Source organism: Puma concolor, chromosome A1, assembly GCF_028749965.1.
Source record: "Puma concolor isolate L17-30 chromosome A1, mPumCon1.1.hap2, whole genome shotgun sequence".
NCBI lineage: Eukaryota > Metazoa > Chordata > Mammalia > Carnivora > Felidae > Puma > Puma concolor.
Window position 1 is genome coordinate 212,101,927 of NC_141667.1, and position 72,089 is coordinate 212,174,015.

Below are 72,089 nucleotides of genomic sequence, written 5' to 3' on the forward strand. Positions count from 1 at the left end.
CACCCCCAGGGCCCCTAAGTGGTTGTCACGTGACAGGCACTTAACGACTATTTAGTACATGAAGGAAGTCATTGAATGACTACATGATAGAACAAATAAACAAGAAGTGGGGAAAAAGAGTATTCACCACGTTATTTCTTGGCATGAGTTTCCGCAAACATTCATAAATGACTAGCAAAGTTTCAATGAGAGAAAGTTGATTTTGAACAAATAAACCCCTCTCATTCTTTTTGAAATAGAAATCAAATGCCTCCTTCGTGGTTTTGTCTGTGTAATCTTAGGCAAGTCACTTTTCCCTCTAAGGCTCAGCTTCCTTATCTGCAGGGTGAGAAGATTCGACCATTGGCCAGAATTTATTGAGCCTTCACTCTGTACAACGAACCATGTTAACCACTTTAATTGCATTGTCTCACTTAATCCTTAGTAAAGCCCATGAAGTCCATACCACATTTTATATTCAAGAATTTAAATAATCTGCTCAAGGTCACAGAACTCTGGGAGCCCTAACCTAGGTGTGCCTGATGCCAGAGCCCAAATGCTCAAGTTCTACGCTTAGCTCTTTCAAGATGCCTTCCATTTCCAAATTTCATAAATTCTATCATGTTAAGAAATGTCTATGGCCTCAACTAAACATCATACGCCAGGCCAGCTGTGAGTTTCTTTTCTCACCCCAAAGCTTATGAGTTTGCAAAGAAAACGTATCATATGTCATTACATTGGTAAAATAATATGCAGTCTACTCCTCTGTAACACTAGGGTCACACATGGAACAGTAATTGTTCCAATCTTATCTTGAGCATGCACTTTGGAAGGGCCTGTGCACATCCCAGATGGCTAATTAAAAAGAAAATAGGTAGAAGCAATGCAAGAGTCTATCACTGGAAGAATGGGTAAATAAAAGGCAGTATATACACACAACGGAATACTACTCAGCTTTAAAAGGAAGTGAATCCTGTCTCATGCTACAGTGTGGGTGAACCTTGAGGACATTATGCTAAGTGAAATATGCCAGTCACAAAAAGACAAAGAATGTACGACCTCACTTAAACAAGGTATCCAGAGGAATCAAACCCATGGAGACAGAAAGTAGAACGGTGGTTGCCATGGGCTGGGGGAGTGGGGGAGAGCTGTCGTTTAAGGGGTACAGAGTTTCAGATTTGCAAGATACAGTCTGTGGATGGAGGGTGGGGATGGTTGCACAACAGTGCAAATGTACTTAACACTCCTGAGCTGTGTACTTAAAAATGGAAAAAAATGATAAGTGTGTATTTTATCACACTTAAAAATATTAAAAAGAAAAAAAAACAAGTATACCAATTATTCAAAAAAGGAAGGGGGGGAATTAAAACCACCTTGCGTCCGGGAGGAGGTGCGCAATATTCCCGTGTGTCTGGGTTTTTTGTGTTTGTTTTAATTTAGAATTAACTCAGTTACGTCAATACCATGTACATGCAATCTAAACAAAGTTAATTGGTTCAGGAGCTAGATTTTCTTTCTACTTTTCCATTCTTCTCAGTAAATAACTAGATGTGTGATCCCAAGCAAGCCACTTAACCTCTCTGGAGCTCCATTTCTTTATGTAAACTAGGAGGGAACAAGACATGAGGGCATCCAATTTTCCTCCCAGCCATAAAACCCTGATTCTATAACAAATTACCCGATTTCATTTCCTTCCCACCACCCAACCAGCTCACCACCACCCCAAAATATAATTTGACTTACTTTTCTTCCTTTCAATATTTCAAATTTTCCTCAAGCAAACTGTCTCATTAAGTGGAAAGTATTTTTCTACATTGCGATGGGTGCATTCTCCTATTCTTCTTTCGGCCTAAGACCCATTCCTTTCATTATTACAACCATATGCTTTGTTTCAATTTAAATGATAAAAGAAAAAACCAAATTATCTCCTTGCTTCTATTCCTCTTCCTCAAAAGTCACCAAATGTTTCATTACCCTGGAGACTTCTTTTGAGAAAAAACAAGGAGTGTGATAAGATGAGATGTTTTCTAAGTTCTTTTGTAACTTGAAAGGAAATAAATTGTACTAAGAAAAAGCCTTTCACTATGGTCTGTTTTAAACATCTTGCAACAGAAAAAAAAAAAAAAGCAACTTTTAAGACGAAGAAAAATATAGTCTGTTCCATAAATAATGTGATCTACGAGGCAACAGACCATAGGGGTAGGAGAACGGAGTTTCAGCTTCTTACTTGCTTACTTCTTCCCTTAAAATTAAAAGCAAAGCAAAAACAAAAACAAACAAAGCCAAAAAACAAACGGCAGCCATAACCAGTGTTGGGATTCAGCTGCTCTGCTTAAGTATAGCTATGTCTTGTTCATGGCGTTCATGGCCGGCCCCTGTTCCGACCGATTGAGCCACCGGTTCTGACTGATCTGTGGCTGTTCTGATCGATTGGTACCCATGCCAGCAGGTTGTTAACTATTTCACTTTTGCCCCCGCCCGTAACTCAGCAATAGAAATATGGTGGTTGCTGACTTGTTTATTTGGAATAAGTAACAGAGTGATACGTGATGAGTCAAGGAAATGAGGAAGGGAAATGGAAGGGAGGCATGAGGAGAATTATTGCTGGCACACTTTGCGATTTCACACCTATCACATACACATTCTATGAAATTCGATTTTCAAATTAACATGCTTTGTAAGCTACTATGCACAGGACTCTATTCCCTAGACAAATAAACTGAATTAAATAATACCTTGTTCTCATTCTGTTTACACTACAGTTTATTGTATTTGAACTAGCACAGCCTGGCTGTCAAAAAACCTAAACAGTAGAGTGCTCGGGATACCATAAACCTCCCCTCTGTCAGTGAATTGTTTGTCCCTGATATTTAAATAGCATTTTCCAGGGCATCAGTGAACCGTTTGGTTTCTGGGAAGGAATCATTTATTACCTGGAAATCCAAGTTTATTCCTCTCCCACAGATGATTATTTTGCATTTAAGTTCATCAAAAGATTTGACCAACGTTACCTTCATTTTGCTTAAAAGATTGCTCATGATTAGGTACAACATCAACTTAGACACATCAGTTAATATGTAAAAAAGAGTCCTCTGTGGCCAGAGGGGAGGTAGGGGGTGGATGGGGAAAAGAGATAAGGGGGTTAAAAGGCACAAACCTCCAGTTATAAAATAAATAAGTCACAGAGATTAAAAGGATAGGGAGTATAGCCAATGATATTATAAAAATAACGTTGTATGGGGGTGCCAGGTGGCAGAGTCGGTTAAGTGGCCCGACTTCAGATCGGGTCATGATCTCACGGTTCATGAGTTCGAGCCCCAAATGGGCTCTGCACTGCAGAGCATGCTTGGGATTCCCTCTCTCCTCTTTCTGCCCCTCCCCTACTTGCACATGCACTCTCTCTTTCTCTCTCTCTCTTTCCCAAAATAAATAAATACACTTCAAACAAAATTTAAAAATAACATTGTATGGTGACAGATGATGACCACACTTATGATGAGCACCGAGTAATGTATAGAATTGTCAAACTGCTATTTTGTACACCTGAAACTAACATAACCTTGTATGTCAATTACATTTCAATAATAAAAAAAGAAAAAAAAAGTCCTCTGTAACTTCTGTAAATCCTGTAAGTCCTCTGTAAGCTTCGATGGACTTCCTCAACTTCCAATTCGAAAAATTTATCATTATTTCTTAATTCACACACTACCTTATTCCCAAATAGATTTTTTAAAGACTATAAAAATACAGTAAGTGAGTAATGAGAAGAAGGCCAAATGTAAAGCCATCCCCCACTTCCCCAAGAGAAAAAAAAATGTATCTAATAAAACCCCAAATATTTGTTAGAAATAAGATAGAAATGCAAAGACGGGAACATAATCAGTTACATAGTTCACTTTGTCTGCTTGATAAAAATCCTGGTTGGAAGAAGCCCTCTTCTTGGAGCTCAGGCTAGAGAGAAATTCTTTGGGGGCATCTTTTAAATGATAGCGGTGTGTGAATGAACCACATTCTCAAACAACACCCTCATGAAAGACTTGGACTTCTCAGACTATGATAGAGTAGCTTTCATCAGACCAACCTTCCTACTAAGAACTTTTATAAAACGGATAAAATGCAAAAATGTCTGCTTGTTGGTATCAAAAGCAATTGGAACAGCCACAAGAGGATCTTGGACAAGACAGTTATAAGGAAGGAAGCCAATATTTTGCCACGTTCCCCCTAAGATATTTGCTGATTTCTAAATTTCTCAGGACGAGAAGCCAAGCATACTGCAGTATTGAAATCAGGCCAAATGTAGGTAAGCTTGGGCCAGCACAAATCTTCAAGGCCAACATCATCTCAGTGTGACCGATGACCTGTGAACTAAAGACACAGATTATCTGCCCCCACCCCCTCAGCAGACAATAGTAGTGCCAAGTTACCATAACTGCAATAGACACTGACATTCAAAAGTGACGGTCAGAGGGATGGGGTGGGAGACATAAGGGGACAAGAGTACTTAGCAGCCACTGGTCCAAAGCAATTCTGAAATCCATTTGGGCATATGTTGCCAGTTCCTCGATTAGGGCTCAGTTGTAGGAGTTGTTTTCCTAAGCTCCTGGTTCTACCAATCTTGTCTCCTCCTTCTTGGGTATTAATTCAAAATTTCCTTTTCCACAAGAAATGGCCTGTACTTGCAGCTAAGTAGCTATCTCAGCCTGCTTCCCGCCCATATAAGGTTAGAAACCCAGAGGTTCTTTATATCTTGAACAACCTCCATCCCTTTTAGTCCAAGATCATGATGCTCTATCAATATAATTCTCTCAAAGATCACTGGGATTCCTACAAAGAGCAGTGGGATCCACTCCACTAAACAAAAGGCCCACTCACAGGTCTTTTGGAGAGAGACCCCAGTCTGTATTGTGCTGAAAGTCAGTGTGCTGAGGACCAACACCCTTAAGATTCTCAGGAAATTTTTGTCCCGTTCTAACAGTCTGTAACACACATTTTCTGAAATCTTAATAATCTTACAGCTGCACTCTTGAGATAATCTTTATCCTGAGATCAGGTCCTATATTAAAAGCTTTTGCAAAATGAGGAGGCAGGGAATAAGATACAGCTTTATTTTTACACTCAGTAATCCCTGGATCCTTTATATTTTCTCCAGTTTCTCCTTGAAACCAGAAAAGTTTCTCCTTAGCATCTCTCTCTTTGTCTTTCTCTTGTATAAAACCTCATCATACATGACTAAAAATAACCAATTAGCACTTTTGACATTCTTGCTGGAAATCTCCTTACACGGGTTCATGATTTCATTAAGTACATTTTCTGTTGTCCATGTTACCTCAGGCAACAGTTTCCTATATTTTCTGCCTCATTACACGGGTTGCCTTTCCTTCAGCCTCTTGTAATAGTCTCCTCACTGTCCTTTCCAGTGCATCACAGTTCCCATGAGGATCCTCTAGTGTCCTCCTGCATCCTGGTCCCAAAGCTAATGCCGCACACTTTAAGGTTTTGTTTCAACCACATGCTACATCTAAGTGTTACCTTCTTTTGCACTTATCTATGTCTTAAAATAATTTATTCTCAGCTCTCATAATTCTGTGGATTGACCAGCTGAAGCTATACAATTCTTGCTTGAGGTCTCTCACACACTTGCAGTCAGATGGTGGTAGGGCTGCAGTCATCTGAAAGCTTGACTGAGTCAGATTTCCAAGGGCTTATTCACTCTTATATCTGGCATCCCAGATGTTCTTTCTCTTTCTCTCATTCTCTCTCTGTCTTTCCAATGGAAACTTATCTTCCAGGATCTTTCAGGGCCCTCCACGTGGCTCAACTGTTTATGGCCTGGTGGTCTCTACACAGTTGTACTTCCTGACAGCAAGATTCTCACAGGGAGCATCCCAAAAGCGAGTGTTCCAAGAAGTTAAGTGACCAGCAAGACTTATGACTCAGCTTCAGAAGTCAAATAGTGTCAAAGATGATGTATCTATCGGTCAGGAGTGAGTCACAGGGCAATCCTCGATTAAAGGGGAGGGACTAATAAAAGGGCAAAAATACTGGAGGCACAATTCATTGGAGGCACATCTTTGGAGATGAACTCATATAGTAAAACCATTGAAAAACAAAGAGAAAACTGAGAAAAGCAGTCAAATAAAATATGACATATTACCTTCAAAGGGCCAACAATACAACTGATGCCGACTTTTCAAAAATAAAATGATGGCATCCAGAAGATAATAGAATTGCATTTGTAAGTGCTGTGAGAAAATAGCTGCCAACCTGAAGTTATATATCTAACAAAAATGTCTTACAAAAATGAAAAATGTAAAGAGATATATTTTACAATAGCATCAAAGAACATCAGATTCCTAGAATTAAATCTAAAGAAATATGTGCAAGACTTCTCCACTGAATAAGAGACATTTTTTAAAGACTTATAGATTCAGAGCAATCAAACTCAAAATTCAAGCCAATACTTGATAAAATTCACTGATTCTTCTTATGGAAATGAAAAAAGCCAAAAATAAACAGAGTGATTTAGAGAACACAGCTGGGGTCTTATTTGACTGTATGTCAACTCCTATTATAAGTTCAGGGTGGTGATGATGCAAGAGTAGACAAACTGACCTATGGAACTTGAGAGAGACATCAGAAACAGACCCACGTATATATGGTCACTTGGTTAATAACAGTTGCAAAACTGTAAATTCAGCAGGAAAGAATTTATTTGTTCAATAAATGCTGCTGGATCCATTAGATGCCCATATGGGCAGGGGTGGGGGGTGGGAATGTGACTTGAGTCCTGTTGTTGACTGAATTGCTTTCCTGCAAATTCATATATTGAAGCCCTAACCCTCAATGTGATTGTATTTGGAAATAGGGCCTTTAAGGAGGTAATTAAGGTTAAATGAGGTGATAAATGTGGGTGCCTAATCCAATGGGACTAGTGTCCTTAGAAGAAGAGGAGGAGACACCAGGAATGCTCGTGCACAGAGGAAAGGCCATGTGAGGACACGGTGAGAAGGCAACCATCTGAAAGCCAAGGAGAGAGACCTCAGGAGAAACAATTCTGCTTAGACCTTGATTTTGGACTTCCAGCCTCCAGAACTGTGAGAGAATAAATTTCAGTTGTTTAAGCCACCCAGTCTGTGGCATTTGTAATGGCAGCACTGGCAGACTAATATGGATTTGGATACTGTGTAGGGGGGAGCTACCCAAATGTATGGAAGTAGCTTTGGAACTGGGTGCTGTGTAAAGGCTGGAAAAGTTTTGAGGCACAAGTTAGGAAAAGCATGGAGACTGTCGGTGGGAATGTGGACATTCAAGGTAGGTCTGGTGAGGTCCCAGAGAGAAATCAGGAACATGTTCCTGGGCAATGGAGAAAAGGTGATCCTTGTTACAAAGTGGCAAAGACCTTGGTTGGATTGTGTTCTAGTGTTTTACATAAAGTAGAACTTGAGGGGATGAAGTTGGGTGTTTAGCTGAGGAGTTTTCTAAGTAGAGTACCAAAGGTGTGGCCTGGTTTCTCCTTACTGCTTATAGTAAAGTGTGATAGGAAAGAGGTAAATTAAAGTAAATTTAAGGAATTGCTAATTAAATGGAGTCAGAAATGGAAGATCTGGAAAATTCTCAGACTATCCATATTTGAAAAAATGAGAAAGCACGTGCTGAAGAGCCCACCAAGCACATGGCTGGACAATCACTGTATCAAGAGATGATCTGCATATCTAAGCAGCCACTTCAGTGGAAGCCAGGACCAGAGATGGGATTATACCAGGAGAGACACTGCCAGCTTGGACTAAAAGAGACAGATTCCCAGCAAAATGAAGGAAGGCTTTCAGCCTCCTAGGATTTTACAGGAGGGGACAATAGAGCTATGTGACTGTAAACATGCATTGTCCTTCAAGGCAAGGGATGAATGGTCCCAAGGGTGATTCAGAGATGGGCAGACCTGTCACCACAGGCTCAGAGGGCACCAGGCCTAGAGGGCAAAGCTGTCTTCTCCTTGGCTTTGGAGGGCCAGGTTGCTGCCACCTCCTGCCTCAGGGAGAAGGCTGTTACCCAAGGCCTTGGTGGGCTGTGGAGGGGATGCTGCTGACCCAGGGGGCCCAGAAGGATTGTTGTGGAGCCTGAAGGTCTAATGGAATTTGCCTTAGTAGGTTTTGGACTTATTTAGGATTCATTATCTCTTTCTTTTTATCCATTTTTTTTTTCCATTTAGAATGGAAATGTGCCTATCTCATGCCTATTGACTATTTTTTTTTAAGTTAATTTATGTTGAGAGAGAAAGAGAGAGAGACAGAGAGAGTGGGGGAAGGGCAGAGAGAGAGAGAAAGAGAATACCAAGCAGCCTCTGACAGTCATCACAGAGCCCAATGTAGAGCTCAAGCCCATGAACAGTGAGATCATGACCTGAGCCGAAGTCAAGAGTTGGACACGTAACTGGCTGAGCCACCCAGGTGCCCCCCACCATTTATTTTAGAAGCACCTAACTTGCCTGGTGTCACAGGTCCACAGCTGCAAAGGAATTTTGCCTCGGGATGAATCCCATCTTAAGACTCACCCACACCTGATGTAGATGATGTTTAGATGACACCTAGGACTTGGAGTGGATGCTGGGATGGGTAAAGACTTTTGGAGCTGTTGGAATGGAGTAAAGATATTCTTCATGTGAGATGGACATGAATTTTGTGTTAAAATATTTATAGCTGCACTATATGTAATCCACCAAAATTGGCAACTATCCAAATGCCCATCAACAGTAAAAGAGATAAAGAACATTGGTGTATCCATACAACGCAATACTATAGAGGATAGCATCCATTCTCCATAACTACACGCAGCAACAGGCATGAACGTCAAAATCGTGGCTGAGTAAAAGAAGTGAATCACAAAACAGCACGTAACACATGATCCCACAGACAGAAAATGCAGAAACAGTCAAACGTAATTTATGATCTTAGGAATCAGGAAAGCAGACACCCTTGGGTGGGAATAGCTGTGGAGAGGAGCAATGAAGGGCTCCTGGAAGGCCGGTCACATTCTCTTTCTCGAGCTGGGCCCTGGTTACACAGGTATATCCCATTTGTGAAAAATCATGGCACTGTATTCTTTTTTTTTTTTAACGTTTATTTATTCTTGAGACAGAGAGAGAGCATGAACGGGGGAGGGTCAGAGAGAGGGAGATACAGAATCCGAAACAGGCTCCAGGCTCTGAGCTGTCAGCACAGAGCCCGACGTGGGGCTCGAACTCACGGACCGCGAGATCATGACCCCGGCCAAAGTCGGCCGCCTAACCGGCTGAGCCACCCAGGCGCCCCATGGCACTGTATTCTTATTATGTGTGATAAGTATGTAATGCTTTGGTAAAGTTCTTTTTAATGAAAGAGAAAAAAAGATGTTTTCAGATCAATTAAATACAGAGAATTCATAACCAGCAGATGCAGAGTAAAGACTGTGAACTCTTCAGGAAGAAGAGAATGATCCCAGGTGAAAGCATGGAAGTAAAAGAAAGTTTGAAGAATAACAGAGGATAAATAAGAATGTCAAACTAGGGGCACCTGGGTGGCGCAGGTGGTTGAGCATCCAACTCTTGATTTCGGTTCAGGACATGATCCCAGTGTTGTAGGATGGAGCCCTGCATCAGGCTTGAGCTGGGTGTGGAGCCTGCTTAAGATTCTCTCTCTCTCTCTCTCTCTCTCTCTCTCTCTCTCTGCCTCTCTCTCCCACTCACAAGTGGTCTCTCTCTCTCTCTAAAATTAAAAAAAATGAATGTCAAACTAAGTAACTATTGACTATATAAAACAATAAGAATATTATCTAAGGAAGTGTAAAATATATGTAGACTTAAAATATATGACAATAGCACAAGAGGTAACAAGGCAAACTGTTCTCCATTCTTACATTTTCCAGGAAATGATAACAAGTATTCATTCAAAATAGATTCTGGTAAGTCTAGTGCATATATTGAAATCCCCGAGGCAAACACTAAAAGAACAGTAAAATAATTTATAACCAAAGGCAAATAAATAAAAAGAGGAAAATGGTATAGTAATAAATTAAAACCTTGATTAGTTCAAAAGAAGGCATGAAAGAGGAAAAATTAATGAAGGAAATCAATAGTAAAATAGTAGGACATAAGCACACGAAATAGCAATTTCATCAATATACATGAGCTTAAAAATCTAAAACTAAAATTTTCAGACTAGATTTTAAGAAATCTATGCTGCTTATGACAGACATACTTTTAATACATGAACACAAAAATAGTGAAGTAAGAAAAGGAAAGCAGTTATGCCAGGCACATACTCACTGAAAGAAATCTGTGGGCTACACTAACATCAGACAAAGTAGACTTTTTAAGAAATAGCAGAATACTACTGTACTGCACACTTAAAAATGGTTATAATGGTAGGAGCACCTGGGGGGCGCTGTCAGTTAAGTGTCCGACTTTGGCTCAGGTCATGATCTCATGGTTTGTGGGTTCAAGCCCCGCATTGGGCTCTGTGCTGACAGCTTAGAGCCTAGAGCCTGCTTCGGATTCTGTGTCTCCCTCTCTCTGCTCCTCCCTGACTCACACTCTGTGCCTCTCTCCAAAATAAATAAACGTTTAAAAAAATTTTCTTTTTGATGGTTACGATGGTAAATTTTGTGTTATGGGTTTTTTTTTCCCACAGTTCAAATTTGTAACAATTAAAAAAAAGAGAGAAAGCAGCATTGCTAGAGATAAATCAGGATTTTATGATAAATGCATCAATCCACAAGGAAAATAAAGTAAACCTAAATTTGCATTTATATAGCATAGCCTCAAAATATATAATGCAAAAACTGAAAGAATTAACAGGGGAAATAGACAAAAGGACCCTTTTGGTAACAGATAAACAGAACTGAATTTCATAACTCTTGTCTCTCATAATGTTCTCCCCATGCGGCCTCTGGACCCAAAGCAGGGTAATTAATTTCAGATATGCAGATCAATAGTGGCTTGGCTTGGCCTACAGATACCTTTTAGGGTATCTAGAAGAATGCACAGTGTGCACATGCATCAGATAACCAAAATCCTCTAAAAGGAGAAAAGTAAATATTAAAATGAATCACATCCAGCTTGCCAGGTAGAGCACAGACATACAAGCTTTCTTTTTTTTTATTTCTGGGTGTTTGGGGATTTTTCATACCTGACCATTTGCAACACAACTAGCCACGATTCCAGAAGAGACCCTCAGGCATGGGGGGCATACTGCATTTAGTAATATTTATGCGAAAAACTGTGTTTAGTGGCTCAGAGTTTATGTGTAACTGTGTTCGGTGATACATGTGTGAAACACTTTGTTTAATGGTGCGTGGTACATTTGCTACTGTGTTTATTGATATATGTCTGAAACACTACCAGATCCAAAAAGTGTGACTATCGGCTTTTTCAAAAAGGCAGAAAGGTGCAATGAAAAATATTTGAGCTTTCAAACCGAACAGACATGGATTACAATCCCAATTTTACAATTTTATAACTTGTATCCTGGGGCAAATCTCTAAACTTCACTGAGTGTGTTTCCTGTTCTAAAATGGATCTCCTTTCAGATGTTTTGGAGGATCAGAGAAAAGGACCAGAAAGCATCGAGCCTGAGCCTGCTGCACATACTGGCAGTCACCAAAGTCACCTCTCCTTGTGGAAGACCTCAAGGTTTCCAAGTCAAGTTCGTCCCACCCAAATTCGAGCACATCTGATCAATTCCTAACGCAAACTCTGCAGGCCTTCAGAGCAAGGTCTTCTCCACAGAAACAAACTTATGCCTAAGCTTTTACAACACCAACAATGGGCTTCAAACGTACTGATATTCAGAAAGTGGCTTAACCATAGAAGATGTCATTTAAATTTTCCTTTATCCTTTGCTGAAGAAGCAGTAAAGTTTGACTGTTCCTTTTACCCAGAATTAAAAGAAAAGAAGGGTGATCTTAGCATTCTGCACGCTCATATTGCTTTTTTAAGATGTTTTATTTATTTGAGAGAGAGAGAGAGAGAGAGAGAGAGAGAGAGAATAAGCAGGGAAAAGCAGCACAGAGGATCCAAAGCGGGTTCTGCACTGACAGCAGAAAGCTCAATGCAGGGCTCAAACTCACCAACCGTGAGATCGTGACCTAAGCCAAAGTTGGACCTTAACGGACTGAGCCACCCAGGCACCCTTCATACTGCTTTTAAGATAAAATATAGATATAATAGTGTGCAAATTCTCTTTAAGTGAAATTTTAATTTATGTACCCCTTTTCTCTGACAAATCCTCTCATTATGTAATGAGCATTTCCTAAAAATCAGCTGGTATAAAACAAGATGCTCCGTAAGGCCCTGGATACGGGGAGAAGGGAAGAGTTGCTGTGCTTTCGTTTTAGATTCGTTGCATAAAACCCAAGCTTTTGCTATTTCACCAGGTCTTAAATATAAAAAGAAAAAGGAGAGGGAAGTATGAGTAAAATACGATCATAGTATATATTTTCCATTTCCCAAATCACCTAGCCCAGGACCCTACAAAACTAAGAGTGAGAAATCACCTCAACCATAAGGGACAACCATCCCCACTCTCAGTGACAGTGGAAAATCCATCATCTTTCCAGGCTGCTGTGCACTCGGGTGTTTCAGAGAGAGCTCATCAAGCAAAGAGCAGATGCTACAGAAGAGATCACTTCTGGCAGACAACTGGGCCCCAACTGTCCCCAGGCTCAGCTGTCTCCTTCCCCTCAGGGCAGAGCAGATGCTTAGCAAGAAGGAAACCTCTGTGAAGTGGGTTTCCAAGTTCAATTCGATGTGGACAAGCTTCAGGCCTGGTCAAACATGCGTTTTATGACCTTTTTCTCATAAAGTAATCTAAGTAACTAAAATTACTAACCCTCGGTCTATGAAACATTTTTTCATTAAAATTTCTTCTTTGGTTTGCTTTAGAAAGCACGGGTTCTAGCTAAGGTAACCGTTTAAAACAACAACAAAAACTCGTGGCACAAAACTGGGTTCTTTCCATTTTCAATGGTTAAATGTAGTCTATAAATGTGACTCTTATAGTTGATAATCTTGAAGCTTTTGTGTGTGTGTGAGAGAGAGAGAGATGAGAGAGAGAGCATGAGCAGGGAAGGGGGGAGAGAGAGGAAGAGAGAGAGAATCCCAAGGAGACTCCATGCTATCAGTGGGGAGCCCATTGTGGGGCTCGAATTCACAAACTGAACCATGAGATGATGACCTGAGCTGAAATCAAGAGTCGGACGCTTAAGCGACTGAGCCACCCAGGTGCCCCTATTTGAAGCTTCTTTAAAATACAAACTTGGATATCTAGTTCATTTATCTTCCAAGTTTTATTTTGGTCTTTTTGAGGGAATGTGGGCAACTGGCTGCATGGTATTATCATTATGACACTGTGGGATCCCAGAAAACAAAAAATAGTAGCCTTATGGGAAGAAGTCATATGAGGAGCAGAAAGGTAATACTTATATCTACTCCCTGTTCCAGTTTACTCCTAGTGTCCAGAAAAAAAAATTATATATATATATATATATATATATATATATATATATATATCTCATACATACATATGTGTGTGTTTCCAATATATATATATTGGAAACTATATATATGTATAATATATGTATATACACTGGAAACTACAGCTCCAAACTTTGTACTTGTTGCTTGATTTTTTTTGACCACTTGTCTAAAACACTGGTTTGGTCAAATCACAAAAGAAGTCAAACTTATATTTGACTTTCCTCACTCTCTTCTCATTGTTCCAACACCAGAAGAGTGTTAATGAGGAGAAACAAGTGGAAGCATTCACATGGCAAAGAAAGAGGGCTGCGGGAGAGGAAGAGATTCACATAATCCAGAAAACTGAAATACGTCCCAGAATGAATGAATGAATGAATGAAAATTATAGATACATTGAGTTAGGTGAAGACTGGGGCACTAAGATATAAATACAGAGATAGAGATAGAGATGATAGAGATAAAGATAGAGATAGATAAAGATAAAAAAGAAGGCCACACTATCATTGGAGACATTGTAAAACTGCTCAGGTATATAATACACTCTCTTAACATAAGTTATTGTGCATTAAGCATTTTCAAAACAGATTTTCATGGTTTCTTCATCTATAGAAGGTTTTGTTACTTTCAGGGAACAGTATAAAAATAACTCAGAAGGCATTATCATAACCAGAGAGAGAAGGACAAAGGAATGCTAACTACCTTAGGTGCTTTATATTTTTAAAAGAGGTTTCTTTTACATTAGAAATCTAGTTGCTTGTGGATTAGAGAAGGGCAGAAGAGGTTACAAAAGGGTTAAAGTCACCTCGGAGAATCATTGAATTACGAGCATAACCCATGACCAGGCCACTAACTGTTTTCTAGTGTTTTATGTAAAACTCAAAATTGAATTTGCCAACAGACATGGAAAATTAAATTCCCCTGAGAAAGTTGCAAGAGCCTACATTTTGCTACAGGAGAAATAGAACATTAATGGAAGTTGCACAATATCTGTCTTTTTTAATCAAAATCTCAACAGGCCCCTGAACAGTAGCATGCCTCAAAGGAAGCACCACTGAGAGAGGAAGAAAAGCTCCCCTCCGTGCAAGACCCACCATGTCTATTAGGAACATGCATGATGGATGAGGGGCGCTCAGCCAGAGAACAGATCACATCTTTGAGTGGCTGAACATGCATTTAGATTGTTCATATGCTCCTGGTGATTTGAGCAAAGGAACTACCAAATGGTTTTTTAAGTACTTTGATTTCTAGACCTGTAGACCCAATAAAAGAAGAACTAACAGGCTGAAAGAAAGGCAGTAAGGCAAGGCGTAACATGCACCAAACCCAGAAGAGGTGTTCTGGCACTGAAGCTTGGCCACGAACCATTCTGTGACTTGCATAAGTTAACCTTGATTTTCTTACATGTAGAAGAAAGATAATAATGCTACCTGCTTCACAGGATTGCAGTGCCACTATACACATGAAGGGCTAGACTGACATTGGTTTTTAGTACACCATCATTCCTGATGCCAACATTTAATTAGGAAATGCTCTGGTGTATCCAGTACAGGAATCAGGGTGGCATATTGCCCAGGGAGGGACCAGAAGGCTGTCCTCTCAGAGGCTTCAGGGAATTTTGTCCATTGTCTTTGTCAATTTATTAATACGGGGGCCAGCCCTCAGTTAGGTCAACTCAGATCCCTTTTTTTTCAGCACCATGAAAATAAACCTTTTCATGAATAGTAAAATCACTTCAACCAACCTCATGGTACTGCTATGTAAAACCAAAATCCTTTTCTTCAGCAAATGGTGTTGGGGAAACTGGACAGCCACATAGAAAAGAATGAAACTGGACCACTTTCTTTCACCATACACAAAACTAAACTCAAAATGGGTTAAAGACCTAAATGTAAAACCTGAAATCATAAAAATCCTTGAAGATAGCACAGGTAGTAATTTCTCTCTCTCTCTCTCTCTCTCTCTCTCTCTCTCTCTCTCTCTCTGACACTGGCCATAGCAACATTTTTCTAGATATGTCTCTTGAGATAAGGGAAATAAAAGCAAAAATAAACTCTTGGTACTACATCAAAATAAAGTTTCTGCAGTGAAGGAAATAATAAATGAAACTAAAAGGCAACACAATGAACGGGAGAAGATATTTGCAAATGATACGCAATAAAGAGTACCCAAAATATATAAAGAACCAATACAACTCAACACCAAAAAACAAATAATCCAGCTAAATAATGGGCAGAAGATATGAACAGACATTTCTCCAAAGAAGACAAACAGATGGCCATAGACCCAGAAAAAGATGCTCAACATCACTCATCATCAGGGAAATGCAAACCAAAACTACAATGATAGGGCAAACTGGGAGGTTCAGTCGGTTAAGCATCCAACTCTTGATTTCGGCACAGATCATAATCTTGTGGTTCATAGATTTAGCCCCAAGTCAGGCTCTGTGCTGACAGTAGAGAGCCTGCTTGGGATTCTCTCTCTCCCTTTCTCTCTGCTTCTCCCCCACTTGCACTCTCTCTGTCTCTCGCTCTCTCAAAATAAATAAATAAACATTTAAAAAACCACAATCAGATATTATCTCTCACCTGTCAGACGGCTGAAATAAAAAATATGAGAAACAGCAAGTGTTGGCTAGGATGTAGAGAGAAAAGAACCCACATGCACTGTTGGTGGGAATGCAAACTGGTGCATCCACTGTGGAAAACAGCATGGATGTTTCTCAAAAAATTAACAACAGAGCTACCATACGATCCAATAATTCCACTGATGGGTATTTACCCCCAAAATATGAAAACACTAATTCAAAAAGGTATAGGCACACCCCTATGTGGATTGCCTCATCACTTTCTGCAATAATTATTTATGGAAGCCCCCCAAGTTCCCATCAATAGATGAATGGATAAAGAAGATGTGAGATATATATATATATATATATATATATATATATATATATATACACACAATGGAATATTATTCAGTCATAAAAAGAATAAAATATTGCCATTTGCAAGTACATGGATAGAGCTAGAGAGTATAATGCTAAGCAAAATAAGTCAGCCAGAGAAAGACAAATACCATATGATCTCACTCACATGTATGTAGAATATAGAATATGTAGAATTAAAGAAACAAAATGAACGAGCAGAGGAAAAAAACAGAGAGAGAGACAAACTAAGAAATAGACGCTTAACTATAGAGAACAAACTGATGGTGACCACAGGAAGGATGGGTGGGGGGTGTGGGGGAAATTGGAGATGGGGATTAAGGAGTATACTTATCTGGGTGCCTGGGTGGCTCAGACTGAGCATCTGACTCTTGATTTCAGCTCAGGCCATGATCTCTAAGTTCCATGAATTCAAGCCCTGCATTGGGCTCTACACTGACAGTGAGGAACCTGCTTGAGATTCTCTCTCTCTCCCTCTCTCTCTGGCTCTTGCTCTCACACCAAATAAATAAATAAATAAATAAATAAATAAATAAATAAATACACTTCAAAATAAAAATCAATAAAAATAAAGAGTATACTTATCATGATTTTAAAAAATCCCAATTTGAGTCATTTCCAATGAAAATTCTAATTTGCACAGGAACAGAATGCATGCTTCTATTATGTGCAGCCCATTTTCTCCCCGGAAATAAGACCTATATGCAAAACCAAGTCATAGGCAGATGGAGGAAGGTTGTCTGTAGACAAGGACTCAGGTGAGTAGGTATTTGGCATATTTTAGGAGCCCATCTCTCTAAGGGCCCTCCAGTGTATTCTGGCCCCAGGGCTATCTGAGAGGTAAGCCTGGTTCCTGAGATCGGGCTGGCTTTATAGTCTATGCGGATGTTCCTTCTCCATTTTAGGGAGTCAGAGCACAGACACTGGTACAGGGAGTGCAAGTAGGAAGGTGTCAAGAGACAGAACTGAAAAGTGAGCATGCATTAGAGCCCATGCCTTTTATTAAAAACATCTACCAAAATATCTATGAATGTGAATGCCTTCTGGTCCTTAAGTGGGAGATGCTCTATTGGTTTTTCTGGCTGCAGGTTGGAAGGAAAAATACTTTTCAGGTTGTGTCCTTTCTGGAAGACTCTCTCCCATTATTTAGAAATGCCTCACTGTCAGTCATCTCCCCAGCTACAGTGACCTGAACTAGAAGCTGATCATTTACCATTTGATTACTTCGTGCCTCCTGTGGGGTATTACAACAGCAGCATGGGCTCATGGTAACATACCGGGAGCAGGGCAGGGGGTCTACAGGCACGATTAAATGGCATATTAGCATTCAGCAAAGCAGGTAAAAGTGGGATACCAAGTTTTTGTGGGTTTTCCCAAGGATTCTTGAAGTAAACAACCAGTGCGTTTATTATTACTGGGCTCCCAGTAATAGTTAAATTCCATTTAAATACCCCCACGTGACTCTCAAGCTCATGCTGGCTTGAAATACAGCCATATGACAAAATGGCTGACTGATCAAACTTTACAAGAACTACTGTAAAAAAATGTTTCTACAGAAATGTTCTCTTTTCGAAATCAGAGGTTCATACCACGGCCAAAAAAAAAAAAAAAAACAGAAAACTGTAATCCCCAGGGGACTTTACTTTAACTATTATTGTTTACCTATTTGAAAAGTTAGTTTAAAAAACAATGGCCAACCAAAAGAAATGGAAAAAAAAAAAAACACTAATCACACCAAACAAAAAGAAAAAAAAAAGACAAACATTTAGGAATACTTGGAATAACAAACTACGTCACTTTAAACAAGGAAATGGGAAATGAGAAATGTCTCTGATGATAATAAGAATATTTAGTAAGTGATTTCTATGTACAAGCATTGCTCTAAGCATTTTACATGGACTATCTCATTTAGCTTTCACAATATCCCTATGAAGTAGATGCTAATATCCCACCACACGTGAGGAAAACAAAAACAAAGAGTTTATGGTATGTCCTTTGAAAAAGAAGACATGATTTTCACTGTTACCTCAGGCCATGTTTTAAATGAACAGTTGTATTCAAGCACAGTGTACGATTACACATTCCGTGTTACTCCAGGTCGGAAGACATCACAACTTGTCAAATTGTGTACAAATCCTGTGTGACCAAGGCAGCACGGGTTACTCTTTCAGAAAACCAGCGCTGTGGAAGCCTGTTCTATAATACAGTCAAGTCATTCCCTTAAAATGTGATGCCATGCTGTCAAGAGTTCAAGAGAGCTTGAGAAAATTCAGTTAGCCCGTAAAGTCAGTTTTAGCCCAATCTCCCAACACCCTGTTACAAAAGGGCTCCTCTGTACAACATCCAACAATAAGGATCAATGGGCATTAAATTAAGATGAGTAAGAGTCTGAAAGAGGGTGAGAGAGCAGGCAGCTGGCTGAGGTTTTTCCTTCGACCAAGACTGAATATTTCATCTTCCTCACGCAAGTGAAACTGCTGGTCCACACCTAATTAAACTGCACAAGAGATTGTGCTGTGCTACCTGTAAAGAATGACAGACAGATGGCCTCACCAGTAGTAAGCCACAGAAATCGATAGCTGACATTTACTCGATGAAATACAAATTGAGATTAGCTAGCTTCACTTTTTATTCAGAAAATTCATGTCTGTAATCAATGCCTGTGCATGTGTAGACTATGGAAATTGGTTTTAAATTGATTTGTTTCTTCCTTAGCTAATTACGGTGTACAAGCAAATGAACAATCAATTGCTAACTCTGCCTCTACTGTATACATTTCAATGAGCAAAACAAGTCTGTCAAAGATGGATATTATTATGGTCTTTTCAAAGAGAAGCTACTAAGCATTCCACATACACTGTAATACATCAGCTATTTAATGATAATTTAAAAGACTGTCTTATTTGTTGAACAAATATAAAACTTCCCCTGCTGTTATTAGTAAAGCTTACAGAAAGTTCTCAATTGATCAAGCACCTGCTTAGAAAAATAGAGCTTATCAGAGTATCTAGCACATAGAGAGTTCTCAGTCAATATTAGCTGTTAATGAGGTAGTGGGTGTTGCACAATGGAGAACAGTGGACTCAGAAAACCTAAGGTTTAAATCCTAAATCCATCACCCTTTGACGCAACAATTCTATTTCTGGTTAGAAGGCCTTATTTCTGTTGAAATAAGGGTTTCTGTCTACCCTCAAAAAACGTGTAATTTAATTCACTATTCACAAAAGCTAAAAACTTGGAATCACCCTAATGTTCATCAATGGTAGAATGGATAACTAAATTGTGGCAAGTTCACAAATGAAATACCATGCGGCAGCGAGAAAGAACGAACTCCTAGAACACACAGCACGGATGTGCGTACGAAAGTTCATGGACATAAGGCTGAGTTGGGCACCGAAGAGGACATACTGCATGATTCTGTTTCTATGAAGTTCAAGAACAAGGAAAATTCACAGATGGTGAAAGAGTTTGAATAGTGGTTACTTTGAGAAGAGTCATTGCCTGGCAAGATGCACGAAGGAGCCTTCAGGGGAGCCGGAAATGTTCCATTGATCCGAGTAGTGGTCACATAAGTATGTGCATACATAATGTCATCCAGCTGTCAACCTAAAATTCATGCGCTTTAATGTTACATCACAATTCTTTCACTTACCGTATGACCTCAGACAAATTATCCTCTCTAAACCTCCATTTCCTCATCTCTGAAATGGGGATAATAATATCACTATTTCCCAGGATGGTTATGAGGTATAAGTACAATAATTCACATAGAGCACTTACCAAAGAGCTTTGTATGCAGTAAGTATTTGATTCATGTTTCCAATTACTGTCTGTCACTGAGAACGCCGTCATAAAAGTCAGGAAAACTGCTTGAGGAATCATAATTAAGGTAGAAGCGACCATTCCAAAACCATGTGAACCTGGTTTTAAGAAAAAACAAATCCATCTAATCCTACGTTTATAAACTTGAGTCAAAGTTTTAGGTTCTTGGCTTCTAGAAACAACGTTTCACACAGAATGCACTTCCATAACAAATCACTCTAATGAAGTTGAAGTATTATTCAACATAACCCAAAAGGTAAGTGTATTTTATTTGAAAGGCGTGTCTCAGGTAAAGCTAGGTATGTTCTCGTTAGCTGCAGTTTCTCTGGGGCCTAGACCCCCCCATTCTGGAAATCTGATACTTGGAATAGCACACTGATTCTAAAGACCCTACTGGACTTGCAAACCAGTATAATGTAATGTATAACTAAATTGTTATACATTTCTATAGCAGTGATTTTCTATGGGAGGCCCGTGACAAGAGGAGTTTAGAGTACTTAGTAGCTTCTTGCCTGACCATAGCTAAAAAATGAATTACTGGTCTTAAAAACTGCTGCATTATTTCTTGGGAGAGCTGAGGAGTATGAGTGGCTTGGTTTTATCACGAATATTGCTGCAAAATCCCTAAGGTTATAGGACTGGACATGAGGACTATAAACTTGAGGTGCTAGCTAGAATGGCACAGGAGCCTTCAGAAAATCCCCAGGCATACGGGAAACCTTGTACTATTGGGAATTCTTGTCTTTAGACATTTTTCAAATATTTTCTAATAAATAATATAATGTGTCAATCCATTTTGAAATATTGATATGAACCAATAAAAGACTGTCGCTGACCAGGGAAGTGTGAGCATGGAGAAAAGAGAACACGCAGTCTCCCGTATGTGTGCTAAGCAAGCATTGTGGGTCACTGGCTGCCTTCAACACCCCCAGCCCATGGAGGCGATCCTCTGGCCTGCTTCTTCTTCCACATCAGTGCTGTTCGGTAGAATAGTGATGATGGAATGTTTTATAGCTGCTCTGTCCCATACCGTAGCCACTAGCCATGTGTGGTATTCAGCAACTGAAATGTGGCTAATGTGACCAAGGAACTGAATTTGTCATTGCATGGAGTTTTCATTCATTTAAATTTAAGCAGCCGCATGTGGCTAGTGGTTATTGTATTGGGAATACAGTTCATGCCCATCGGATCTTGACGGACCCAGACTCTTCCACTTGGGGAGACATTAGTGTCCTGTCCTTGCAGACTCAATTCTTCCCACAGTCTGAGCCAATCTTAAAGAAAAGAAGACACAATCCAGCTGTTTCCATCCCATCACCCAGCTTGGCTGCCCCTCCAATCTGGTCAGTCACTCATGAGGCCCAGCTGCTCAGGTAGCCTGCGTGTCACTGCATTTTGGGTCCAATCCTTCCTTCTGCCCCCCATCTCCTGTCCCAGTCCTGCTGGGAATAGTAACCCAGGTGGCTGAGGCCTGAAGACTCTCTCTACTCCTCCCAGTGCTGCTCCCTGCAGCTCCACCTCTGAGTGAGCTGCTGTGATGAATGGGTTGAATGCCCAGGAGCACCACATGACCAGCCACCTGCATTTGATTTTCACACACTATCAGAATCTGCCACTGTTCTGCCCATTAAGCACTCAGCAACCACCTCTGATTCAGGCTAGAGAAATTATTCGGGTTCCCCACCCCAGTGCTGCCTGAACTTTCTCCTTCACCCCAATGCTGCTTCTTCTTTCTCCCCATCGGGTCTGTGGTTACGGCTGGGGTCCAGATTCTTAATCCAGCCTAAAGTCATTCCAAGTTAAATTGTATTCCCAGTAGAATTGCAAATACTCAAACATCAACGTACAGCTAGACTGAAGATTTCATTTAAATCCACAAATGATCTTAGAATATAAAATATACGTTCACTTATTATATCTGGGTCTTATATCTAAGACTTTTTGGCAAAAAATCCTGGATTATATAAAAGCATCACGTGATCTGACATCGCCTGTTCACATAATTTAGGGCAATGTCTATCAAAAGTAGGAGGCTCGTGTATGCAACTTGGCTTATAAATACTTGACAGAAACATAAATGTGTATATTCCCAAAATATAACTGTCTATATGAGTTGCAGCATTTCAGGGTGAAGTGGCGATTTCTGAAGTATGTGAAGGTGATCCATCCACTGAAGGGTGATTTAATTCATCATTCTATCTGAGGATAGGGGGAGGCGACAGGGCTGGCCTGCAGGTTTGAACTCTGCCATACACACTTTGCAACCCTTCACTTTGGGATTCACAGGCTCAAAAATAACCTCTTTTGAGTTCTGAGTAGACTGGTTGGAAATTCATATTTCTCAGCTGGGGAATGTGAGGGTAAAAATACTTGAGGAAAGTGCAATCCCATGGCTATATTCATGAGGTGATGAAAGTCCTGCTGCTTTGAGATTCCTCGATGAATCTTTCAGGATCCCTAAATGTTTTTCACTCCGAATGATCGGAAGCAACTTGGAAATAAAATGGAGTCGTGTGAAATATTTAAAAAGTCAGAATGCTATTTGGCAATATGCTTCAAAATGCAAACAATATTCAGTTGTTCAGGGACTAGTTTTTTAGTCGTTTATGCATTTATTTTTCTTCCTTTGGATCTTCTGTCAATGACTTGTACCTCCACCTGCTGGTACACTGATGAAATGAAATGGAAATAAAATTCAAGCAGCTAAATTAAATAGTTTGCTGGAATTTCTAATATAGCTTTGGTGGGAGGAATGGTAAAAATTACAATCTAAACTGAAGTGTCTCAATAGGTGTTGGTGAGGATGTGGAGGAAGGGGAATCCTCTTGCACTGTTGGTGGGAATGCAAACTGGTGCAGCCACTCTGGAAAACAGTATGGAGGTTCCTCAGAAAGTTAAAAATAGAACTAACCTATGATCCAGCAATTGCACTACTAGGTATTTACCCAAAGGGTACAAAAATACTGATTTGAAGGGATACATGCACCCTGATGTTTATAGCAGCACTATCAACAATAGCCAAATTATGGAAAGAGCCCAAATGTCCATCTACTGATGAATGGATAAAGAATATGTGGCATATATATATATACATATATATGCACACACACACACACACACACACACACACACACAATGAATGGAATATTATTCAGCCATCAAAAAGAAAACTATAGCCATTTGCAATGACATGGATGAAGCTAGAGTGTATTATGCTAAGTGAAATACGTCAAAGAAAGACAAATATTTGATTTCACTCACATGTGGAATTTAAGAAACAAAACAGATGAACCTAGGAAGAATAAAAGTAAGAGAGAGGCAAATCATAAAGCACACTCTCAACCATAGAGAACAAACTGAGGGTTGCTGGAGGGAGTTGGGGGTGAGATGGGTTAAATGGGTGATGCGTGTTTAGGAGGGCACTTGTGGGGCTCCTCGGGTGGCTCACTGCTTGAGTATCCGGCTTCAGCTCAGGTCTTGATCTCATGGCTTGTGAGTTCTATCCCCACATGGGGCTCTCTGCTGTCAGCACAGAGCCTGATTCGGACCCTTTCTCCTGCTCGCTCTCTCTCTCTCTCTGCCCCTCCCCAGCTCACTCTCTCTATCTCTCAAAAATAAACATTAAAAAAAAAGGAGGGCACCTGTAATGTGGTGTTGTATGTAAATGATGAATCACTAAATCCTACACGTGAAACTAATATTATACCACATGTTAACTAACCAGAATTTAAATAAAAACTTGTAGGAAAATAAATAAATATATAAAGTTAATTTCTGAAGAATATCAGCGTATTTATTAATCCATTTATTCTCTGCATTAACTATTAAGAATGAGATGAAAAATTAATAAAAATAACTTCACTAAATGTCTTAACCCAAGCTATCAACATCTAATTCAATTATCTTGCCATCACCCATGTGTCACCCTTTCAATAATCCCACTAAACGTTTTACAAGAAAATGCAGCAGAGAGCTGGAGTATAAACCAAGCCATAAATCAGAACATCTCACTTAAAGCCAAAGACAGAAACATCCCAAGGAATGTAAATCAGTCCTAAATCTTTAGAAGACCCATAAAGTAAGTATTTAAAAACCCACTGAAAATACACTACAGCAGAACATTAAAAGCATGAACTCTGGAGCCAGACTCCCAGAATGGAAAACCCACCTCTGCCCTTACAGCTGGGTGGTTTTGATCAAAATACTCTAACAACTCTACACCTCAGTTTCCCCCTATGCAAAATGAGCTTAAGTGAGGGTACCTGCTTAAAAGCATTATTATGAGGATTAAGTGGGTTAATATTTATGGAGCACCTAGCACAGTTCTTGGCACATAGTAAGTGTTGTGTAACTGTTTAATAAATAAGTAAATAAAACATTGCTGTTGAGTATAAGAAGAAATGTGGGGGGCGCCTGGGTGGCTCAGTCGGTTGAGCATCCGACTTCAGCTCAGGTCACGATCTCGCAGTCCGTGAGTTCGAGCCCCGCGTCAGGCTCTGGGCTGATGGCCCAGAGCCTGGAGCCTGCTTCCGATTCTGTGTCTCCCTCTCTCTCTGCCCTTCCCCCGTTCATGCTCTGTCTCTCTCTGTCTCAAAAATAAATAAACGTTAAAAAAAAAAAAAAGAAATGTGGTTGTTATTACCAAGTGACTAGACCCTCCCACATTGAATGCATTGCTTCAATCACCTTATGGTTGGCCACAGCAGCACCTGGAGCTCCCAAGGGACTCAGAGAGCCTGCCTACTACTACGAGGAGGGAACTGTGTTATGGAAAGAATAAGCTGGTAATTCTCTAAACAGAGAATAAACACTAGGAGCTCCAGGAATTTGATCTTTGTTTGAAAAGGACGATTTAACATTAAATGATCCGAAAAGATAAACTTGCTATAAAACCTTCAAGCTTTGAGATGACACTAAAAAATTCTAGAAAGGAAAGCAACACAATGGAACTTCTAAAAAAAACACCAGCAGTTTTATCCTAGTCTAAAATGCAATATGATCATGAGAAATGGTCATACAGTTGCAACGTATAAGCAAGTTAGACTATACCTTTCATTCATTCATTCATTCATTCACTCATTCATTTTTTAAGTACATATTTGAGGTTTGATGATTCAACATGGAATACAGAACAAATAATAAACAAATACATAAAGTAATGTCAGGCAGTGATAAATGGCATGAAGGAAAATAAAGCAGGGTGGAGAGTGACAGCCGGGGGAGACAGCTTGAGGTATGGAAAATCTCTTTGAGAAAATAGACATCTGAACACAGGCATAAATGAAGGAAGGATGCAAACAATATGGATATCTTGAGAAAGAGCATACCAAGCAGAAGGAATCGCAAGACCCTGAGGTCTGAGATGAAATATGTTTGGTTTGTTCAAGAACGAATCAAGAGACCCAATATAATGACCCAAATTATCAAGCGGAAGAGTAATAAATCATTTGGAAGAAGCAACCAGGGGCCAGATAATACAAGACTTTATGGGCCACGTGTGGCTTATTTACAAATATGGCCCCAAAATTCTTTAATAACTTTTCAGTGTAGAGATGGGGGACTCTTCCCTTTCCCTTTGAATCTGGGTGGGTTTAAGACTGCTTGGACCGGTAGAACATAAATGACAATGTCATTTCAGAGACTGAGTTATAAAAGATGATGTGACTTCTATCTTATTTGGAGGAACATTCATGCTTGCCTATGGCTGCCATGATGTCAGAAAATCGAACCACATGTAAAGAGCACACGTAGCCCCTCTTCCCACGCCCAAGTAAGCAATCTTAGACCCTGAATAATCCTAATCCACATGCCAGACATGTGTCTAAACCTTGAGATGTCCAAAATGATCCACTGAATCCATGAGCATAATAAAATTGTTGTTTCGAACTGCTACATTTTGAGTTACATTTTGTTACACAACAGTAGTAATTGGGATGCCATGATAAGAATTTTTGGCTTTCATTTTAAGTGAGAAATCTTTGGAGAGTTCAATTATGTGATATAATTTGGAAAACAGACTGCAGGAGGGCAAGCATGGAAACACAGTCCAGTTTGGATCTATCCAGGCAAGAGATGATCATGCCTGGGGAGGATAGCAGCAAAGAAGGTGGTGAGAAGAGCCCAGATTGGGAATATATTTTCGAAGTAAATCTAATCAGATTTGCTGATGGACTGGAAATTGAGTGGGAGAAGACACAAATCAAGAATGACACAAGGACTTTGGCCAGGGCAAGAAATTAAGTGAACAGAGTTGTCATTTACTGAGGCACACACGTTAGAGAAAGAACAAATTTGTAGAACAGAAATCAAGACTTCAGTTTTGAACATGTAGCATGTCTACCAGTTCCCCAAATGGAGACATTGAGTAAGCAACTGGGAATATTAGTTTGGAGCTCTGGAGAGAGGCTGGTTCTATGGTTCTGTATTCAACTCTAAGGGTCTCATTTTAGGAAAGATATTTACACACCAGAGAACATTCAGAAGGGGACCAGGATGTAGATACGTCTAGAAGTCATCTTGTTTAAAAAAAAAAAATGTTGAAGGAACCAAACATAGGGCGAAAATACCCATAACGTGAAGAAATATATGAATCAGGAGGACATACCATTAGGACGCATCTTTGAGAGTAAGGTATCTGCTTTGAAGGACTAAAAGATCTAGTGCTCACTTCCATGGAAACTAACACCAAGTCCATAATAAACTTTCCCCCATAGAACTAGACACCATTAGAGAGATTTTGACCTAAAACGAAATTCCCAGACATGACAGGAGCTAGACTGAATAGCATGATGTTGTGTGGGTGCAAGATTCTACAAACAAAGCATGGCCGAAGAAAACCACAAAGTCATATGTTCCCAGCAAATGGCATCCTGACCTATAAAAAAAATTTACCTATTCATATGCTATCCACTTCTGAAATCCCCATGTATGGGAAGTTCTCCTTAGTGCTGTGGTACAAAATTATTTTAGTATTACTAACCAAAATATTCTGATTTTTTGTGTTTTAATAGTTTGCATTAATAGAGGCCACTTAGATAGGATGATTAAGAGGAAGAAATCTATAGTTGGAATCCTGGGCTGAGACCTTACTTCCAACACTGGGGCAAGTCCCTACCCTACTGGATTTATTGTGGGGAATAAATAAGTCAGTTAGCGTAAAGTATTCAAAATACATAGAATCAGCTAAATAAGAAGCGTTCAGAAAAAAAATTGTTAGCTCTGTTCAGTAGCACTCAGCATACCCCCTCTATGACTGCACAGTCCGGACCACTTGTCTGTTTGTTTTTAATTCATTCAGGCATCCAGAATTATCAGGGCTTTGTGAGGGAGAGCTTCAAAGTCACAGGTTTGAACTTACCCTCTCGCTTTGCAATCACTGGAAAAGACGCTTTCTTGAAGCCCGCTCTATACTGATGTCAGAACTGCTGTCATTCGATTCACTGTCTCCTCTTCCGCTATCTTTCTCACTAAATTCATCTGGATTTGAATGTGTACTGGGAGTGAAAAGGACAGATTCACTCTGTTATCCATAAACATGTACAAAACGTCAAACACGTCGCTTAGACAGAGCCATACGTACTCTGAAATTACCTTAAACTCGCAGCAGATTTACCCTCCCCACACAGGGATGGGGAATGGAAAGGACCTGAGCCTGAACCCTATTTAAAAAGAGGGGTGAGAGCAGCAGTTAATTTTTCACGCTCAGATATCAAAGCTGCCAGACAGGGCACAATATCCCTCCTCTGGAGTGCTTCAGAAAGATAGCATTTAAACCCTGAGGGACGAAGATGTTCCAACTGGACCCAGAAGGAAGTTACCAGGGGCAAAAACAGCACAAAGAGACGTGGGCCTCCTCGAAACATGACCACCATGCCTCCTTCTGCCTTCATCTGTGAAGAAATTTTCCTCTCAAATAAAAAATAAAAAGTCCGGAAAACTCAGTCCTTTGAAGTCCCAGACCAGATCAGGCTCTGAATTTTCCTAACGTATGGGCAGGAAAATCGACTAACCGTTCATGAGGGGCCCTAAAACTGCTGGGGTGCTTTACCAGGGCCCACAGGATCCCGCTCCTCTTTCGAAGGGAGGAGCACAAGAACACCCCACTGCCCCCAGACCGGGAAATCTCCGCAGCCTCGCCCTCCTGGGCCTCTGCGTAAACAGAAAGGACCAGTGTCTCCCCGAAGAACCTCAACTCAAAGCCCCCAGAGTCAGCCCCCGATGCTCTGCGACTTGGACCAGCCTGGCCACTCCTCGCGTGGTACCTGCTCAAGCGATGCCCACAAAGCTTCTTCTTCCGAGTCCTGGCCTCGCCTTGGCTGGAACAAGTCTCGATGGCAATGGCCACCAGCAGAAGGCCACAGCCGCTAGCCAAAACACCTGCCAAGACAACCAGGAAGCCAGGCTGTCGCCCTACTCTCTGCGCTGTGCGACTCCAGGGCGTCCCTACCCTCCCTCTTTTGGCGGCGGCGAAGGCGGCACCAGCATCACTTCTCCGCGAGGTGGCGCCACATCCGCGGGCACTAGGAGCAAAGTGGCGGTGCGCAATAAAGGCCCACTGGCCTCGGTCCCGCACCATGACGACCGCCGTCAGCTGGTTGGTGGGCTGTGGGGACAAGCGGCGCTGAAAAGACAGCTCACCCGTGAACGGGTGCGGCGCTAGCGCCGCGGGGCCGCCGCCGCTACGGTGGAAATTAGCTCTGTGTTGGGGCCTTCGTCTGCATTTGGGTCACCAGGTAGCCCAGCCGCACGCCCTGAAGCAGAGGCAGCTGGGCTGAGCCATTGAAGAGTGGCAGTGTGACCAGCCGTTCTGGCAGTGTGACCAGTGAGTGCCCGTTCTGGTCCTCCACATGCAGGCACACCACGGCCCAGCCCCAGAGCTGCATAGAGCCGCCGTCGAGAGCTTCCAGCCCCAGGTGCAGCTCAGCCAGTTACTTGCGATCAGAGCACCGTTGTGCACACAGCTTCCCAGTAACAGGGTCCACAGAGATGTAGGGGGACACGGCGTCCTGGGCGCGACCCTCTTCGGCCTCCAGCAGTCGGCAGGTGACCTGGCCTTCGCGGCCCAAGTAGGCGCCAGGCGGGTTGTCCTCCCTCACTGACACGTCTTAGACCGGTCGCGTGAAGAGTGGCGCTTTGTCGTTCTCGTCGCTCACGCGCACCGTGTAGGGCCGCACGGTGCGTAGAGGGGGCGCGCCTCTGTCCTCGGCCACCAGCGTCAGGTTGTACTCAGCGATGCGCTCGCGGTCCAGGGACGCCGCGGTCACCACCAGGTAGCTGCCCGCGTAGGCCGGCTGCAGCCGGAAATGCTCGTGCCCGTAGAGGGCGCAGCGCACCTGCCCATTGGCGCCCGAGTCTCTGTCCGAGGTGCTGACCAGCGCCACCAGGCTCTCGCGCGCCGCCCCCTCTGGCACCAGCGAGATGGCGCCGGCCTCCGGCGCTCCTGGTCCGGTCGGCGAGGTCGCGTCCGCACCCCCGAGAGCGGCGGCGGCGGCGGCGGCGGCGGCGGCGAAGGGAGAGGCGGCAGGCGCGCCCGGGGCGGCCAGCGGGGTGATGGTGATGTCCGGAGCGTTGTCATTGACGTCGCGGATGCGCACGATGACTTTGCAGGTGGAGGCCCGAGGCCCGGGACCGCGGTCCTGGGCCCGCACGTCTAGCTCATAGGTGTCCTGGCGCTCGTAGTCCACGGGTCCTGCCAGGGTGAGGCGGCCCGAGCGCGGGTCCAGGCGGAAGAGGCGGCGCGCCTCGGGCGGGGTGCGGGCACCGAAGGCAAACACCACGTCGCCGTTGGGGCCCTCGTCGGGGTCGGCTGCGTCCAGGTCCAGCAGCAGGGAGCCCACGGGCGCGTCCTCCGCCAGCTCCACCTCGGCCACGGCGCCCTGCGGGAAGGCCGGGCTGTGGTCGTTGGCGTCCAGCACTCGCACGCTGAGGGCGGCAGTGGCGGAGCGCGGCGGGCGGCCGCCGTCCTGGGCCACTAGCTCCAGGCTGTAGGCGGCCTGGCTCTCGCGGTCCAGCTCCTGCAGCAGCACCAGGTCCGCGCACTGGGCGCCGTCCGCGCGCGTCTGCAGCTCCACGCGGAAGGGGCTGTGAGGCTCGGCCAGGCGCACGCTCTGCAGCCCGTTGGCTTCCACATCCTCGTCCACAGGCACCTCCAGCGGGATGCGCGTGCCCACAGCCGCGCCCTCGGACACCTCCACGGGGATCTGGGCCCGGGGAAAGCGCGGCGCGTGATCGTTGATGTCCCTCACCTCCACCTCCACGTGTATCAGCCGGAACTGCTCCTGCGAGAAGCTGACCACGTCGAAGGCCAGCACGCACTGTGGTGCCTGGCCGCACAGCCGCTCGCGGTCCAGGCCTGCGTCCCCGACGGTCAGCTGCCCGTCGCCCTCGCGTACTCGGAGCAGCGAGCTGTTGAACTTCATGAAACAGAACTGGCTTGGCACTTCGAGCTGGGAATTAAACAAGCTATGGTCAGACAGACCACCGATGTCGGTACCGTGGGCCCCTTTTCCTCATAGGTGCAGAAAGTTGACAGTTGCAGTGCAAAACCCAGACACCAGCTGCAGCCACAGAACCAGCAAGGATTCTAGTCAGGCCCAGCATTAAGTGTCAGCGGGAAATCTGAGCTTCCAATGAGACGTCATTGTCCCTTAAAGAGAAAAAAGCCAATCAGAAGTTCCCGCTGAGACTTCCAGTCCCACAAGCCCTCTCCTGCAGGCAGTCAGGAGACACTTGCCCTCCTAAATACATCTGATCGCTAAACCCTCTCTGCTGTGTCATCACTTTTCTGTGCTCCAGGCCTAAGCTTGCCTCTTCTGAACCTTACTGGGGAGGTTACATAGAGAAGAATGTGCAAACAAGCATCCATCCTTCTGGGCCAGTCTGTAGAGTCTCCGGGCCTTGGGTCACGTGGTTCCCTAAAAGAGCTGGCAGAAGGGCCTGGAAAACTGAACTGTGGCCAGGGAAGTGCAGGGGATCAAGAGTCCTACAGACGTTTGCACTGTAAGAATGCACACGCTTGCTTTTCCAGTGTGAGTGATTTCCACTTTGATGGCAGGAGCAGGGAATCTGCAGCCTCTGTATCCCTTCTAAACACATTTACATATTCCTCAGACGGAGACACAATTACTCTTCTCTACCATTTTTAAACCAACGCCTGTATGCATCTTTTGCCACTCACAGTTATCCATCTACGTGGGGTTCAATTCCTGTATTGAAAGATTCTGGGGGAACAGCTTCTCCAGGGTCAGGCAACGTCTAATCAGGGAAGAACTGTTTTCCAAAGTAATCGTTTCTAAATAGCTTTTCTGTAGCAAAGAAACCATTAATGATGAGATTTCAGCCCCTTCATCTCCTTTTATGTCAGTAATTACTTATATGTGAGGAATCAGTGTCAGTCAGGGAGGTTTGTCAGCCACAAACCACTGTAAGGGATAGTTAAGGGTAGGAAAAAGATTTAGGGAAATAGATCGCAGTCAGTCTTGTTAGAAAATTGCTAGAGACCAATTATTTCTAAAAAGCCCTTGGCTGAAGAAAACCATGGGTGGCCTGATAGGCTGAAGGCTAAAGAAACATTAAACCATCTGTCTAAAGCACAGTAAATAGTCTTGTGTTGAGTTCTCTTTATGTGTGAAATGTTCTAAATGCCAAACAGTCCACATGTTAATGATGACATTCTTCCTCATGCCATGGAGTCATCATCAGTGCAGTGTTCTTTAACCAGTCATCTTGAATAAAATCAGGGAACAGACTGAGTTATTAATATGCCCCGGCTATTCTTGGCTCCTACATGATCTGTAATGTTATTGTTTCCTGCAGGGACATGTCAGTAAATGACTATTTTTTTTCTTTCACTCTTAGGAGAAGGTTGCGTCTATTTTAGTGCCAGGATCTACGAATCCAGTTCTGAAACTGAGCCACCTTTGATGAGATAATTAATTTGCAGGAATTTTAATTTAGTGGAACATTTGGCAATGACTCTAATTATAAGTACCGATAACCCGATGTCGGAGAAGTTTGCAGTAGGAAGCATGAATTGATTTGGGTTGGGTACTCTGAGATCCTAAAAAGAGAAAGTACTTCATCTTGTTTACTGTAGAGTTTTAATTTTGCCTGATGAGGCATCAGTCTGAGGAAGGGAGCGACTGTACTATAGTTTAGCTGGACCAGATTCTTGTTAAGCCAGTATCCTCACGGGCATAGAATCAGTTAGCTTTCTTTCTTGGCAGTGAGTATCCTGAAGAAGGGCCTGGTTATTCAGCCTCTGGGTCTGAAGGAAAACAAGAGAATCTGACCCTCCATCCAGCTTCTTAATTCCTACATTCCCCTTAACTGAAGCTTGAAACCTGATTCAGCTGATGCCGTTTAAAAGGCACATGCTTCCATACACATTAGCCAGGAGAGGGACCCATTTAACCACAGTCTGAGTCTCATTTCTTCCTCTTCTCCCTCATCTCCAGCAATCTCTGCCAGGCTTGGCCTCTGCCAGTCTTCAGCATTATTGTCGCCATTCATGATGAGCGAAAACTGCTCAGCATATTGAAAATGAATAGTCATGACTCTATCCACAGAACATCAAAAGATCCGGATAAAATATGAAAAAGGCAAGCAATCAAACACATTACCTCCACAATGCTAAGCATCTGGATACTTATGTTTGGAAACATCCAGCTATGATGTTTAAATGCTCGATTGCATTTTCCCCCGTGTTTCCTCCAGCTGTTTGGCAACAAGTAGACCATCTACGATAAGGAATATGCTATATTGTTAGTGATTCATTATTAACATTAGCATTGTTTTCCTAGTAAACAACCACCTTATTAAAACACTGCTTTATGAATGAAGGACAGCTGGAGTTTCAGGAAAGAGACATTTTCTGAGGCGAAAATCAGTTCTGTGCCAGTAGAATGACAAGCCACATAATATAGAAACTGTATGATCTGTCCCCCCCACCCCCAGGGATGTGTCATCAGGAAGCTGTGTTTACAGCCCTGAGCTGCGGGTGCTCTCATGTTCCATTCTGTTGGCTCTGTTAGATAAAAGTCTGTCTCAATATTAAAAGCATTGTGGCACAAATTTGGTTTATGTTGCTTGTTTTCCCATTTGCCAGCATATTGCCAAACCATAAGTCCATAAAATGTAGCTCTGATCTCTGTCGGAGTCAAACATGAAGCAAAACAAACAATGGGAGCAGAGGACTACCACCACCCCGGGATGACCAAAATGTGGATAAAGCAGCAATTTGGTTCTCTTGCTCAGTTTGGTTTTAAAGGGGGTGTCGTGGCAGCATTTTGGTAAACTCCCTACAGTTTACTTTTGTTTCTAAAACAAAAGCACCAGATATATTAGCATCTGCCATCCCCCCCCCCCTGCAAAATGCCAGGAAACCAGATCTAGAAAATAGCATTTGCGTTCTAATCATTTCAAGGGAATATTTTGTTTTGCTGAGCACATAACACCAGAGTGTCCCTTTACACAAAAGCACACTGTACATAAACAAATTTTCATCGTAAACATGGGGAAAAATCGGTCTCTTAATTCAGAATAGTGTCTGTGCCTTTGCATATTTCCTCTTTCCTATTATGTGAAACTAATGACATATGTTGGAGGGCGCGGGAATGAGCTATAGTAAAGTCCCTAATGTGCAGATTTCACTAGACCATGGTGTCCATGCATCAGAATAAGCATCAACTTTCACAGGACCTTGAACTAATACTTTCCTGGCCCAGAAACCGTTTTTGTGCCATTTAGAACAAATCACTCTACATAGTATACTGAGACCCATTTTCATTTCTCAACTGAACAAACATCTTATAGGCGAATGAGCAAAATATTATCGCATGCAATGTTGCTGTCTTCAAGGAGTTAAGTTCCAGAAATTGAAGCTATGAAGACTGTTTGAAAGAAAACAAATTTACCTAACAGCTGGATGTTTTTTCTTTTTAAAAATCATACCTTGAAAAAACTAAAGTTAATCTTTAGGAGTATGAGCCCCCAAAACAGAGAAATTGTTTTACGTCATCACATAAGAAGTACCATTATCTCATTCCTATTACTCCATTGTGTAATCAATGTGTTAGTATGTCTTCACTGTGTAGTCATTTATAAGAAAACTTATCAGCAAATTGCTGGCCCTTTTTGTGAAATGATTTCAGGGAAAATAATTCAGCCCTAAAGTCAGCCAAAATACTGTCTACAAGCATCGCATAGAAACAAATGATGTTTTATCAACTCTTTAAGTGCTTTAACCTACAGAAAATCAGAGAGAACGATGATAGAGTATCAATACTAATCACAAATTCCCCTGTACGTAAAACAAGGATTTAAATGATACAATCTTCTCTTAGAAAAAGTTTCCCATAGGATCATTATGTTAATAAACATATCGTCAAAACTATATAATCTTAAAATACCACGTAAGACTAGTTTTTAAATTGCTGATTTTATTATTCTAGCTGCATGAAGGACAGTAAATCAATGCATAATTAAAAATACCTTACCTTTTTGTTTCAGGGATGTCTCAAACCCCAAGTGAGCCAACGAAATTGACTTTGGTGCTTGACTTCAGTCATTGGCTCAAGGATCATAGTTTGTATTCTCGTCACCCTGTAGAGAGAAAACCTGCCCCCCATCCAGAGATTGTAGCAAAGCAAGAAGAGAATAAAAGAATAAAGATCGAGAAGAAACTTTTTATCTGTGCCTTATTTTATCTTCCTCTCTCTCCCTCTTAGCTGAACCTCTCTGTCCCTACTCTACACAGACGCTCAGGCTCACAGTAGTCAAAGCACTTTCGGGGCCTTTACCAACAGATATTGGATCAAATATTGGTAATACGATAAAGCTCACAGCTTTGTAGAAGAATATAATGAAACATTTAAAAAATAAAACCATCAGAGTTCAGAGAAGGTCACAAGTGCCAAATGACAAAGAGAAAGTTGTATCAAGCGCAAACAAGAAACGATCTCAAGAGTTTCCGGGTACAATCACAAGCAGCCAGAACTGCCAAAGACACACAAACCCTGGGAGTGATGTGAACAAGTTGTGGAGGACAGGCACAGAGCCTGTTACAGAGACCTAGTAGACTAGTTCGTTGGAGTAGACGTTTTGAGGACACTATGGAGATGCTATGGGCAATGGCCATTGTGTGTGTTTTTCCCTTTTCCAGATGGGTTTTTAAAAATTTTTTTAATTGCAGCTCTTTGTCATTAGATGTGTCAGGGGATGTCAAGTGTATCAGATGGGTTGTCAGATCATGAGCCGTTATACCCAGCCCTGACTGGGAGAAGTGCACATCTTTCCAAGATCCTATACCAGTCTTTCAGCTTCCCCATGGGACCTGATTAAGTCACCAACTGGTGGAAACAAAAGAATGTCCTACTTAACAGGGCCCAACATGCAGGAACAGAAAGTTTGATTCATTTATCTTTCGCCTTTTCCCTCCAGCTCACCCTCCCTGATAAATGCAGTCACCCCAACATGAAACGTCTTGCATCCAGCTGCACCTATCCGTCCCTTGTCCTTTGTCTCTCAACCAACCACTGGATATCTTTGTTGACTCATTTTGTCTCTGTAACACTGCTGTCAGCCTGCAGCTGAAGATTCCATCAGTCGACTCAGCCCCTCCTTCCAAAATCCTCTTCCCTTCTGCTTTTAATCCAAGGCAGACAAGGCTCCCCCTCGTTCCTGAGAATTCACCTCTTATCTGTTTCTCTTGTTCCTGGCTGCTTTATCTATTTCCCTGATTCAGGACAGCTGACAGCTTTACAAAATAGCTTCTGTCTCTCCCAGAAACCTCATCAAAGGAGGCTGGAGGAGGGATTTGAGGTCCCTTCTCAGCCTGAGAGCAGAGTGCCTGACCAATGCAAAATACAGCAGGACAATACTTCATCTGCTCGCCCCATCTATTCCTGAAGGACAACGTGCTGTACGCTTTTAAATCTCCCAGGTCAATTTAACCATCCAACCCTTCACAGTGAATGGGCGATGGCTATAGAATTCTCAAGTGTTCCTGCTTGACTTCAGGATTTACTCCATTGTCTTTTTTTTTTTTTTTTTTTTTTTTGGAGGAGGGGTGCTCAGTACTCTTGTATTACTTTATTTTTTTTTCATTTTTTTCATTTTTAAATTTTATTTAAATCCAAGTTAGTTAACATACAGTGTATTAATGATCTCAGTAGAATTGAGTGATTCATGATTTACATATAACACCCAGTGCTCATCCCAACAAGTACCCTCCTTAATGCCCATCACCCATTTAGCCCATCCCTCCACCCAGTACCCCTCCAGCAACCCTCAGGTTCTTCTCTGTATTTAAGAATCTCTTATGGAAAACCACACCCCATTCTCTTTTAATAACATCCATAAACTTAACACCTATTAGTAATATATTTATTTGGGGGTTCCTGAGTCGGTTGAGCCTCTGACTCTTGGTCTCGGCTCAGGTCATGATCTCACGTTTCGTGCGTTCGAGCCAGCATCAGGCTCTGCGCTGACAGCGCGGAGCCTGCTTGGAAGTCTCTCTCCCTCTCTCTCTGCCCCTCCCCTCCTCTTTCTCAAAGTAAATGTTAAATAATAACAATCGTGATACAATTTGGTAGTGTGAAGGTAAAAGGGAATATACGAAAGAATCACATATGACACAAAAGTTAAGTTCTAAATCTATCACAAAACTTACTTTATATATTTAAAGAGGCTATTAAATAAAAATTATCATTTCCTGATCAAAAATGTTTAGTTATCCCCACTACCTCTAAAACAAGATACAGCTCTTAGACCCTCTGTGAATTCAGCCCTACCTATCTTTCTACCACTCAATATCATGCACTCCACTGTTTATGCTCCAGTGCAACTAGATAGGAGATTGCCCTGGAACTGTTTTATTTATTCCTACTGCTGTGCTTTGCTCACATTGTTGTTCTCTGTTCCTACAGTGTGGTTCCCTCTGCATGTGCTATTACCATGCTATGCGTTCTTTAAAGCAGTACTTTTAATACATTAATGCGGCTGCAAATCACCTGAGGATCCTGTATGAAAGCAGATTTAGATCTAGGTCTCGGGTAGAACGTGGGATTCTGTACTTCCAACAAGCCATTGATGTAGCTCCATGGCTGCTCTTTGAGAAGCAAGGCTTGAGAGCTTGTTCAAAGGTCAGCTCTTGGGGGAAAGTGCCTTCTCGCTGCCTCAGCTGTAATGCGTCTCTCCACTGCGTGTCTTCCAACACTGTAATTAGCTTTCCCCCACTTCTGCCATTCTGCCTTACTACAGAGCTCAACTCCCAAATCAAATTACGATATGGCATAGTGTTTTTTGTAAGCTTGGCTGTGCACTTTCATGTCATAAGAAGGGCCCATCATACGTTTGTAAATAGCAACAGTATCATGCTCAAAGTGGTTGTTTAGTAAATTTGGCTGATTCAGACTAGATTAGATAAGCCAGCGTTGCTGTGGTGTCTCCCTTAAAGGGAACCTTTATGACAGACCCAGACCAGGTATCATAGGCAAACGCCTGGATGCTGCATAGAGCAGGGGTTAAGAGTGTGGGCAGATGACTTGGGTGTGAATCCTGGCACCACCATACCCTAACCATGTGGCTTTGAACAACTCATCTAAACTCTCTAAGTCTCAGTTTTGTTTTTTTGTTGTAAAATAACAGCGATCATACCACTTTGTAGGACTCTTCTAAGGTTTAAGTCAGGGAACAGATGTAAATGAGATGGTGTTTATAAAGCACTAAGCATTGTGCTAATTGCGTTGTAAGTGTTCTATAATAATCACAAATTTTTATTTTTACCTGGAATGACAGTTGTTTTTTAATTGCCATGACAATCCTTTTTCTTTCTTTCTTTCTTTTTAATTTGCATCCAAATTAGCATATAGTGCAACAATGATTTCAGGAGTAGATTCCTTAGTGCCCCTTACCCATTTAGCCCATCCCCTCTCCCACAACCCTTCCAGTAACCCTCAGTGTGTTCTCCATATTTATGAGTCTCTTCTGTTTTGTCCCCCTCCTTGTTTTTATATTATTTTTGTTTCCCTTCCCTTATGTTCATCTGTTTTGTCTCTTAAAGTCCTCATATGAGTGAAGTCATATGATATTTGTCTTTCTCTGACCGACTCATTTCACTTAGCATAATACCCTCCGGTTCCATCCAAATAGTTGCAAATAATTGCCATGACAATTCTAAGATAAGTTTTAGATTCCTTTAATCATTTTCCAGCTGTTCTTCAACACCTCTACTGTGACTTGACTACTCTCTTTAACGCTGAATAGCAATCACAAATACAGTCTGTAAGGGTTAATACCACCGATCACGGTCTCCTTCCTTATGTTAAAGCTAAGAATATGCCAATTCCAACTCTAGAAATTGACATAAAAGATTACTAAATTGAGCCCATAAGGTTACCACAGCAACCACTAGATGTCATCTTTAGAATGTCCCTGTGCTTCACATCCTATTTGAGTAAGAGCTATAAAGTATATACATTCACCCATCTACTAAATAATTGGCTTGCGCACAGTTTTAAAGAGTAATCATAACCACTCATGCATCAATATAACAAGATATGCAATGGCAGTACATATTTTAAAATGTACACTGTAAAAGTATAAGACTTCCTCAATATTTAATTTCTATTTCTTTTATTTATGTTATGATATATAGCCTTTTTGTTTAAAATTAGTGAATCACACTTAAACTTGCTTCGTTTTCGGAAAAAGAGTGTTTTATTTTGACAGCTGTTCCTCTCTTATAACCAGTGTAATACATGCCCAATGTGAGAAACACAAGAAAACCTCACATTTAAAAAAACCTCTAATGACACTATTCAAACATAACAGCTGGCAACATTTTATATCATGTATTATTATTATTATTTATATTTTATATTATACATGTGTATATTTATATATAATATTTTCTATATAGAGAGGGAGATAAAAGATATATGTGCACACAGAAAAACATCTATATATACATGTACACACATGTATATGTACATATACAACAAAAATTATATTTACAAATATTGTTCATATCCTGCTTTTGAATGTAGCCTATTGTTGTGTCTTAGTCTTACACTGTGAAAATTATTTCATGTTAATAGAGTGTTATATGATGTCATTTTAACAATTGCTTGGTATTATACCCTATGTATATATCATAATTTAACCGTTCCTTTGCCGTTGAACATAGCGTTGGTTAGATTAAGCTTGGCTATTTCTAACAGGAAAATGTAAATATAGTGCTTAAACTAAATTGGAGGTTATTTTCTTTCATGCAAATTAAGTCTCAAGGCATGCATGGACATTCCCACAGTACCCAGGCTCCTTCTTGTTATTCTGCCATCCTTAGAGTGTTGCCTTGTGTTCCAAAATGGTTCAGATCTAACCATTACATCCAGAATCCAGTAAGCCAAAGAGAAATGGCCAAAGAACAGAGACTTCTTAGTGAATGTTGACTCACAACACTTCCAATAGCCACAAGTTAGCTACAAGGGATGGCCAATGTATGAATGCTTTACTGGGTGGCAATGTGCCCATCTACAAAACCAGAGTTATTGCTGAGGAAAAAAAGATGTGACGATGGAAGAAAAAAAAAGTCTCTGACACAAACAGTTATCTTGTTTCCAATTTTTTTGCTATTGTTAATAATGCTGTGATGAACATCCGTGCACATAAACCCATACACATATCTCTGATAATTTCCTTGGGATAAATTCCCAGAAGAGTAATTGCTCAGCTCAAGAATATACCAGATTTTAAGAGTTTTGATGCTTATTGCCAAACTACCCTCCAGAAATACTGTATCAACTTCTACTCTCATCAGCAATGTAAGTTGGGGAGAGGAAATGCTTTATAAGACTCTATTTAATTTGACTGTTCAAAGATTCCATACCTTTTGCAAGAAAGATAAAGATCCCCCACATCTCTGGAAAAGTAATGATTGGGAAGATTTCTGGAAAAAAAACAAAAATAAAAACAAAAACTCAGTGTCAAGTGAAAAAGCCTTTTTCAAAATCTAATAACATCAAAGGAAATGCAACCTAAGGCCTAGCAATGGAAAAGACATTGCTAACTTTGGTTATTCAGTATATTTTAAAAGGGATGCATGAGAAAACAAACAACATAGTGTAGTGGAAAGAGCATTGGATTTAGTGCCAAAAGACCTGAGTTGGAATCTCAATTTCTTTACTGTGACTCTAGGTAAGCTATTTAACCTCTCTTAGTTCATTTTCTCCATTATAACAATAGGACAGTTAATATCTCTCTCTCCTTTGTAAAGTTTAAATTTGTTAATGTGAAAAGATTTAATCATCGTTGTATTTGAATCAAAATTTGCACTCTCCTTAAATTTTATGATACTACAATTCAGTATTTTATATCCTTCATAACTGAATAAAGATGAGTAATAAATTATTTTTCTTCAATAAAAAGAAAACTTAATAAGACATTCCTCATGGCTTACTATTGTTTTTGCTATTGGATTTTTTTTGTTATTTTTATCACTAAAGGATTTGAAAATTTTAAATTAATTTTATTAAAGCATCATTTACATACAATAAAATCCACTCAGGGGCGCCTGGGTGGCGCAGTCGGTTAAGCGTCCGACTTCAGCCAGGTCACGATCTCGCGGTCCGTGAGTTCGAGCCCCGCGTCAGGCTCTGGGCTGATGGCTCAGAGCCTGGAGCCTGTTTCCGATTCTGTGTCTCCCTCTCTCTCTGCCCCTCCCCCGTTCATGTTCTGTCTCTCTCTGTCCCAAAAATAAATAAACGTTGAAAAAAAAAAATTAAAAATCCACTCATTTTAAGTGCCCAGCTCAATGAGTTTTGGCAAGCATATGCACTGTGAAATCACCTCAGTCAAGATGTAGAATGTTTCCATCAACCCCAGAAAGTTCCCTCAGTATTACTTTGCTGTCAGTTACATTCCAGGCAACCTCTGATCTGAACTGTATCCCTGTTAGTTGTACCTTTTTTCAAATGTCATAGAAAAGGAATCATACATCATGTACTCATTTGTGTCTCTCTTCTTTCGCTCAGTATATTTTTGAGATGCATCCATGTTATTTCATGTATTTCTTTTCTGTTTATTGCTGAGTAGTACTCTATTGTATGAATATACAGGTATGAATATATCATTCACCTGTGTGCACATTTGAGTTCATTTGAATAGTTTACAATTTGGGGCTCTTGTGAATAAAGCTACTGTGAACATCAGTCTACCAGTCTTTAGTGGACATTTTATTTTGAAAGAATGGGGGATAAATACCTTAAAGTACAATTGCTAGGGCATATAGTAAGTTCATGTTTAATTTCACATGAAACTGACAAACTGTTTTCCATAATGGTTGTGCCACTTTGCATTTCACTAGCAATGTGTGAGGTATCCTGGTGTTCCACATACTCACCTACGTTTGATATTCATAGTCTTTTAAAATTTTTGCATTCAGGTATGTGTGAAGTGGTATCTCACTGTGGTTTTAATTTGCATTTCCCTGATGAATAATGATGTTGAGCATCTTTTGATAGACTTGTTCTTGACAGTTTTCATATTTTTTTGGTGCAGTGTTTGTTCAGGTCTTTTTCCTGTTTTAATGGATTGTCTTCCTTATTATTAATGTGTATTATGTTCTTTATATATTTTATTTTGTAGAGTGTTAAGACCTTTTCCCATTTTTAATGGGTTGTTTGCATTCTCATTGTTGAATTATAAAAGTTCTTTGTATATTCTGATTATGATTTCTCTGTCAGATATATGTATATGCATGAATATTTTTTCCAGCCAATGGATTGCTTTTCATTTTCTTAATGGTATATCTTGAAGAAGTTTTTAATTTTGGTGAAGTTCAAATTACCATTTTTAAATTTGAAGATTAGTGCTTTTTGTGTCCTATCTAGGAAATGTTTGCCTATCCTAAGCTGACACATTCTTTTTTCCCACATGATCTCCTAGAAGTTTTGTAGTTTATCTGTGACATTTAGATCTGTGATTTATTTTGAATTAATTTCTCTGTATGGTATAGACTGTGGGCCAAGGTTTATTTTTTCTAATATAGATATCCAATTGTTACAGTACCATTTGTTGAAATGATTATCCCTTTCCCATTGAATTACCTTGTTACTTTTGTCAGAATGAATTGATCATATACATGTAGATCTATTTCTGGATTCTCCATTTTGTTCCATTGAGTCTGTCTACCCTTTGACTATTCCATATTGTCTTGATTGCAATAGCATTTATAGAAGGTCATGAAGCCTTCTATAAATCCTCCAATTTCTTTTTCAAAATTGTTTTTACTATTCTTGTTGTTTTACTATCCTTTGGCATTTCTGTGTAAATGTTAGAATCAGATTCTCAATTTTTACAAAAATGAGTTCTATAATTTTGGTTGTCATTACATTGAATTTGGTTGTCATTACATTGAATTCAACTTGGGGCGAATTAACATCTTAACAATATTGAATGTGCCAATCCATAAATACGGTACATCTCTTTATTTAGAATTTTAAATTTTTCTCAGGAATATTTATTGTTTTCAGTATACAAATCTTTTATGTTTTTTGTTACATTTATTTAAAAATATTTTGGGGGCGCCTGGGTGGCGCAGTCAGTTAAGCGTCCGACTTCAGCCAGGTCACGATCTCACGGTCCGTGAGTTCGAGCCCCGCGTCGGGCTCTGGGCTGATGGCTCAGAGCCTGGAGCCTGTTTCCGATTCTGTGTCTCCCTCTCTCTCTGCCCCTCGCCCGTTCATGCTCTGTCTCTCTCTGACCCAAAAATAAATAAACGTTGAAAAAAAAAATTTTAAAAAAATAAAAATATTTTGTTTTTGATATTATCCTAAATGTTTTTTAATGTTTATTTTGTAGTTGTTTGTTGTTAATATATAGAATACAGTTGTTTTTTTTTTCTTGGATGCATCCTGAAACATTAATTCTAATTGTTTATTTCTTTGTTTTTTTTTATAGACTCAGGCTTTTCTGTCATGTCATTTGTGAATAAAAACAGTCTTCCCGAATATTTGTTCCTTTTATTCCTTTTTTCTTGCTTGATATGACTAGCTAGGACCTCTAGTACAATATTGAATAGAGGTGGTGAGAGCAAATATTTTTGCCATATTCTCATTCTTAGAGAACATTTGATGTTTCATCAGTAACTATATTTGTTGCAGATATAGTTACTGTGTTCATTATCAATGTTGGAGACTCTTTCTATTCCTAATTTGCTGAGAGATCTTATCATACGTGGTTGTAAGAATTTCATCAAATGTTTTCTCCAGTTTCTACTGAGATTATTTATTTCTCCTTTATTTTGTTGGGGTGATGGATTACATATATTAGTTTTCAAATGTTAAACCATCCTTATATTTCTAGGATCAACCTTACACGGTCGTGACGTATTACGTTTTTTCTAGCTATTGATGGATTTGATTTGCTAAAATTTTTATTTTTACGTCTATGTTAATGAGGGGCATCGGTTGATAGTTTTTTTCTTGTAATGTCTTTGACAGTCAAACTAACTATTAGCTACTAAATTTGAACTTGTTAGCCTAGGTTTTAGGCTGTGGAAAACTCTAGTTGATCCTCATTCTCTATAACTTAGTGGAAATGTCCAAACTGTCTCTCTGAACATCTTGACAAAGCTTGGATTTTTAGGCTTTAATAGGGTAGATCTAGAGTAAGCCTTACTATAAGACAACATGGTCATTTCTTCTAGAGTAGGACCTCTCTGATGTCTCAGATAAATGCCTGGGGTGCTAACAAGAACTCTCTCCTTAGGTTAGGTCAGAACTCCAACATCTTCCAGTAGCATTCAACCTCTGGTACCTCTGTTCTACCCTCAGGCCTGCCATGATAAGCTCCGTATAATCTTGCCCCAGAATATGGGTCCCAGTCCTCGGTGAAGAATTCATGGCAACTCCCATACAGACTCCTCACTCTTCTTTCATCATCCAGCACAGCTCCCTATTCCCCAGTGCCCTGATATGCAGTTTCCATCCACTTGAGTAGCCCCCAACTCCTGTCTCTGCCTCTTAGGTCAACTAGACTATCACACTCTGCGCGGACTCCAGCTTTCTGTACCACAGTTGGAAACTTGGGAAGAGACCTGGATGAACATAGGGAGTGAGTTTCCCTTCTTTTGGGGATTGTGCTTCTTGTTGTTCAATACCTGAAAATAGTTGCCTTATACATTTGTCTAGTTTTAGAGTTATTTATGAAAAAAAGCAGAAGTCCTCAGGGTCTTGTTTTATATAAACTCTTTGACTTGTGGCTGCCAGAGGGAAGATATCAGAAACATTAGGACAAAGACAAAATGGATTTTTTTATTATCTCAAAGATGTGCTGAAGGCAAGATGGTTGCAGGCTGTATACAGACATTTGGAAAATATCATACTTCTCAGTCATTTTAAAATCTTATCTTTTCACCTATTTCCCAAGAACCCTTTTATTCTCATAATATTCTACAAAATCTCTTGATAATAGCCACCCACTGAGTTAATAAGAAAAGTCCAGGCCAACTGATCCTTGTTGCATTCTGAACGAAATAGAAAAATTGAGACCGAGGGAAATGCAAGAGGGAAAACCTACCTGTGTGCTTCACTAAGAAGGACAAGGAAAAACTACCTATGCTTTTCCTGAAACCAAGTGTACTTGGCCAGATATGTAAGAAGGAGCTTCTTGGCCCATCTAGGAAGCAAGGATCCGTTTACAAGAACTAGATGCAAATCCTTGATCCCAACTTCAAAGGAGAAAATGATGAAGGAGACTTCAACTCTCTTTCTTCCCACCAACGCCCCTCCCTTCCACCTAACTTGGAGATTCTGCACTTGTTGTATCAAATATCTATTGCTGTATACCAAACCAATCCAATACTTAGTGGCTTAAATAACCACGATTTTATTTTTCCTGATTCTGTGGTCAGCAGATTGGGCAGAGTTCAGTTGGGTGGTTCCTTTTCTGGTCTCCCCTGGGGTTGCTCATGTTTTTATAGTCATCTGTCTGCTCATATGGGGCTGTTTAGTCCAAGCCTCACTCAAACATCTGGCAAATGGTGCCAGCTGTCAGCTGGACCATGGGTCAGCAAGAGGCCAGAAGACTTCTTCACATAGTGGCCGTGTTCCAAAAGCAGCAAGAGATGGAGCAAGCCCAACTAAGAAAGCATTTGTTATGCCTCTGCTTGGGTCACATTTGTTAACGCCCTGTTGCCAAAGCAAGTCACATAGCCAAGGCCAGAGTCAATGTGGGAAAGGACTACTAGAGGGTGTGGATACCAGGAGGTATGATTCACTGGTGCCATTACTGGAACAATCCACCATGTTACTGAGATCTCCAACCATGCCCCTAAGCCCTGGTGTATTTGTGTTATCTGCCTTCAGCAAATCTTCATTATCACAACATGCTTCTCCTAACAGAAGATGCGACAACCTGGAAAGACAGGAAGAGGGACTGCTGATTCCTAAGTCTGTTTTGCCTTAGCAATTTGACACAAATAGCCAGGGTTTCATTCCTGTAAGCGTAGTTGTAGCAAACATGAACAGGTACAATGCTACTGGTTGTTGATATCAAACCTCCATTTTCACTTCTGCTGTAGGGCTGGAAAATATTTAGAATATCAACCCCGCCCATATATGTCAGTTACTTGCAATATACCAATCCAAGTCTGATAAGTACCCTAGGCATAATTCACAGACTCACAGGCTCCTTAGCACTTGCCCAAACCCTCCAAGTTATACTTGGAGAAACTGAGGCCCAGAAAGATCAAGGGACTTGTTCCAAATAGGTCATGCAAGAAGTAGATAGGAAAACTAAGCTTGGAATCCAAGTCTTTCCATTGTTACACCCATGTGTTCTTTATTAAGCAGTATCACGACTGATTTTCATGTGATTTAGTTCCGCCGTTGTGGACAACATTCTCTTAAACTGCTGCCTTAGTTTATGTATTTAAGATCTGCATTCCAGTCACAGACACTAAATGTAAGCTTTCTTAATTGATAAAGAGAAGACAGAAGACATTTGGAATTTCCTACTTCGTATTCTTTATAGAGTTTGATAGGAACGTATTTCATCACTGCAATTCCATCTCATGATTTTAGGGGTGGATGGGAATGAAGAAGAAGTGTTATTATAAGCACAGATGCAAAACCATCTTTTCTGAATTCTCTCACCCCATTTTTTCAGCAAAAGCACCCCAGAGCCCTGACTCCACCAATCAGCCCTGACACCAAGGAATTTCAGCACCACCATTATTGCCTTAACATGGCAGCCATCCTCAGAAATATTTCTGTTCTGATCCAGTCACCTATTTATACATGCCCCAGAACCACTTCAGTCCCAACACTTTAGGATCTGCACTGCTTTTCTCCCAAAAGCAATCACTGAAAGCAGGTTTGAACACTCCTTTGAAAGGAGAGTCAACTTGTGCTCTTTAACAGACTAAGGGGCAAGACACTGGAAATACAACTATCTCTTGCATCTAATAAAATCCAAGTTGTCTCTCTGAACAAACAAAGGGGCATAAAACAGAAGATAAAAACCCTGGGGCCACTTGGGGCTACTCAGACTTCCAGGACCTTATGATTTCGTGTGGTCTAGCCGAACCATGAATTTTACAGTTACAAAGGCATGAGCACTCGATACAACTACAAATCACTAATAAGACTGTACAAGCACACATTGAAAATTCAAATTCATCTTTAGCAAGTGAAGGGTGTGCTAACAGGAGAAAATATAAACAGCGCATGGAGAGAGATACATAAGAAAGGTACTAACGCACCAATTCAAACTCTTGTCAGACATCTCTTTAGTGCTCCTGTCAGCAGGAAGCCAATTACTTGGGAAAGAATGAAGTTTGTTTTATGAGCACAATATTACAAACGCAGCCCCTTCATCCTAACATCAAGGAAGAATTTTGCATTTCCAATAGAAGCCAAAAGTGCTCGGCAGCTGATGAGCTGGTAGTTTGGAGGTTAAAGCTAGGGGAGGACTATGAGAGGAACCAAAAAGCTCCTTAAACCCCTAAATCTAGCTCTGGTGATTAATCTATACAATTAATTTGTGATAACCTGCAATGGAAGACCCAGGCCCTCAGAGCACAGTAACTAACAGTAGCATAACTTAGCACCACTTTTGGCTTCATGGGCTTCTAAGGGTCTCTGATGTGACAAGCCTTGAATACTTGTGGCATTGAAAGCCTATGATCCTATTCACAGGGACAGACAGAGCAACATACAGCATCATCTTCCATTTCATAACTTATAGATGTAATTATTATTTAATCATGTAATCATCCCTAAGAAGAAGCTTTTTGAAGGTTTGCACATGAAAACAATTCTTTTATTAAAAAGCCAACTTTGCCTTTATGCTGAACACAGAAACATCTAATTTCTCTCATTTTGTTTATATATCCCTTTCCTTCATATTTGAGCAAATGGAGGGCAGGATTCTTAATTACTTCTCACAGTGTGTTTGGTTAAATAATGGTGTGAAGTGCTTCGCTGTGTTCCTAAACATCTGCCAGATTTTTTTCCCAGGGAGGAGTAACACGAATAAGAAAAGGAAAGGACTCAGGCCATCTGACAGATCATTTGGATGATAGAAATATCACTTCTATGCCAGGGCACAGTGTTCAGTATTTCTAATATGATTATCATGATTGTCCCAGAAAGCTACTACAAGTTGACCGTGTAACCTATAAGATTAAATACAGTAAACTACAGAACAAACACCTGAAAAGACCTACCATGGCTTTTCCATGTCCCAGATGCAACATTCCTTGAAACTTTGACAAAAAGAGAATGAGAAAGATTCTATGCAGTCTCCTTGGGCGAGCTCCTTCACTGCTGTGGTTATGATTTTAGCATAATGATATCAGTTCTCTTTCCAAAGCTTAAATAAGTTCTAATTTCCATTGTGATTTCTTCTTTGACCCATAGTTTATTTAGAAGCATACTGCTTAATTTCCAAATATATGAGGATACTTCTAATTATCTTTTCATGATTGATTTTTAGTTTAATTCTACTGTGATCAGAGAACATCCTCTATATGAATTTAATATTTGGAAATTTGTTGAGACTCACTTTCGGTTGCACTGCAGTTGTTGGATGCCGTGTGTTCCTGTTTGTTAATTGGGTCAAGTGTGTTAACCATGTTCAGTTCTTCAATATCCTTTCTAATTATTTTCCTCTGCTCATCCTATCAGTCACTGAAAGAGGTCTATTAGAATTGCCTAAGACTATTGAGGGTTTGCCTTGGACTCACTTTGGTTCTATCGGTTTTTGCTTTGTCAACTTTGACACTTTCTTATTATATCCATGCAAATTTGTCAGTGTTACTTCCCATCAACTTAACCATTTTATCATTGTGGAATATCCTTCTAGTAGTTCTTGCCTTAATGTCTACTTGGCATTATTCATTTAGCAAATGAATACTTGGAGTGTTATTCATTTAGCAAAACAGCTTTCTTTTGGTTAATGTTAGTAAGGAACATCTTTGTCATCTTTTATTGTCTACCTTTCTGCACCTTTATTTTTAAGCTGTTTACTATTGGCAGCATAAAGTTTTTAAATCCAATTTGACAGTATTTGTCTTTTAATTGAAGTATTTAGCCTTTCATGTAATGCACTTAGTGATATATATGGGTCTAACTCTACTATCTTGCTGTACATTTTTTCTTTCTCCAATTTGTTCCATGCTCCTTTGTTCTCATTTCTTGCCTTATTTTGTTTTAATAAAACATTTTTATTATTCCATTCCCCCTTTTACTATCTGGTTGATCATACTTTTACTATTCCTTTAAGGGTTACCTTGGATTAAAACTGCCTCCTTGACTTTGACTATGACATAACGCAAGGAACTTAGAACAATATAGTTCTGTTTATCCATTTTCCAGCCTTTTGTTCTATTTTTGTCATGTGTCTACCCCATAGATATTTAAACCCCACAAAACATTATTATTATTTAATGCTTTCAATATTCATGTAGATCTACCCATATATTTACCCCTCACATTGCTTTTCATTCTTCCTTGTCTCTCCATGCTCCTGTCTGGAATCATCTTTCAGAGGAACTCACTCCAGTATTTACTGTAACACAGGTCAGCTAGTAATAAAATTATCTCACTTTTTAGGGGGCAGTGGGTGAGTCTAAAATTATTCCTTTTGATTTCTTTTCAAAGGGCATTTTTACAGGGATAGAATTCTAGGTTAGCTTATGTTTTGACAATTTTGAGTAAATAATTCAAAGCAATCTTTCAAAACTTTGAACAGACAATGTCGTTGCTAGCTAACCTCCATTGTTTCTTTGGGGAAGTCATACGACTTATTTTGGTTTCTGTCTGCTTTCAATACCCTCTCTTCTTTTGTTTGCAGTGGTTTTAGCATGATATGCTCAGTATGACATTCTTTATATTATCCTACCAGCCATTTGTAATGCTCCCTTGGTATCTTTCACTATTTTTGAAGAATTCTTGGCCACCATCCCTTCAAATGTGGCTTCTGTTCCAATCTCTTTCTTTTTTCATTGAGGGGTTCTAAATGTACCCCTCAATGAAAACCATGTTCAAAATATGTTTGATCTATTTAACTAGATCCCATATTTCTCTTATGCTGAGAGTATTTTCTGGTTTATCTTCCAATTCACTAATTTTCTCTTAAGCATTCTTTATCTGCCATTAAACATATCTATTGAGTTATCGAATTTCAGTTGTCATTTTTCACTTTTAAACTTTCCATTGTTTATGTTTAAAAGTTATTATCTGTTAAAATTCTCCATCTTACCCTTTATTTTCATCATGTTTGTAAAGTTTCTGTCAGATAACTTTAGTATCTGGATCTCTTCCAAGTCTGTTTCTGTTGTGCTTTTTCTCCTGATTTTCAGAAACCTATGCTTATCTCCTGGAATTGCCAGTGATTGTTTATTGAATTCTAGATATCAAAATTTGAATAGTTTGAGACCATAGATAATGTCACCTTGTTCGAGACTGCATTTACTTTTGCTTCTGACAGAATATAGGAATGTCATCTTAATCTGATCAGAGAATGATCTGTTTTGTGGGACTGATCTATTTCTGGTCCATGCTCATTCCTAGGGTATAGGCTGCCAGGGGCCTAAATACAACCCTGGAAGGTTTGCCAAGGTCTTCCTCCTTGAGCTGGCCCTGAATTCCAGTTTCTGTCCCCTAGCCCATGAAACAACCCAAAGTTATGTTTGGCTTCTCTACCTTTCAGCCATCAATGTCTGCTCAGTTTCTCAACCTCTCTGCTGCTTCTTTAGACACTTCTTTAGACACTTTAGACACTTTTCCCTTTACGTCAAATTTACCTCTCTGTACTCTTCTAAGACCTTGGCCTCTCAAGCTGTAGTTGCTCTGGTAGCTCTTCAATGCTTCCAACAGACTTTTACAAGATACATCTTGTCTAGATTTTTCAGTTCACTATCACCAGAAAGAGAGATCTCCTCTCAGCCCCCCCCCACACCAAAATACTTCTAACTTTTTTAAAATAAATGTTTATTCATTTTTGAGAGAGAGAGCATGAGCAGGGGAGGGGCAGAGAGAAAGGAGACAGAGGATCTGTAAAGGGCTCTGTGCTGACAGCAGCAAGACTCGAACCCATGAACCGTAAGATCATGACATGAGCTGAAATCAGACTCAACCGACCGAGCCACCCAGGCACCCCACTTCCAACATTTTTAACATCTGATCCTAGCAGGAGCAGAAATGTGACCATTCCCATAAAATGCTAGTTGTCTTAGGTTTAGCTAAGAGGAGATTCATCGCTTCCAGGGTGAGGTGGCTCCTGTTTGGCCAAGGGCAAGTCTCAGCAGCACAGAGCAGCTGTGTGCTATTAGCAGCCAGCATTCACAACAGCTGTCCAAGTGATGTGTTTGGTGGAAAGGAGACCTAGGAGGGCATCAATAGCATGGAGTACAATAGATATCCTAATCATTTCAGTAATGCATTTTTTTTTAACTTTTCAGTTTTTATCTAGGTCTTTCCTGTTCCCCTGCCTGCCCCATTGCTAACATTTTTTCTGGCCCCTCAACAATTGGGGTATTTGAAGGGGAGGATGGAATTAGGGGAAAAGAACCCACTTAGAACATGCGCGCGCGCGCACACACACACACACACACACACACACACACACACTACCTCCAACACCATTCCTAGACCAATCGCTGCTGCCCCAGTGGTATACCCCATTTAGCCTCTTTATTTGGAACACTTTGTCCTGATAAGCAGAACTCTTAGGCAGAGTCCTTTCAAGATTCCCCCAAACTTGCTACTTCTTGCTATTTCACCAAGTGTCCAAATAACCCATCAGAAAGTTTGCATCTCATCTTTCCAAAATCTCGGTATATAAGACACTCCTCCTGTATCCTTCTTCCATTGGTCTAATTTTCAGGAGCATCTCCACATAACCTCTTTCCTTTAGGATTTTCCAGGCCACAGTCAGGGCCCAATCTCTGGCTCCAGACTCCAGAGGACACAGGTTAACCTCTCCCTAGTGCACACAGCTGTGTTCCCATGGTGACACAGGGATGGATGGGTTTCTTTCTACAGCTCAGCCAACAGTCATTTAGGATGAGATGTCAGGCTCTCTTTCTAGCAAACACCACACTTTCTGCTAAGGCCCTCTTACATGGCATAGTGTAGAGGGAGACATTCTCTTTCCCTTAACCCATGAGGAGGGGAAGGGAAACAAAATTCTGATTCATTTGAAAAGTGCAGAACACAACTACAATGCCTAAAAAGATGTTTGGTAGGTGAAGGACTATGGGGTATTTTCTCATTTCTTTTCAATTAGTCCATTTTTTTTTTATGTTTATTGCTTTCTGAGATACAGAGAGACACAGAGACAGAGCATGAGAGGGGGAGAGGCAGAGAGAGAGAGAGGGAGACACAGAATCCGAAGCAGGCTCCAGGCTGCAAGCTGTCAGCATAGAGCCAGACACCAGGCTCGAACCCACAAACCACAAGATCATGACCTAAGCCGAAGTCGGACACCCAACCGACTGAGCCACCCAGGCACCCCTCAATTAGTCCATTTTTTGAAAGCATTTCTGTCTTAAATGTGGTGGGCAACGTCTTGGTACGCTTGTCCTTTTACGCTTCTATCAGAATTCAGGAAGCCTCAGAAATGTTGTACTTGTATCTAACACAATTTCCCACAAGATGCTATGAATTATTAATTGCTTGATTCTAAAACATTATTTTTAAAACCTAAATGTTTAACTTAATAGAATTTTTTCTCTGGAGAGGAGGATTGTCAAGTTTAGAAAGAACATATAGAAAACAGGCTATTACTACACAGTTGGCATCTCCCCCCTACTGAGTGACATAGAATCAGCATTAAGATCTGACTTTTACAATAATTTCATTTTAGCAGACCACATTAGACAGAGCTTTCTTTCCTCTGCACTTTCACAAGCCATGAAAACAGAATATTTCAAGCCACTGTCACTATGTCTGAATTTCCGGACACCAGGTATAACGTATATTCTTTAAAGAGTCCTAATTACTCCTTTTAATTGATCCCTGAGCATTTACTGAGGGCTTGACTCTGGCCTCGGTGCTGAATCACAAAACCCAGTAAGAAATGGTTGCTTCCCTCAAGAACTTGCAGACTAGTGAGGGAACCAGAAAAATAAACAGATCATTAATATATGGCTGAGCACTGAGGATGCTGTGGGACCCCAAAAGAGAGCAACCAGCCTGTCTTGGGTGGTCAAGAGGGGCTTTTAGGCTTTTAGAAGCAAGTGCCATTTGAGTTATCATAAAGAACAAGGACAAATTACCCAAATGATTCTCAGTTTTTTATCCTGGGTGACTGAGTGCACGTTGGTGACATCAATGAAGATGGAAAATATGTAGGCATGATATACAATGAAAGATCGTGACTTTCCTCTTGGAATTGGTGGGCTTGGGCTATTGTCCCAAAGAAGCAAAGATAAGTTGTAAACATTTGGACATATAAGAATAAAACTCAGGGGTATTTAATATAGAAATACAGATTTTAGAGTCATCAGCATTTAGTTGGCATTGAAATCTCGACAGTAGGCAAAATCATGAAGAGAGAACATATAGTAGTTTTACACTGCCTGGCTTATGCATCTTTTTGAGAATCTGATTAAAACAATGGACTCTCTGGGGCGCCTGGGTGGCGCAGTCGGTTAAGCGTCCGACTTCAGCCAGGTCACGATCTCGCGGTCCGTGGGTTCGAGCCCCGCGTCGGGCTCTGGGCTGATGGCTCAGAGCCTGGAGCCTGTTTCCGATTCTGTGTCTCCCTCTCTCTCTGCCCCTCCCCCATTCATGCTCTGTCTCTCTCTGTCCCAAAAATAAATAAACGTTGAAAAAAAATTAAAAAAAAAAAAAAAAAACAATGGACTCTCTTCCAAGAAAAATGTCCTTAAAGAAATTTTTGCATACACTTAACACTGAGACATGATTCCCTGAAGCTCGTTCATGACTAAGAAAACATCGTGTGTAGGAAGAAGGGAAGTGAATTGATGATCGAAACTTCCTGAACCACGACCAAAAGTATTGATGTTCAAGATAGCATATAAGATAAAGCTGCCCAGACAAAGGAGACTTGAAAAAGTTGGGTTTCTGGAACTAAATACTTTGAATTTTATAGCTGTTTAACTATGTACTACCTGCCTTTGGAACCAGTTCAGTCTATAAAACACATTGCCACAAAAATCCAAAACCAGAGGCAATTTCGAAATATACATGTGAAATGGAGTTGGATCTATTCATATCACAGCTCCAGAGAATATATCAAGCTGGAAGTAATGAGTTCCAGTTTGTAAGGATTTTTACAGCTCAACAGAAATTGGCTTTTCTAAAGCTTTCGCCTTCCCCAGGTTTGCCAGAGCCCAGTGCTTATGCTCCTGCTATAAAACTCATTTCATTCCTTCTTGTTCACACATCAACTTTCCCCCTCAAAGTTTTAGGGTCTTTAGAACAAAGAACTAGTTCTTGTTTATCTTTGCCCATGATGCTCTTCCCCCACCCCACCAACTCTCCTGCAATACCTACCTAACACAAGGTCTTGCACATTCGTTTCATAAATATTTGTAGAACTAATCAGTTGTCAACCCAAGCACAGAATCTTCTAACACTAGCAAAGCAGCAATCATATATATGGAAGATAATGGAAACCAGAGGCTCCAACTGCCTCTTCCCAGGTAAGGTATGATGCCTCTCATGTCTGCAGAAATTGACCAGAAGAAGTATCACAGTAAATAATATTAATCAGCCCAGGGTCTCCCCATTACACTTGCCATGCTTGTATTGCACTGCGTGGTGTGGAATGAGAGAAAATGGAGGGGGGTGGGGTGTGCAGGGAGGATGTAAGCTTCCAGAGGCAGACGATAGAATTCTCTCCTTATACCATATAAAAATTATCTCCTAGACAAAGGGAGACTATCATTTATGCAAAGCAAAGGACAAAACAGGTGTTAGTACAAGAATAGATCATCTCAGGGGTGGTAAACGGAATCCTTTGCTGTACAGAAATCAGGACAGAAAGCAAGAACACAAGTGCAAGAATTAAATCACAATTTAGCCTTGTTTGCTGTGTGACATTGCAACTAAGATTGGTGCAAACTGACATCTTTAAACATTTCCTATGAGCCTGAAGGGAGGCTGTGTTTTGACCTTTGCAGATTTACAGTCCTACCTAGTGTGAAATGGAGCAGAATGTCATTGATGTTTTCAGAAGAGTATTTGCTCTGGCCCTTGTTGATGCCTTCCTTACCTCACTCCAATAAATCTTCACTTTATGTTTACACGTAGAGAACTTTTGTCATCCGTTCCTATGCACAAAGAGTCTAAGTTTATTGCAATATTCGACAAGATGCTTTTTTTACTTCCTGGTTTGGGTTTGGGTTCGGTGTTACCGGTTTGTCCATCTTGAACTACCTAAAGGGCACTTGAGCGTCACAAAGCCTCACAATTCAAAAACATTAAATGAAATAAAAACACAGAGGGAGACCAATTTCAAACTAGTTTTTACTTCACGTGAGCCTCTTGAAGTAATACATAGCCTAAAATAAACCCTGGCTAGAACTATGGGTTGCCCAAACTATTTGTCTTTTCTACGGGAAGGTAAGGTTTGTTCCTTTTCCAGGGTGATTGCCTACAGGCAGACGTAGCTCTGGAGAATGCAAAATATTGTTTCTGTCTCTAACTAAAAAGAAAAAAAAAATTCCAAACCAAGTAATTGCTTTGTCTCAGACAAAGAAAGCAACATAATAAACAGCACAGGATAGAGTTACTCTTTGGTAGGTTTGTCCTGTATGTTTACTGAGCAAAGCGCTTGATTCAGAAGATTCTGGAAGCAAGACTGGAATCCTCAGTGAGGAAGGAGAAAAATGAGATAGGTGTCTGGTTGTGATGACTTACTCTGAAGATAGAAATTCAACAGTCAGGTTTATTTTTATAAATTCATACCTTTGCCTAGAATGTTTCCCACTTACCCCCACTGGAGCCTACCACACGATAGATTCATACCCATCATTCAAGACTCTGCTCATACAGCATTTCTTTTGTCAGCCCCTCCTAACCCCACAAAAAGAATTCTTTTCTCTCCTTTGTCTTCCCATCTCATGTAATCACTTCCTTAAGAGAATGTCTCCCCTTCCACTTTGAGAGCACCTGGAAGGCCTGGATTATTCATCATTTTCTCCCCAAGACTTGTCATGATAAGTGATGCAAAAAACTGCTTAGTAAATACATGCTGAATAAGTTTAGGTGGCTAACATTTAAAAAAAAATCCAGCCCCCAGATTCTGAAAGAATCTTCTCTCACCCAATGTCATGAAAACCAAGCCTGAGATTAGGGAAGCATGCAAGAACACACTAGGTTAGGAAATCAGCCTTGGATATGACAAACTCTAGGAGTAAGCAGTCTCAAGGCCATGCAGAGAAGAACTTTTATGAGAGAAGCTAACAGAAAAGAATTATCTATCACTTTTGGTTCATTTTCCAAGGGAATGTTAGCAAATGGGCACTTTTTTTTGTATCAGAAAAAAAATTAAAACAAAAATATTTACCCTGAAATATCCCCACATGCTACCTAATTATGTCTTGGGCAGAAATGTCATACACCCACACCGGCGTTACAGATCACATGAGTAAGGATTGGAAAGCTCTAGTCCCACTCAGAAATTGCTCAGTCCTGGTGATGAGCAGACACTTAATGCTATACTTAACAGGAGCAATTTAAAATGAGTGCTGCATGGGCCGCTGCACAGATCACCATGGACACTGTCCAAATGTCGCCTCATGGTATACTAGGAGCCCAAAGCTTATTGGAAAAAGGTCTACTTCTTTTCAGTATGCTTCCTTGTAAAAGTATACCTAGGTATGTACTGACTTACTAGAATTACTCCACTGCTGTATTATTTAAATAAATAACTTTCTCCAAAAGACTCTCACGATTCTCTGCAGGGAATGGAGAGACTTAGATAATGAATGCACACATTTGCACATGCAGACACACACACTCGTACACATGCACAATCATACCCCTGCGTGCAAACACATTCGCACACATGTTCACCCACACACTCATCCTTCCTCCCCCTCTCCCCCTCATTCACACACACACACACACACACACACACACTCCCAAACAGGGGAAGTAGCCCAGTGAATAGATTATTTTCAAGGACAGCCGTTACCCAAAGGAGGATGCCTTTTCAGTTTCAGTTCAGTTACCAGTTGGACTTTATAGAGGCTCCCAGTAACAATCCACATCCTAGAAATTTAAGTCTTGTTTATCATTAGCACAGACCACCACATCCGTACAAATGTTTTCTGGATAGCTGGCGGGTCTTGACGGTATCAGAAATAATCTTGATATTTTTAAATCTCAGAAGAGTAAGTTAACATCACAAAATTACGGCCGATAAAAACAGCACAAAATTACGGCCAATAAAAATGATTTCGTGTTGCTTCTCTAACTCCCATTAGTAAGTAAACCCCTTCTGTTTTTCCCCTCGGTTCATCTTAGCTGTACTCAAAACGCACAGGGACAGATGCCTGTGGGTCCTGCTTACCAATGAGTGCCCACGGTTAGCACATAGTGAAGGGATGGGTGACCGGATGGGGGTGGTAAGCTCCCCAGTTAACACTAACTTTAGCTAACATGTGGATGTCTGCCACGACATACTATGGTCCTCTTCTCTGGAGAAACCAAGGGGGAAATCAGAAGCATTTTCACAAAGACTGAGCCTTTCCCAGGGGGTTCCACAGCTCAGCTATGCATTTCTCAGCATCCGTTTTCTCCAAGTGCTTGGCTTCTGTATGGAAGTTTCCTTCATTTAAAGAGACTAAAATCATGCACATACTTTTCATATAAATTATTCTTGTCCCTTTCCATAGTAACATTGGAAAGCAGCGACTCAGCTTGTACCTATAAACAGAAGGAAGAGCTGAGCAATTGTCCAAAGACACTAATCAGAGCAGCAGAAAATATGTATTATTCACAACCCGAAGCCTACATTTTCTCTCAGCTGAAATGTTTTGACCAGAAATTCAGATAATTATTTCAGATTTACATTTCATTTGTCTTAAGCATCATTTCACTTACACTAAAGATAAGGGAATTACCCTAAAGGTTTTTATCCAACCGTTTGTACTAAATAAATGAAATCCTAGAGTTAGAGTCCCAACAAAAGTATTAATAAATACATGCATGATTCTGTTACAGGGAGGGGTCCTACATAGTACATGTACATGATAACTCTTTCTCTCTCTCTCTCTCTCTCTCTCTCTCTCTCTATATATATATATATATATGTGTGTGTGTGTGTGTGTGTGTGTGTATTTATTTATATACAATTTTTATATTTTTAATAAATTATATTATATATAATTTTTACACAGAAAGATACATAAAAATCTACCTATACAGAATTGTCCCACCCCAATCATGCTTCTTGCACTTATAGTAATTGTAGCATCTGCAAAGCTACAAATTAAAAGAAAACAAAAGGACTCAAATGGGTCTTTGAAAACTGCCAAAGTAGAGCCCTTTTAGTTTAAACTAAGCCACAGTGTTCAATTCGTCTCTGCCCCGGACGAAACAGTATCCATTTGGAATGCTACACGAAGATGTTTTGCTTTTGTGGCGATAATTGGCTCTAAACGGTCATAGTAATTAGCAGCATCAGGTGGCTCAGGCAGCATTTGGTCACCCATGGCCTATTTATTTGTGAGCAAATGGGAGGGTGTAGGGGTGACAGGAACAGACGGGGGGAAAGATACAAGTACTTCCCTGGCACCTTGCATGGATGCCTCATGCTGTCTTTCTCCCTCCGGCACCATCATCAGTGCCTCCGGCTTCTGAGCCAAGTCTGAAGAGCCCGTGGGCAAGTGCCCATGCCACCAGCTGTTCTGGCTGCCCTTCCCCAACAGCCTCTTCCTTGCCCTCCACTCATCTGGCATGAAGAAGGCATTTCTGTGCCGCTATCTTCGATCTCTGCACACTTTGGTTTCACAGTTGAGGATTTTTTTATTTATTGGTTTGGTTTTGGTCATTTTTTTTTCCCCCCAAGAGTCACAAGCCAGTAGGGCTGTAGTTAAGGGTTAATTGGGCATAAAGGCAACATGTGCAAAGACCCAGCTGTTCCTCTCAGGGAGGATTCCAGAGGTCTTTTATAACCGATTGCTACCTCTCAAAAACAACTCTGTAGTCTGATGGCAGTACCGGGAACCAAGGTGTGATCAAAGCCATAGGGAAGGAATGCCAAGCAGAAATGCCTATTTAAAAAGGCCCATGAAAAGGAGCAAGTACAGAAAAAGAAACACAAAGAGCCATGGTGGAGACTTGGGGATAAAAATAGAGTAGCTAATGTTTATTGAGCAATTACTATCCACCAGGCACCATAGTAAGCAATTTACATAGACACGACACTGAGCTTGGAATCAATCAGTATTACCTCCGTGTTTTAAATGAGGCAACTGGCTTAACAGAAAGGTTTTAAAAAGTGATTGAACACCACTCAGTCTATAAGTACCGAACTATGATTCAGACCCCAAGTATCCCTTCTTGAGGCCCTCCTGGGAGTCTGGAGACTGGAGGTTTGTTTCTGGGCCAGCTTCTGTGTAGCAGAGTAACTTTCAGTGTCTTTACAGACAAGTGTGGGAATTTCAAGTATGGCTGACATGGTTCCTGCCTTGAAACCATCTGACAAGGTTATTTAAAATGTAGATTTCCGAGTCTCTTCTTAAATCTAATAAATCAGACTCTACAGCAAGGTGCTCAAAACTGCATTATTCATAATTCCCCCTGAGGATTTTTAGGTTCAATAAAGTTTAAGGAATGCTGGACTAGCCAATCTCTAAGGTACCCTCTATATGGAAAATTATATGGCTCTGGTGGCTCGTATGGCATCCAAGAAAATTGTTGCATTATTTATACTCAAATTGTTGCTTATTTAAAAGAAAATTCAAAATAGCCTTATTCAGTATAAATTATTTTACTCACACGAGGTGATTGTGAATGACCCTCCTTTATTTCCAAAATTTCAAAGCCATTTCCAAAGGGTAAAGATTGCTTTTCAAACATTGAGGAAGTGAAAACCCTTAGGTTTAGGACTATTCTAAAAATGCCCTGAGCCCTGGCTGCATTTTTGGAATCAGACCTCTCTTAGGATGATTTTAAAGGAGTCAATACTCCTTTTGGATGTATGAACTTTTTGTTCTACTTTCAAATAATGCTCACATCTTATAACATACCTCTCAAACAATAAACTATATTAGGCTGAGCATATGGAAATGCTTTTTACTTGCAAAAACATTGAGTTCATATGATTCAATCTAGTGTGTGTGTGTGTGTGTGTGTGTGTGTGCGCGCGCGCGCGTGCCTGTCTGTCTGTCTGTCTGTCTGCCTGAGCTGGGCACAGTCCCTGTGACTAGATACTTAGGTCTCAACTTACTTTGTCCTGATAATGCAGTGCTGTCCTATGTGCATTCTCGATAGATGTTAGGTGATGATACTGATGATGAAATTTCCCATTCGGCTTCCCAGACTTTGTCCTAAATTCTTAGATCTTAATGAAAGGGGTAAATATTCACAGCTACAGTGGGCCAGTCAGTGACCAAACTAAAAATCTAATATGGGACTTCGTGTTCCCATCATTCCCAAACATCATGTAACATACAGATACGTGCGTCCAACCCAGAAGAGCCGGCAGCATTTTCCCCAGTGAGTTTACTCTGCATATGTGAGTTTACTGTGTCTTTTAAAAGATGGCTTCGTAGTCTAGCAGATTTTATCAGCTGTGTACTTTCTCCTGCTACTCCAACCATTTTCCTTAAACTGAGTATTCAGTCGTTGTCCCTAAAAACATATCAATAGGAAAAAGAAATCTAAAAGCTAAACATTGGGTGAAATGAAATGGATTTGCATGGATTAAATGCTTGGAGAAGAAATAAAATAGACTGAGCTCACTTGACCACGTGAAATATTTGTGCCTTTTTCCTCCTCTGTCTTCCTCCTCTGCGCCCACCCCTGAGTGCCAGCGGAATTATCTGGCAGCAGTGAGCCCTAACTAAAGCTTCTGGAAGCTCTCATTCAGCAGTGAAATTGTTGTCTTCCTCTGATCCTCAGATTATGGAGATGAGGGGGTGAATGCACAGCACTACGATTTCCTACCGAGATAGCTTTTCACTCTTTTCAGTGAGAAAAAGATCAAAAGGAAACTGGCTAATTAGCATACCAAAGGAGACAAAAACCCCTAGAGCTTTATCCTTGTTGCAATCCAATAATAAACACCCGAGTACAAAAAAGATTATTTGATAATGACACGCAGAATTGAAAGCCTTTGAAATAGCAGCTTCTAGAAAAAAAATTTTTTTTGGAAAGGAAAATATCCATAATTATACAGAATAATGCTTACACGTTGGGGAGCGGCTCTTTTTTTCCTACGAGAGCTACTTGCGGAACTATTTTGCCTAAGAACGGCGATGTGGATTGCCTTTATCTGAAAAACTCAAAAAGCCTACAAAAGGCTTCAAATCCCTTCTCAAGCAAACATTCAGCTCTTTCGTATTCCCAAAAATTAAACACAGAGCTCTTGTCTTAAAAAATAAGTGTCCCCTTTTCCCAGACCAGTGCCCAGCCAAAGCCTGGAGCTCAAAACCAACGAAATTTGCGATTCTTTGAGGCTTATTATTCTTCTCTATAGCTTTTTCTGGTTTAGAAACTCTGATAGTCTCTGCAAATAAGGGCTTTTTTCCAAGTGAGTACAAAGGAATTGTTTAATTATAAACAAGTTACTCCCGGACAAGAGCATAGGAATCCACCAGGTCTACGGAGGGTGACAGCCTCAAAAAAAAATCAGACCCTCCACTCTCTGGGTTAATATTAATATTGCGGTGTTTTTCTTCCAGCATTGAGGGGATAAGAATCAACAAAATAGCTTTATCAGTAGTCACTCTGGGTTTGACTCAGCCGTGAGCGTGTCTGCCTCTTCTTCTAAGACACAAGGATACCACATTGATCAAGGGACCTTGGGCACATGGTCAAGCCTGGCTTCCCCACGAGAAGTTGACCCACATCCCAATCAACTCTGGGACCTCAGCGGGACAGGAGTTGGTGGGACTGTGAATCTGGAGGGCAGGTGCTAATAGAGATTTTCTGCACAAAGGATTAGAGGTTGCCAAGCTCTAATTCCCATTAAAATGCCCACTGGCCACAGAGAAGTTGTTATTTCGCCTGGAGCTCACCCAGATAATTATAATGGACATGCCAGAGACCACTGGCTCTAAGCCATTTGAATTAAAAGCCCAGAGGCCTGGGTTATTAATACTTTATTCTGTTTCTAAGCAAAGAATCATCATCAATGAGTCCAATGGTAATGAGTCTCTTTACAAGTCTGAGGTTGAGTAAGGCCTCTCCTATCTTATGGATTTATTAATTTTTTAACAATAAATGGGTGTGAAATGTGCCTCTGGCCATCAAATAGCCTCTGTTTTTCTCCAGGACACTGAATTCTCAGGTTTGACAAGATCTCCTAAGGATCTTATTTTGCTAGTTTCCCACGGAATTCCTTCTCATTTCTTTTTATAAATTGTTCATTTCCAATGAAACAAGACTCACATCAGAATTTTACTTAGAAAATGTGTCTAGGGGTGTAAAATAAATGCCATTTACCCACCACTCCAAAGTATTAATTAGACTTAGCTGTTTGCCAGCTAAGTACCAGAGGAGCCCATGGTGATTAGCTGCACTAATTGGAAATTCAAGTGGCGCTGATAACCACACAAAGATAATAGGATTATACCTTCCCTCCCTGAAAAGAGAAGTAGCTTTGTCATAACTGTTTAGATGATGGCTTTAAGCTGTTTCACACCTAACTACCCCCAGATAAAGGGAACACTTTTAGATTCTATTTTTATACCTACAAAAAAAAAAAAAAAAAAAAAAAAAAAGGAAGAAAAGAAAAAGAAAAAGAAAATTCTTCCAGGTGGCAACAAAAATACAAAAGAATGTACCTCTTTGTCTCTGGATCCCAACTTGCTCTCCAAGAAGCACAGAAAAGTGACTTTACTTGATTACCAACAGCAGCTCAAGTGGAGTCAGAAAGTCAGCTAGACTTGCCCCTCCCTGCAGGAACATAGCTTTAATTTGGGTTTGCAGAAACTCTTCCAGGAATTTTTGAACACATCCATTCTCAGGATTGCCAAAACTGTAGGTATAACTTGCATTTGGGAAAGCTAAGCCGACGTTATTATCTGCATTTTATACATTAAGAGACTATCATTTGAAAAGGTTAAGTGAGTCTTTCCCATTTCCTCTTCACTTGAGAAATTTCAATGTTTATAGAAATGGAAAGTTTTCCAAACCTGACAGGTCCCGGAGATATCAAGAGGCAGGGCAGGACTCCAACAATTTCGGTCCTCTATCTCCTTACTGGGAGCCAAGCTCTGGACCAACTTCCCTAGACAAATTGCCTTTGTTGGGCTCAGATCCCTCCATTTTATCCCCATCAATAAGATCCCAATCTGAGTGAGGAACCAAAAATCTTGTGAGCAGGTCATGTTCACTGCCTTATCATCCCTTCTGATGTCCAGGCCAGCTGTTACAGACTATGACATAATCAATCACTAAAGAAAATTGCACAAGGGAAAAAAAGGAGGGTGGAGTTGGAAATCTTTCTCAGATGTTAAATATTCAGAAGAGATAAATTAACATATATTTATTTCAAGTAAAACGAAAAGCAAGATATTCGCACTTATAGTCAAAGTTCTGGTGGCCATGAGGGGTAGATTTTACCCCTGGATTGATCAGGTTCTTTCAGCAACTTGAGGGGCCAAGGTGTTTTCCAAAGTAAAGGTTTGAAGCCAGGCCCACATTACCAACCTCTCTGGTTTGACAAAAAAAAAAAAAAAAAAAATTGTTTTTTTGGATAAATGTAATTGCATAGCCACTGGCTCTACCCACACTTGAAGGCATGCCTTCTCTAGCACATGGCCTGACTCACATGGAGAATCTCAGGAGGTACAAAAGCCATGTGGAGTTGCCATAGCAACTTAAGGAAGCCTGAAAATCCAACTTATCCCTAACATGTCTCCATCACAAGCCCGGGGCATAATTTTAGATATTCTTTGGATTGGGGCATGACATCTCCAGAAAACTCCATCTAAATGTTACCATTTATCAGGGAACGCAATGAATACTCAAGATCACATTCCTGAAAACGACTTTGGGGAACTGGAGTCTGAAGAAAGGCCCTCAGGGAATCACAGAGGTATTAGTGCAAAGAAAGGCGGGGAAACTATGGATGGATTCTGAGGCCCTTTCTGGGGGGAAAACCACACAGAGCACAGAGGCTTCCTAGGAAAAGCTTCACTGAACTCCAGGGTCAGGATTTCTAAAGGTGGAGAGGAGTCCACCCACAGTGGAGTAAATCAAAGACAAACTTTTTCACTGTGAAATTTTCACCTGGGTTATCCAATAACCAGAATAGGATTTCGGGTTCATTTGAATTTTAGGCCAACTGAGAAATAAGTTCCTCACTAGAATATAAGCTTTATGCAAGCACACACTTTGTTTTATTTATTTCCCTACCCTAATGCTGAATACTATGTACTATGTGCCTGGTTCATAGGAAGTACTTAGTCAATGTTGAAGGAAGGAAGGAAGGAAGGAAGGAAGGAAGGAAGGAAGGAAGGAAGGAAGGAAGGGAGGGAGGAAGGGAGGGAGGGAGGAAGGAAAAGAGGGAGGGAGGGAAGGAGAAAATTGTCGATTACAAATTTTTCTAAGTCTAAGAAAACTGAATCTTTGGCAGTAGAGAAACTTTAGTAACTGCAATTATGGCTATTCAGCCCTGTAACAGTAGCTTCAGAAGATATAGGGGATCAAATTAAATGTGTACTTATTGCCCTAAGGAAATAACTTGGAACAGATTTTTGTTTGTGTTTCTGTGTTAATAGAGAATGGAAGGGCAGTGAGGCAATAGCTATTGGAAGCTGGAGAAAAAGGGGACCTGAATTATGTGCGGGCAGAACAATTAGTAAAACAGTCGCTTGAGGTAACTTGAAAATTAGATGCAAGTACCCAGAAGTGCTGAGCTGCTACCAAAAAAAACCCAAAAAAACATGTGGCATCTGGAATTGTGCAGTGGGCAGAGCCCTGGCAAACCTCAAGATGGGGCTTAGTGATAGTTAGAAGGGCAGCGAGAAAATTGTTTTTGGAAGCCGGAGAAAAGAAAACCTAAGTGATGTATGAGCAGATTAATTAGCAAAACTGTCACCTACAGTAACATGGAAAACAAAAAGGATACCTAATTAACTTGTGGATCCAACTAAGGCTCCATGCAGAATGTTGAAAGTAGCACCTGGCATCTTTTAGTTGCCTGAGATAAGTTATAGGAGGAGTAAGATGTACTAAAGAATAAGTTGTTCAGTTTTCATCATAATTTAGAGAAAATATAAAGGACTTTGGGGCTCAAGAGTCCAATGACTTCCCAGCCCCAGTGTGTTTTGGAAAACTATTCTCAAAGTGAGAAAGTGCCTCAAGAAAAGTATCACATTCAAGGTACTACCGGTAAAATAGGGTCTCAAAGTAAAGGTCAAATCAATAATGTTGTTTATGAAAATGCAAAGATTTAGAGCACTGCCTCATACACTCTAAGCTAGACAAAAAGGCTTCTAATAATCCTCAGAACTTATAGACTCTCAATGAGGAGGGGGGGATAAAAAGGCCTCCTAAAAATATTAAGGGCATTGTCCCATAGCAGTTTGACTTGCAGGCAAAATATGAGAGAGGGGTCCATCTTGAAGAACTTTATGGGTATGATAAAGCTAGTGTCTAATAAAGTGAACCCATAATAAGATTTATAAGCAACCTACAAAGGCTTTAAGAGAATTATACTACATTTAACATTGCCAGATTGTACTCGAAGAGACACAAACATTCCAAAATGAAATTGGAATTTCAAAATGAAAAGAAGCCCCCTGAGGTCTCAGCCTTCCTTGAGCAGGATGAAGACTGAAAAGTGGCTTGGCTACACTCATGGGCCATCGAGAACCACACTCAGACATCAGAACTAGGCCCTACCCAAGAGACTGTCCACAGGTACCCACCTGGATTTCAGATTTGCTCAAGACTATTGACTGTTATATTTCTCCCATCTCCCCTTTTTTTGAATGGGTGTTTTTATTGCAGTTTTTCTGTCTTTTCTTCATCATGGTGATGATGGGCAGAAGAGGGAAAGATGACTTATCTCTAGATTTTAGAGATATTTAGTTTGAAAGCAGCCACACCTCAGAGTTCTTATTCTCCCTGGACCTGATCTAGATGATGAGGTTCTAGGCTTCAAACCTGAGCCATGATGCTGTAATGGAATGAGACTTTAGGAGTCCCAGAGAGAGACTGTATAGGAAGAATGTACAGGAGGGATGAAAATTATTAAGAGTCCAGAGAGTTGTCGGTGACAGACAAGTAATTTGTCAGCTGCCCGCAAATCATGCTCTTGTAGAGTCGCCTTCCAGACTGACTCTGGGTTTGACCACGGGACAAGTTTTGGTCAATGGGACATTAGCGAATGTGTTGCAAGGAAAGGCTTGATAAGCACCTATATACTGGGCTTGTACTTTTGGAATACTCTATTAATCTTTTCAATATTAACTTTAATACTTCAGAGTGTGTTAGAGGCTTCCAAATTCCAACAATTTGAAGGCTCTATTCAATTGTTACTATAATATAGTCTAAGATGAACTATATAAAATTTTGAATCGTATGAGAAAATAAGCACTCACTCTCCATTAGAAGACAAAGATTCCTAGAACATACTGGTGCTATGATCTTAGGGAAGTTATTTTCCATCACCTTCTCCTGTTCTATTTTCTTTATAGCACCAATCACTGTATGAAAATATCTCGTTTATTTATTTGGTCATTCCTTTGTTATCCTTGCCCCACACTGGAATGTAACCTTCAGTCTGTCTTCTTCTGTTAGACTGCCAGCATTTCAAACACTCCCTGGAACAGAGTAAGGGCTCAAAAAGTACTCTATAAAACATAATGCTAATTTAAGATACATTTTGGAGGAGGGAGAGTGGCTGAGGTATTAATTACCAGTGTTCAGCATTTGTCATCCTCCTCCCCTTCCTGACACATGACATATAATGTTTCTTAGTCCCCCTGCCATTGGACAAAGGGGCATGAAAGTAGTTCAGGCCAACAGGCTGGGAGCAGAGTGATGTGCATCACTTTCCAGTTGAAGGATTTAAGATCTAGTGCTGGCTTCTCCCTGACCTCTTTCCCTGCCACGGAAATGGTGAAGCTTTCTGTGGAGTTGCAAGGGAAGCTTTGCTCCCACATTGAATGTGACCACCTTGGAGAACCACCTGGAACTGCAGGAGATTTTCCCTGAGCAAGAAATACACTTTATCGTGTTAAAACACGGAGTCAGGAGCTGTTTGCTCCTGCAGCACAACCAGACCTACCCTGACTGAGGCAGCACTTGACTGTGAGTACATCCACTTTAAGAACTCTGGAACTAGAAAGGCTAGATGGTCATTTATAGATTCAAGACAATTTATTGGGTATCTCTTATGTACAAAGCACTGTTCTAAGTCAAGGAATATAAAACAAATTTGAATTAGACACTGCTTTCAAGGAGTTTATCATTTCATAGGAGAGATAAAGTGTGTACATAAGGAACTGTGGTACAGGGCAGAAAATTGTCATAAGACAGGTGCAGGCACAGTGCCATGGAAATCTACCTGAGATAGACGTGAAGACTCTTAGCCTAGATCCTTATGGGTATGCAACTTATGAAAGTATGAAGAATGACTTTATGGCCATATGTGTCGTAGAGCAAAAGATCGAGCCATTAGGCCTGCTGTGCTCCCACATTCTCATTTCTCTGTGCACCCCACCTTCTAGATAACCCAGTATGGGTTGAATTGTGCCCTCTTTCAAAATGTACATGTTAAAGTCCTAACCCCAGAACGCAATCTTCTTTAGAAATAGGGTCTGCCAGAGGTAATCAAGTTAAAATTAGGTTATTAGCATGCACTTGAATCCAACATGTTGGATTCTATATGAGGGGAAACATGCAGACAGGCATGTATGCAAGAGCGCTAAGTGAACACTATGGTGGTGGTCAGGGTGACACGTCGGCCACACAAGGAAAGCCAAAGGTCACGAGAAAACCTCCAGAAGATGGGAGAAAGGCACAGGACAGATTCTTCTTCACAGCCTTCAATAGGGAGCAACCCAGCTGACAGCTTGATCTCAGACTTCCAGCCTCCAGAACTGTGAGATGATATATTTCTGCCGTTTAAGCCACTCAGTCTGCGGTGCTTTGTTACAGAAGCCTCAGAGAACCAATATAAGCCTTAAATAGATGCACGAGACAGGGAAAGGAATAAAAGCCTGAGACTATTCAGCCAAGTCCATGTCCCAGAGGCCCATTATCTGTTTCTCTTTCCTCCTCTCTACTGGCAACAAATCAGGTTGATGAGGAAAAGGTGGAAAGTAACCAAAAATTTCTGGCTATCATTGCCTGGGGTGGAAGAAAAGATAGAAATGTGTGTGTGTGTGTGTGTGTGTGTGTGTGTGTGTGTGTGTGTCATTCTTTCCATCTTCAGTGAATGTCTTTTAAGCATAGTTTTGATTTTTTTCTCCCGAGCAACCAAGTTTCACAAAAAGTCTAAATTTTAAAATGCCCTAAAACCTTTTCATGTTTGTGTTTGAAATTTTCTCAAGCTATATGGGTGTGTATAGCATTAGAACGGTTTGCTTCTGATTATTCCAGTGAGTTTCTAACTCATTAACTATCTGGGCCTTCCACACACCAATACAGAGGGGTCCCTTTGGTTTGGTTTTGTTTTTAAAATATTTATTTATTGGGGCGCCTGGGTGGCGCAGTCGGTTAAGCGTCCGACTTCAGCCAGGTCACGATCTCGCGGTCCGTGAGTTCGAGCCCCGCGTCGGGCTCTGGGCTGATGGCTCAGAGCCTGGAGCCTGTTTCCGATTCTGTGTCTCCCTCTCTCTCTGCCCCTCGCCCGTTCATGCTCTGTCTCTCTCTGTCCCAAAAATAAATAAACGTTGAAAAAAAAAATAAAAAAATATTTATTTATTTATTTTGAGAGAGAGAGAGAGAGAGAGAGAGCGAGCACAAAGGAGGGGCAGAGAGAAAGAGGGAGAGAGAGAAACCCAAGAGTAGGATGCTTAACAACTGAGCCAGCTAAGTGACCCTGGAGAGGTCCTTTTGAACATGTTTCCCACTCTTGGTGTCTCAGGTTCTCTCATATATAAAAGGCAACATCAAGTAATGACACCGGCTCTTCATCTGGTTTGTCAAAGTGCGTCTGAAAGCAATTCCAAATGAGGAGAACCAAAATATTTGGAGTAATGTCAGCATCTCTGGTAGACTACAGTCTCCCCTGGTGATCACTTTAAAATGCAAATCTCTTTAGTTACCTAAGCTCTGGCTGGTTTTTCTTTTTTTTTTTTTTTTTTTTTTCATTCTCACTATTTCATACTCACTGTTTGTAGGACTCTAAACATACATTTTGCCTCTCCTACAGGTATGTCAGCCACGGCCAACTTACTGACAGAGTGACAAAAGGTACCTCGCATTACTAGACGCCTCACAAAATACACAAATGACAGAATCCTTGCCCTCTAGGGAGGATAAAAAGACTAATGGAAGAAATGGTATTTCCACCAATGCACATATTAATATTTGACTTGATTAAAAAATGCTCACCTAAAGAAAAATAATTTCCCTTGAAGTCAAGAAGTTTGACGATAGATCTAACAGTAAAAGGAGAAGGAAAAACGTCGTGGGACTAATAATAATAATTAGCACTTATGTTGGCACTCTTTCTATCTTCAAAGCAGTTTTTGAAATATTAACTTGTTAATTTTCCCAATGTTCTTGTCAAGCTTATAGAGCTTTACACTGTTCTGATGTTCCCTCCAGTATAATCCCATATAACATGTGAACGTTCAATTGATTTCTGCACACAAACACTACTGGAGGTCTGATCAGCCCGCATGGCATCTGATACCCAGTCAGCTCCCAAACTTTGCTGCAAAGAAAAGATGGAACTTCCTGCCTTGTTAGTCCAAAGACCCACTCCAGAGTGAAGGGTCTGCCTAGAAAAAGGATTATCACTTTAAACACCTATTCGGATTTCATCAAGAGGGCTCTTTCTATTTCTTGCCATTTAAATCGTGAGTCCCTCAAGCAAATGGACTGTGTATTTTTCATGTCCGTTCCCAGGATCACCTAGGCCATGTGCTGGCTCAGAGTGATACTTAATAAACGTTCACTGAACAATAAAAATGAAGTCTTTATTGAGAACCTATTGTTGAACTGTGAAGAATAAATAGCATGTGGTATCTTTCCTGCCCTCTGGAAACTCAGCACAGAAAAGGAAGCAGGACTCAGGCGTGGGAAACAACTAGATGCAGAATACAACTAAAAGCCATGATGTGTGGCACCAGAAATGAACGCTGGGGGCAGGGGTTGAATTATATACATTTGTCTTCCCAACCCATTAACTTCACTTCCTTCCTTTGCGTTTATGCAAGTGTGTCTAACCAACTTGTGACCCGCACTAAGTTGCTACAATAGTAAAATATTAACATCTCCTAGACTGCTTAATACTGAGACCTCCCTCATTTGGAAATGACATACATACAAAACCAATTCTTTCTGTGTAAAACAACCACAAAAACACAGAAATAAACACACACACAGAAACACACACACACATACACACACAACTTTAATTCTCACCCTTCGTCTAAATTAAAGCTTCAGGATGTTTTGAAGAAAAAGTAAAACAGCTCCAAGCTCTAACTGAAATTTTGTAAGACTTCTCTGGGTTTGAGGAAAGTTGATTTCTGAAAGAGAGTTTTATTGAATTCTTCTTAAGGTGGAAATTTGTGATTCCTTCTCTTTGCGTGGGAGTTGTGTAGCAATAGTGGAAACCCATACCCCCAGTACACATTTCAATCCACTGTGCTTTTCCCAGGGTATTCTGAATCTTGTCAAGATATTCTAGAGGTGCCATAAACAGTCATGTCCAAAACAGAATTTATTCTCTTCCCCTAAGCCCAAGCCTGTTCTTCTTTCCAGCTATGAAGGCCACCAAGACTGGGCACACCCGCGAGCCTTCCCTGTCACGAACTGCATCTCATCAGGCACAGAGTCCTACCTATTCAGCCCCCTCTGTACCAGTCTAATCTTCCTCCCTGCCACCCACACTGTCTCAAGCTCTGTCTCAGGATCAAGGGCAGAGCGTCAGTCTGTCCACTTCATCTTCCTTTCCCCCACCCCGCCTAACTATAGCCTCCAGACTCTCCTCTCTTCAAGTCCACCTTTACTTCACTACCTGTACACCTGCAGATTTATTGTCTCTAAGCTCCAAATACACCCTTCCCTGCCCTTCTTGGAGATACTGGAGCTGAACCCAAGTAAATGTTTCTCTTTTGCAAGGAGGCACGGTGCCAGCCTTGTCAGTAGAGGGCGCTAGAGGGAGACTGAAAGACAAGAGTCTTGCCTTTCTGGTTCCAGAGTTTTTCTTCCTACCAAGCATTGCACGTAGCTTCCTTCCCTAGGGGCCACTCCTTTGCCAGTGGTGCGCTGGAGGTCTGCGAAGCAAACCCTCCCACGAGTTCCGTCCCCACTCCCACAGGTGGCTTCTGCTCGCCGGCCCAGCCTGCATCACCTCCGTGAACTTCTCTGCCTTTCCCTGGTCCACACTAGATGAATCCCAGCCTTGGCAGTGGGGAGGGATGCCTCCTCCAAGTCTGTTCCTAGCATGCATGCTCCCTTGGCCCTGTAAGAAATGACTGCTCCCTACATCTTATTCCTGTACTCTTGATAGCTCTCTTTACACGTCTTAGGAGGTAATACCCTTTAACTAGCTAATAATTTGTATGCGGTATTAAATTTTCCCTGTTCAAATTGCTATGAGCCTTTAGTCTCCTGGCCAAATCCTAACTGGCTTACTACTTGTGTTCTAAATATAAATCAAATCATATCAACCCCTCCTACAAATCTGCATGGACTCCTCATCGCGTATAACAGGAAATCTAAATTATCCTTGGGTCCAAAACAAAAGTCTAATTGGGAACTATAATCACACAGTTTGACCGTCTCCACAGATCACACGAACCCAGTCAAGATTCCACGGCTGCTTGCTTTTGTGTTTGGTGGGCATGGCATTGGACCACATGATACCAGGGGGGATGCAGACGTACCCTCCTTCCCGTGTTTGCCACAGCTCACCTCTCACGGGAGCTGCTGGAACACAAGCCAGAGACACCCATTCACTGCCCACCAAGCTCCAGGGTACCCACGGACG

The 72,089-nt window shown here is 40.9% G+C and overlaps 1 pseudogene; it reads right to left on the minus strand.

Moving 5' to 3' along the window:
• Positions 1-28,489: 28,489 nt before the first annotated feature.
• LOC147584736 (protocadherin-8 pseudogene) lies at positions 28,490-30,887 on the minus strand (annotated as a pseudogene).
• Positions 30,888-72,089: the final 41,202 nt, after the last annotated feature.